Raw genomic sequence first — 71,912 nt, 5'->3', positions numbered from 1 at the left:
TCTGTGAAGCAAACACACAAAATCACATTCATCCCTAACCTGAACATTTCCAGTTCCTGAGCTCTTTGGAATGGGGGGAGCTGATGTTAGAAATGCTGGCCTTCTGGAGTGATCAGTATGGGAGTGACAGGGCACAATTTAATAAGCCTGGAGGGAGGGGTGTGTTTCCCACTGGGAAAAAAATTTAGGTAGTACCTTTCAGAGTGCTTCCCTCCACACCCAGATTTATGGGAATGAGCAGTGTGGGCTCCAGGGAGGATGCTGTGTTGCTGGATTAGCCTAGATGTGACCAGGGAATACGCTAAATCCTGATGTACATTTGCTCGTGTCCAAGTCAGTTTGCATTTAGGAGCGGGGTGGAGGCTGAGGGACAAGTCTGCCCTGGTGAGCAGAGCCAGCTCTTAGGTGGTGGTTCAGGTGAAACGCCCATGAGCAACAAACTCTGGCTCTTCTCTCCAGACGCTGCAATAGGTGGTGTCATGCAAACGCTTCCAAGATAGTAATTGAAATTAAAAAAAAATCAATCCACCTCCACCTCTTGCCGTTTCCCTGTATGGCTCCCCAGGGACCAGTGGGGTTTTTGCTTGGCTTCAATCCTAATCAGTTTTCTTCTCTTAAATAATCCCCTGTTTGAGAATCCCAGACCAAGGATGCTGCTCCTGAAATGGTCAATTGTAGCTGTTTAGTCTCACTGAAACAAAGAGGTTCTTTGAATGATTCCAAGCTGACCAGAGATATTTCACAATTGGATCAGTCTGCAGGACTTAGTCTGAGGTGTTCAGAAGAGCTTGGGAGGGATGAGAAGTACTTCTGGCAAGCCACTCTCTTGTGATAGCTCCACCTCATGCTGTGAGCAGCAGTCTGGCTTTTATTTTGGCTTGCAGGGCAGAATAAAAAATTAAATATGTAGGAGTTGTCACTTGTGGAACAAATCGAAGTTCATCTGGGGGTTATTTCATCCTCTTCATTAAAAGTAGGTTAGTCTCCAGCTAAAAATACGGTTAGGCAAAAGGGGAGTTGGAACATTCATTCTGGGTAATGCTGAGATTCACCATAGTGACCTTCCTTGGCTCTTCTCCAAGCCGATTCACTTTTTTAGTGTTCTGTTTGCTGAAACCATCTTTTTTGTCTGCCCTGGCCTGTCTGCTGCTGAGCCCTGCAGGTGGGGTCTAGTGGAGACGCAGCACAAAGTCTGGGTTTGGTAAGGACTTTACAGAGGGCTATGTTAGATAAAGCCTCCTCTGCTACCTGGAGATGCTGGGAATGTTTTGTACTTGTAGCCTTCTTTCCCTGTGAGCCCCAGCTGGAGTGGAGGGGAGCAGCCTGCGAAGGAAGCTGAGGGTTGGTTGGTCATGGGATGTGCAGAGGGCTGCTCCACACTGGGACAGGTTTTCTCCTGGCTCTCCATCCCAGCCTGTGTTCAGCTCCAGGTCGCTGTAAAGGAGGCACCTGTTCCAAGCTTTAGTGAAGGATTTTTTGTTGTTGTTGTTTTTTGGTGGGGAGTAGAGTGGAATGAGGAGCCCAGACCAGAGAGGCAGACAGTGATCTCTGCTCATGAGCCAGGTGAGCGATTTCCTGCTGTAGGAGCAAACAGGTCCAGCTGGGTCTCCAGTGGGGATAATTCCACTGATTTCACCCCAGGAACTGGCTCCAGAGTGGCTGTTCTGCCTTTAGATGGAGTGAAGACTGGGATGTGTAAATCACATCATGAAATACTGCGTTAGTAAACCTCCTGTCATGTTTTCATGGATGGGGGAAAAGAGGGGAACATCTTTCCCCCATGATAAAATATTGCAGCAGACATCACTGATGGGGCTGGGTAGGGACAACAATACAAAGATAAGGACACTCTTCTCCCCCCCTCCAAGTATCTCCCTCACTTTCTTTTTTCTCTTCCCTTTTTCCTCGTGTTTCTGAGTTAAGAGGATTTTTTAGGCACAGTAACGAGTTTTTGCTTTGAACTTGGAATATGCAAGCTGCAAAGAAAGCCCGTGGACTGTTCTTACTTAGTATGCCCAAATATGATTAGTGTCAGACTGTGAAATATCACTTCCTTATCTCTGGGAGCCAGCAGACAGGAACATTTCTAGGGATCACGGTCTTTTTATTTTTTTGGCAAAATGCCGACTTTGAGAAGGAGATGGTTTGTGTGCACAGTCTCTTCACTGGCATGATTCTCATAAGCCTCTGGAGAATCTCCGTGCTTCTTTCTCTCCCTCTCTGCTCTCTTTCACTCATTCATTCCTTACTTCATCCCTCATCATCTGCCTTGACACTAATTCATGATCAAGAGACACGATTTTCAAAACAGCAGCTGATTTGGAGTGGAATGCCATTCTCAGTCATGTCACTGTTTCACCTACAGCTGAGGAGCAGCCCCACCCCCCTTGCTCCCCATCAGAGTTAGACTTGAAGAGATGCTTCAAGAAGATTCCTGGTTATAGGAATTAATTTTTTGGGCCATCACACAGGCTGCATTGTTGCTGTTTATCTGCTGACCAGTGCTGGTTCGGCAAGAAAAAAAAAAGCCCAGCCCAATTTATTTACATGTTAAGGGTCTTGCATGTCAACATCTGCAAACTGTGGATAAAGGATTTGCATCTCCTGTAATTTCATGGATCTCTTCAGTGGTTTTATTGAAGAAAAATAGGAGAAGAGCGAAGAAAATTAGGAATAAAATGTGTTGCCATCCTCGTTTCTTAGCAGGCTGCCAAAATTGTCCTCCTTCCCCCGGCAAAAATCCCAAATGTGTGGAAAAATAGAAGAAACTCATTACAAATGTATCACTTCAATGCCTTGGAATGCTTTTGTTTCCAATTCTCTTTGATCTTCAGATGGGCTAAAGATAAGGACTGAAACTGCTTTTTGATATCTTCATCCAGATCTGGCACTCACGACGTACGGAGAAGAGTTCTACCGAAATCAGAGCCTGGGTTTGAGCTCATTCTCTTAAGCACCTTTGAATTTCAGGCTTTGATTGTGATCTATTTCTGTTTGCAACTTGGAAATGTTTAGGATTTAATGGATCTCAGGTTTAATACTCTTACATGCACCATTGGCCTCTACTGGGAAGGATTAGAGCACTTCAGTTATAAGTCCTAAACCTTAATACCGCTCTGAAAGAATCTTCCACTTAAGTAACAGCACATACAGCACTGGGCTTGAAGCTGCAGGAGCACTGATCCTGCTGCCAGGACGTGCTTCCAGGCCTGGCTGATTTTGTGCTGGCCAAAAGTTTCATGGAATCATGTCCAGAAAAAAAGTCCACAAAATCGTGAAACTGCAGGTGCTGCTCTAAGCAGACCCTTCTTTGAAACAGGTCAAAAAGTAGATGTCTTAGTTGTGATCAAAACTGAAGGAGAAAGTTGTGAGGTAACCATGAGAAGGATCGTGCTGAGATTTGAGCTGAGAGGTTGGGCTGAACTCTGAAAATCGGGGGAAAAAAGGAGCTTCTTGGCTTTGAACACCGGAGTGTTTTTGGAGCAAGGGGTTGAGTCAAGGATTCGGGAAAGGCTGATCCTCCAGAAGAGTCTGCAGGTAGGTACTTACAGACCTGGGAAAGTGTGAACCTGTAAAAGAGGAGAAATTCTGGTGTTTTAATTTAGAGTGAGAAGACAGAGAATATGGATGCTGGCACAGGCTAGCAGAGAAAATTTTCCAGTTTTTTACGGCCTCCTGTGAAAGTCTCTGTTCTCATGCAAATGAGCTGAGGAACAGTTTGCTATTTTGTAAACTACTTTGCAGGTGCAGGTTGTTGTGGAATACTGTGGATATTGTCTTGGTTCACTGAGAATAATATTTTGAAATGGGTGTTGTAGCATTCAGCCAATCACTCTGAGAGGTGGATGGTCAAGCGACAATAGCCTTAGCCATTCTTGTGAATCAGGTTATGCAAATGAGTTTGTAATTAATTAAATAATCCCATTTTATCCTGGACTTGGACTCTGTGTCGTTCTTCACGCCATCCCAACAGCGACAAGAGGAGACAGGAGAAACAGACTTTGTGAGTGCCAAAGCTGTTGGAAAGAGGATTAGGAGAACTTCTGGATTGCGTTGCCCCAGGTCTGCTTTACAAGAGGGGCTGTAACTGATAGGTGATAGGAGAGGAGTGTCCAGCCATGGAGGTAGCAGAGCTCTGGAGGAGTTTGGAAGAAGAATGGAACAAGTGAAACTGTTTTATATCTGCTTGGGAAACACGTAGCTGGAAAGACAGGGGCAGAACCAGTCCTGTTTTGGGGTACGGGCAGGACAGTAAGACAGCCTTATGGCATCCTTTTCATCCTTCTTCTGCAGCTATTCAGTGATCCTGCTTTAATTCTTGATTCACTCAACTGGCACCTTAAGCCACCTCAAATCCATCACAGTGATTTGTCATAAGCTGTAGGAAGCATGTTACATTATGATATTATTCTTTTTTTCTTTTGGGCTCATTAACCAGCCTGATATGTTCATAATGGGCCTCTTATTTGACATATTTATTAATAACCAAAATGCTGTTTTCTTGACTGGAAAATGTTGACTTTGAGGTTAGGGCCTTCCAATGTGTTCAGCATTTTCCAGCCCTTCTTCTCCTGTTGAATCATGTGGCAATAATCCTATTGATCATGGTGGGAGTAGAGCTCACGGGAACACAAAATAAAAGGAAGCCTTGGAAATCCTGCTCTGAGCATTTTGTGACTCAGGTGTCAGAGGAAACATGATGTAATCTCGTGTCAAAGGTACTCTGAAACCTTTCATGAAGAATATTTTTTAAAATAAAAGTGACCTTTTAAATAGATTAACGTTTTTGAAGCAAAAAAGTCTATTGGCATGAAAATATAGGGAACTGAATCACTTCTCTCAAGGTGTTGGAGCAAACCTCGGGATGTTGTCTTTTCTTGCTGGAGAGAAAGCCTGACTGAAGTGAATACATTTTGAAATATGGAATCAATTTCCTTGTTGGCTTTGTTGCCGTCAGCAGGGAAGGAGGCTCTTGGTGGAGACCAGGAGGCACCTCACCAGAAATTCAAGGATGAGCATTTCCCTGTGGGTCTCATGCTGTTGGTCTTGTGGGATCACTGGCCCAGGGAAGGAGTCTCCCATGCCCCCCAGAGCTTTGTGGACCTCAGTCCCCTCCTGTAATTCCTGCAGGGTGTGGCACCACCCTCTCCCCTGTGAGCTGGTGGCCAAATACTCAATGACTCTGACAGATATAGATGCATCAAATGTTTGGAGAGAGAGGATGTGCATGTCCATTTGCCTTTCAGTCAGATCCTCCTTCAGCTGTGAAGCTGGAGGATATGCCTGTTTCCCAGTTTGTGCTAAGGAGAGTGCTCCTTCTGACCATTCCGTGGCTCTTCATTCTTCAGGGCTCAGAATTCACCTTCTATGTTCCCCTTCTGTGTTCTGTGAAATGACTGGCAGAGTAAAATCATGAAAACTGTGAAGTTGCTCCCTTCATTTGCATTCAGTCTATGTTCAGAAAGTTCAACTCTAGTCACGAAATTTGCTCTGTGTTTTTTTAAACTCATAATAACATTTTCTCTGAAAATCTTCAAAGATTTTACTTCTCCCTGCTTGATTTATGAACACAAAAAAAAGGTGGCTGTAAGTTCAAATTCTTGGATTTATGGCTGCGATTGATTCTTGTGGGTATACTTTGCTCTTCTTGGATTTTCAGTTCTCAAAATACCAACTGGAATAATATACCCAGTGTGACCCCTGTAATCTGCTCAGGTTTAGGTTCAGCAGAGATTTCTGCCTCCAGTGCTGCCTGTCGAGGCACATTTCCTTTTTCCCCTGTGTCTGTGGAGTTTGGGGAGGTCTGCTCTATCCGTTTCTGCACCAGAAAGGATTAAAGCCCATCTCCCCCACAGCGGGGACAATCTTGTCACTGCAGTGTTTAGGTTCCTGCATCGGGTCCAAGTTTTTCAGAAAATGTGAACAGACTTATTTACACGTTCTTAAATTTAGGTTTCTAAGGGGAGAGGGGGAGAGAGGTACCCAAGGATGTAGGTAGGTGTCCTTGCAGTAATTTACGTTGAAAATGTGAAGTACAAACTAGAGTGTGAAGTAGCTGCTCTTATCTTCTGGTCAGCAGAAAAGAACAGTCTAAAAACAGACAAAAAGCATATTTGGGATCTTAAAAATGTTCCTCTTCTGATGGCAGATTGGTACGAGGAGTGAATCCCTGATAGGAACAAAGGGCAGAGTGGCTGAGTGAAAGCTTTCCATGCAGGCAGGTGGGACAAGACAGAATCTTTGGGGATGGTTACTTTCAATCTAACATAGAATTTTGTAAAGTCTTTGCTTTGCCAGTGGATGGATCCCATGCAGGCTATGATTAGGATTTTGTGCAGGAAATAATATGAGCTACTGTACTCAGTTTGTTTTCTGACAGCAGGAACAATTAAAAAGTGTGACACGCTGCCTGCTTTCCATCTCCAGCTGTCTCACTGCTCTAACTGCTCCCTTCACACCCTGCTGAATTCCTGCTTTAGCTTGAAGCAAATTTGCCAGTGTGTCCAAGGAGACAAAAGAACAAGCAGAACAGAGAGAGTCATTGTTCAAGGCTCAATCCAAAATTGCTTTCACAAAATCCAAATGTCAGGATAAAGGCGATGGCTTGCAGAGAAGCTTCCCCCTTCCTCTAGAAACAGGCAGGCAAATAAAATAATAAGCACACAGCTTCCTGTGTGTGTGAGCACAATTAAAGTGCAGGATATTTTAGGGAAATCTCAGGCAGGCACAAATTCTTGCTGTAGCTTCAGGGGATCTGGCCCATGTTGCAGTAATTGATGTCCATTTGTCCCCAGGAGTGTGGTGATGCGAGGCCATGCTTGAGCCTCCTGCAGGAATTGTAGTGACCTGGAGGTGGGTTATTGCCTGGGTTTATCCACAGTTTCCAGTCAAAATTCTGTGGTGTTAACTCAGGGTCTGTGTGCAGCTCATGTTGAGTTCTTCAGCTCGTGTTGCTGGGATTGGAGGACTTCTCTTGGATATGAGGGGGTTTCCTTGGTGCTGGAATCATTACCTGGGTGTAATCTGTGCTGGGGATTCACATGAACCAGCTGTCTTCATATGGCAACTGCAAGAATTATTAATCTTCTACAGCTGGGGGCAGATCTGGATAACCCTGACCACGCACACCATTCTGGCCACTTCAGTCCATCCCACCTTTCACTTTGGTTTAGGGAAGAGAGGAATAAGGTTCCTTGGAATTAACAGAATTTGCATTGAAGAAGTGGATTCTGATAAACATGCTCGAGGCAGTAAATGTTCTTTGTCACCGTATTTGCTTCAAAACCAAGAAAACAAACCTGTAATTCCTGAAGTAATTATGGGCAAGTTTTCATGGCTTTTTCCAACTCCCCTCCAGGTACTGTGATTTTTTGGGGTTGAATTTAGGTACTTTGCTGTTAACACTTTACAGCATTCCTGTACTGGAAATTTGCTCAGCCCTGGCACTTGTAGATTTCTGGGTGCCAGGGAGTTACAGGATGGAAGGTGTATCTCATGGTGGGCACGCTGATGAGGTCATGGCTTAACCTTTCATTGATGCTGAGATACCACCTCTCTGTGTGGCTAAAAATGGGACCAGATAGTAAAGATGCTTCTGCAGAAGCTTGATAGCAAAACCTGTTTGAAGTGTCACATTTATCATTCACTGTTTCTAATCTGTCCTCTCTTTCTCTGCTTGTTAATTCAGAAATACCAAACTGAAAGCCCCATTATAGCTCCGGGGCAAGTGGCCAGCTTAAATCCACCTAATTACTTTTAATGAGTAAGACTTTTTACTTTTCTGGACAGGTGGTTAGTAACAGAGTCTGTAGCCTTACTTTGAGGCCAGGAATGTGCTCCAATCAGCAAAAGGTTTGTGCCAAAGAACTCTAAATTCACTCTTGTGACATTTCAAGAGATGAAGAAGATGTGAAGGAAAAGCAGGTGATGTGTGATGGATGGTGGGTAGTGTTTGCAGTACCTGGGATGTGTTATCATATCTAGGTTATCTGGTGTGTTTGGGGGGAGCTGAGTCAATAAATGAACTGGAGAAAGGGGTTGTGAGTTGTTAGTGGAGGAACTTCTTCAGTCACTTGTTGTAGTAATTTGTTCAGTAAACTTGAATATGATCAATGGCCTGGTTTTCAACTGTCCCAGACAGCAGTGCATAGGTACAATATTGTATAGCCAGCAAAGGACTTTGGAAACCCCTACAGTCCTCTCTTGTTTCCTTATCCATCAGCAGCCTACCAGGGTCTTTGGGATACATTGGAAGATGCCTTATTATTTCCCTGAATTGCCCTAAAGAGAGGATGTAGCCTGCTTGTCATGAAAAACTGCGTGTGTGTGCCCACAATAAAACTGACCTGGAACACTTAGATTTACGGCCCGGATTCAGTCTTTCACAGCACTCAGAAAATGTTAGCTCTGCTTCTTCATTGCCTTTGGCCTTCCTGGGTTTGACCATGCTGCAAACTGTAATGCCAAACTGCAGCAATAAAACGAAGCCCTCTCGTGATACTTCCAAAAAGAACAGCAACTTCCAGAAATCTCCTGGGCAGGTTTTAGCTCATGAGGTTTTCGGCCTAAACTGGGGAGTTTGGAGAAAGTTCAAAGGAAACACCCAAGTTTTGAGCACTTCATCACGCTGAGCCCTTGTAGGCTTTCCCATGACTGCTGTCTAGTTATACACTGTTCCTCATCAGAGGTTCAGCGTGTCAGCCCCCTTTTCCATCCTGTGCTGTCTTCTCTCTGAGTTGTTTCCTTTTACTTGTCTCCAAAGAATACTTACTTGCCAACATAATTTTCTCTTGGAATGATATTACAGCTTCTAAACCAAGCCTAGGTCAGCAGTATCACATGGATAAGAGACTCTTTCCCTCTCATGTGATACAATTTTAGTAGAAGATTAGGCTTTTAACCCTGAAATAAAAGCAGCTTTCCCTGTTCTCTCTCTCTCTCTCTCTCTCGTTATCACTCCTGCTCTCTCTTTTTTTTTGTCTTCAGGCCCCATCAGTGAGACACGACATCAATTCTGGCTGCTGGTCTAGTGAGCAATCCATCCTGAGACTTGATCCGGGGACTTAATTAAGTGTGAAATTGAAGGGAGAACTGTCACAAAAAATGGCCGGGGTCCTGCGAGGCAGAAATTTTGTAACTCACTAGAAGGCAAGGTGCAGATGAATATTCTCCAAGATGCCAGGGAGTTATTGACTGTTACTGCTTAACACCATGGCAACGAAGGATAGGTATCCAGAAGGTATTGTCAGGGACTAGATATTTTGCTGTGGGCTTCCTGCATTTAAGTGAGCACCACTGCTGTCTTCGTGTCTGAGCGGATTCACAACCTACCTGTGGCTTTGAATTTCTTGCTTCTCTTGTATAAGGTCCTGCTGCACCTGCTCAGCTTTGCTGTTGATCAGGAGCAGTGAGCCTATGGGGCAAGTGTGGCAAGGGGCTCCTGCAGGACGGGTCTGTGGGATCCATGCTCAGCATGTGGAAGATGCTGAAGAGATTTTTAAGGTGAGAATTTCCTTGAACAGGCCATCCTGTGGATGCAGATTGAGCTCATGAGAGTGGGTCCGAGCCTCACAGCTGCACCTTGGGCATAATTTCCCTCGTGTTGATTGAAAATTTTCTGAGGAGTAATAAGGACAGCCAGTGAAATCACTGGTGCTCTAGTGTTCAGCATCACCTGAAGCTCACCTCAGGCACGGATGATAATTGCCTGTGGAGATGACACAGCAGTAAATATCAAATCTCAATTTAATGTTGTGTTTACGCACAATAGAAGCTGGCAAAGCTTCATTTCAGTACATTGCTTTTCTTATAAGTTCTCTAGAAACTGCTGGTCTGTGTACACTCCCCAGCAAAGATTTAGTAACAGATGCTGTAGCCATGTCTAATGCTGGCAAGATTTCATTAGCTATATATAGCATGCTCCTCTCATTGCAGTGCCCCACGATGTTCGCTCAGAGGTCGCTACTTGAAACTGAAAAGGAGAGCGTTTTGTGAGAGCATTTTGTGATGCATTTATTTGTACCTCTCTTACTCCTTTGAGTGGCAAATATTCAGCGTGGTTTCCTCGCCTGCACTGTGAATTAACGTGGTACTCTTGTATTAATCTCCTCTGGGCGCAATTCCAGTTTTCTTATTTGCACCAGCTAGGACTTGACTCCAAACGTGGCTTCCACAGGACCATTTTGTGGATTAACATCCTGTTCTGCATAAGCATACCATAATCCAGCTTTAATTGTGTTTTTATAGTGACTGCAACAAAAGACTTAGTGGTAGTGAATAACTGTAGGCCTTTGGGTTTGACCTGAATAGAAGGAAAAGCTTTGCAATGAATATTGGAGAAAAGATTGTTAAAGACATAGGGGATTGGAAAGTGGGTTCCAGGTTCAGTTTAGGAGCATCAGATTGGTTAAATATGACAACTCTCTAAACTACACTGTCTTTATCTAGAAAAAGCCAGGGATCTTATTTGTGGTTGCCCAAGTATTTGCTGTTGTGCCACATGGGAAATCATTAGTTTAGTCAGAGAAAAAAAAGGATTAAAGCAAGATTTTAAAAGTTATTCTACAGGGAGCTGCTTAAAGGACATGTGATGGATTTTGTTGATAGCAGAGTTGTCAGGACTAAATATGTTGTGAGGTGGAGTCTTGTGAAGTGGGTTTTATGGCTGATTTTATTAAATATTTCCATTAGTGAAGGTGTTGCTGATGATGGACTGTGGGGAGGCATCAACAGAGGAGGAGGATTGGAGAGGGGGAGCAATAGAAGTGGTTTGACATGTAAGTGCAAGGTGATGAATTTATGGATTAAGATCAGGAATTTTTGCTGTGAATTTGAGCCTCCCTGGCTGTCAGTGACAGAAGTGAAGGAACTGTCTGTGTAAATCAATCACAGATGCCTTCAAGACACTGATATAATCAGAAGTGCCGTATGCAGGCTCTCACCAGCAGCCATCAGGAAGCACTAACATCACGGGACACGGTGACCTGGGAATCTTGGTGTACTTCTGCTTGCAAGCTTTGAAAGAAGGAAAAAATCCCAGTGAAAGCAGGTCTAGAGAAATCTGGATGCTGTAAAAGATTAGGAACAGGTTGTTTTATGTAGACAAGATCTTGTGTTCTCTCATGGCACAGATTTCCTTGTGTTTTGGCCTTGGCTTCGTGTAAGGTGTGGTCTGGTCTGCAGATACAGGAAATGTCCAACTCTGCATTTTCCCTGCTATTTTGGGATGAGGGCTCTGTGTATTGCAAATTATATATGCATTTGATGCTAAAAGGGGAAATATTGCCACTTGATAACAGAGGAATGGAATAGATACGCTTTAAATTTTATAACCATCCCCAATGGAATTTCTTGCAACTTCCAAATGTAGCATCTGGATGTGGTTATAATGGGAGGTAATTGGACAAGGTGTGATGCTGATTTATCCAGTTTCCATTCCTTGTGTTCAGTGTATTGACTGATCAGAAAGTGTGGGAAATACAGAACAGAAATAAGGAAAGGAGGTGCAAACTAGAAAAAAAAGCAGTGAACTCCCCTGTGAAAAGATAATCCAAGACATACACAGCAGAGGAAGATGCTTGGGAGTTGGCAGGGCTGAGAAAGCTTTGAGCAGATCAGAGAGGAACCTGCAATGCATTAAGGAACTGATGGGTTTTGTGGTTAGTTTATTTCCTATTTCAGGGAAAACCAGTGTATTTTTGCACTGCCCCTGCATGCAGCACACCACAGGCCAAGCAGGTGATGGTTTCTTTTGCTGTAGGAGTGTTTATCCCCAACTCCTGTCTTCTAAAGCAGGCAGGTGTTACAGGTACAACAGCAAAGGTGACTTGTACAAGACTGGGAGGGTTGCCCCCTGCAGAAAGAGTGGAGGGATGGCTGAAGGAGCTCTCCTGGGTAAGAGGGATGGGATTTGGTTGGGTAACCTGCAGGTGAGAGGGGGAATAAGGTCACAGAGCCATTGAGGGGTTGGGAGAATGGGAGCAGTGGACCTCAAGACCATTGTATCTCTTTGACTTTGTCACTAATAGACTAAAACATAGACGAGGTGTGATGTTAAGACATCCCTCCAGGCCGTGGCTGCTTGTGAGCTTTGCAGCCAGCCCAGCAGGGCAGGGCAGTGTCACCTGAGCCCTTCCTGCAGTGAGCAGAGCTGAGTGGGCCAGCAGGAGCCGTGCTGCCCAGCCTGGGACTTGCCATGAAGCAAACTTTGAATGTCGTGTTGTTTTCATTAGGTCTGCAGGAGGAAGGACTGAAAAGTTTTGTCTTTTGTACCTCAGGTTTCTTCATCTCTGCAGTAGACTAACAAATCCCTCAAACTTTGGCAGCTTGACAGTATCACACCTCATCCTCCATTTTTCAAACTTGGATCAGTTCGGTTTCCACAAACACAGTTGTGCTCCCCACTGGGCCAAAACAAGAAACGTGGAGGGAAAACAGAGGGAAAGATTGCTCTGGAAGATACCCAGTGCCAGGGACTTCCCATACTTTCACAGAGTTTCCAGGCTGCTGTGGAGGCTGCCTGGTCCAGAGGCTTCAGCATCCCTGGGCTGCTTGACGTGGTTGGTGACAAACGACTGCAGAAAAGGGGAGTTACCCTCTTGGACTCACTAGAGTAAGCTCTGGTCCTGCCACTCCAAAGTGTGTTTGGTGCAGTGTTATTCCTGTGGGAAAACTACCAGCAGTTCACTTCTTGTAGCTCGGGGATGTTGCAGGCCTAGCATAAATTGAAAATTGTGTGCTTCTTGCTGAGAAGGGCTCTCCTCAGGTCACTTTGTGTATCAGTGAGGAATGAGGTTATTGGGATTTATACCTGTGTGTACAGAGGAATGTTCATCACCTCTGCTGAGCATGAGTCTCTGTTTGCTGCTGGTTGGGAGGGGAAAATGCCAACAAAGGTGATGGCAATTAGAGTATGAAAGGGGGTATCCTGTTCTCTGTGTGAAGAGTTCTCCCTATGCACTGGGAAGGTTCTCAGCATGTCATCCTAACGACTTCTTATAAAAATTAGTGGGTTTTGATCAAAAACATTTAACATGTGTCAACATAAGGGATTTCTTTAACTTACCAATCCAAGCAAAGAGGTAAGCCCCACCAAGGTGTGAGACTGAGGACTCCAGCCAAGACAGCAAAAGCTTTGCTGTTTAAAGAGCCAAGTTAAACAAGACACAATTAGGAATAACGTGCCCCCCACAGCTCCCAGAGGCCACTTTATGGATCCTGAGGGGGCCAAAGTTGGGCCTTGCTGTGTCTTGTTTGCCTTGGCTACATAACACTGCAAACCCGTGTGCCTGTTGCTTGGCGGCCAAGGCACAGATCACACCTGCAGTAGGCTCAGGCACAGAGGGTTTTTTTCCTTTCTCCTCCTCTCTGTCTAAGCATGTTTGTTGTGAAAAAGTGCAATATAACCTTGATGCCGTGCTGCTGGCTTCCTGAGGAAGAGGGTTCACCACCTTCGCTGTGCTGACAGAGGCTCCCATGTCCCACAGGCAGCTCTTTCCCTCAGGATTTGCCCATAGTCTTGGGGCTGGCAGTTGTCTTTCCGGTTAGAAATTGAGAGATTTATGGATTGATGGCAGAGAAGAGGCATTTCAGGAACTCTTTAAGCTGCCCTCCAATATTTGACCATGACCAATACTGCAGATGGAGCAGTGCATTACCACCAGACTGACTTTTGCTCTGATACGGAGACGCAGCTCAGACCTGTTGAGTACTTCAGATCCCACTCCCACCTGAGCTCAGGGGAGTTTTGGGGTCCATTACAGCCTTATATAAGGAATTTTAAGTCAGGCTGTTACTCCTGTGTTTAAACTCTAGAAGCTTTCAGTCCTAATCAGGAAAATGTCTGTGAAATGTGCCCCTGTAAGTGCTGGTTTTCCAAAGCTCGTCTGGACACTTCACTCTCAGACTCTCTTTGGGTTTTTGGCTAAATTTAGAAGGGTCTACTGTTACTTTTTTATTTGGAACCCTTTCCTTCTGTATGAATGCCACTACAGGGAGTAGATGGAGAGGAAGGCAGGCTAGCTCCAGACACACTGGCAGGCCAAGCTCAGGCTGGAGCCACAGGTGATGGTTTATGTGCCCACCTGACATAGCTGGGAAACACAGGCAAGCTTTTAATGCCTGCAAACCCTCCTGCAGAGCTGTTCCCTGCTGTGTATCATTAGGCCATATGGCTGCAAGAGCACTACATTAAGGAAGAGATACCCATCCCTATAAAGGTAGTGACACGTGACTGCAGAGGTCAATGTGCATCACCTTAGTCGTGTTGTTTTAGTCCTGGAAAGGACTCAGAGGGGCTGAGGAGCCCTTGCTCTCAGTAACTGATAGGTTGGACTTGCAGACAGTGTTCAGAGGCCCTGAGACCATCCTCAGTTTAAGAGTATATCTAAGCCCCTTAAGCCTTTTGCTCTCAGTTTTCTTGTTTAGCATCTGTGCTATGTCAGCAGTTGTTTGTCTCTGCTTCTGGGCTCATCTGAAGGGATTTTATCTCCCAGAGCCATGAAAGGACCCCATGAGGCTCGGGAGAGGCAGGGTGTTTTTGTGGAGATGCCGGAGTGAGGGCTGATGTGGTGTTGAGGAGGTGCCTTTGTCCAGCCATCTCCTTCTGTGGCCCTTAAAATCACCCACAAGTTTAAAAAAGCAAAAGCAGGAGGCACTTAGTGGCTCCCCAGTGAGGGTGACTGAGAGGGAGGGGCACTTTTTCGGTTTTTTCATTGTTTCCATGTGTGCTGCTGGCCCAAGGGATGTGCCCTGGGTGCCTGCTCATTTCAGAGATGCAGATGGGGACCGCTGGAGGAATTGTAATCCCACATTAAGCTCCTTGGGGGGCAGTTTGGTATTTCTCACACTTCTGTGCCGAGCAAGGTTTCCCAGAGACTCAAATTTAGGGATGATGCTGAAGTCACTGAAGTGTTTTCTGGTGTCACTTTGCTCGTGTGAGGCCACCCAGAGCCTCACCCTCCTGGCTGTGGGATGGTGTGAGGTGGAAGGCACCGAGGTGTGAATGGAGTCGTTATTATCCCAGAGAGGCTGGATGATGGAGGCAGCACAGGGTGAGCTGACTCCTGTGGATGAGTGAACTCATTACAGTGCACCACCTTGAAGAAAAGAAATTGTGAATCTTAATTAAAAGCACAGTCATCTGCTTTTGTGGACACGTGGTTTTGGGCTGTTTCTTTAGCTGTTAACAGGATGTAAAGTATTTTTTTAGGATTTTCTCTTTTGGGGTTGGGGCACTACTAGTAAGGCAGTTAAAAAAATTCATAAAAAAAAAGGAATTTGAAGGATGGCTTAGTGGTTATGGAGGCGAGGACTTGAGCAGACTCAGCCCAAAGTGGAGCTTGCTTGCAGCAGCTTTGATCATGGATGAGCCTCATGGTATCCTCAGTTTTCCACTGTGGACCGTGAGTTTTTTCTGCTCTCTCTCCAGACCCTCACCAAGATATCCCCATCCTCTTTATGCTCTCCAGTGTGTGTCTGTGTCTCTGCTGGCATCAGTCTTCTGTTGTAGCTCCTCTGTGTGGCTAAAACAGACTTTCCAGGTTCCTTTCCACAGAAGGAGTGGAAATCTTGCCTCACCCAGGGGCTTTGAGAGAGATATTTTTGCGAGGAACACCAAAATGGTTGGGTTGTTATATGTGAGAAAATTCCACTAAGATGGCAAACATTCTCCTTTTTTCATGATTGCTATACCAAGCTTTAAATTGTTTTTGTTAAAAACCCCCTCTCTCATTTTCACCAAACATCATGTTTTTGCTGCATTTGTTTCTCTGTTGCAAACCTGAAATTTCTTCATGTAAGTGGGTATGGAAAGATCACTCCCTCTCACCAAAGCCTGCTTTATCTGTAGCAAAAAATTGTGGATAGGCTTTTTTTCTTTTATTCCACACCCCGTTCTAGTACCATTAACCACAATGAACAAAACCCTGTTGTTGTGTGAGGGCTTCCTGTGGAATGACCTTGCTCCAGCCTGGATGTGTTACCACGAAGCAGCACAATGATATGGTCTTACAACAACTGAGTGCTCGCTCAGGGTGAGATTTTGTGGCAGGTGATATTTCCCCCACAACAATACCATCTGCAATTATTTCTCTACATCCAGTGTCACCCAGAGGTCTGTCCCAGTGAAAGGCTCTGAGTGGTTTGTTTTCACTTTTGACACTCAAACTTTCACTTGGAGGTGAAAGTTCGCTTGAACCACGTGCTGGTGAAATACCATAATACTCAATTCCGCGGCAGGTTCGGAGAGTGTTTCATAACATTTTTGAAACAGATGTCAAGCTGATCTAAGAGGAGGAACGAGGGCATCCTTAATGTGTGACCATACTTTATCTCAGAACAAATAAACCTCCTAATTCTGCAAGGGGAGGTCATGGCAAGGAAGGCAACTCAAGCCCTTGTTTAAGGAGGCAATGACATCAGTCTGCCAGGGAAATCAAAGCAGCTGAAGCCCAGTCCTGTAGGTGTTACTTGGGCAAAAATCCCAGTGATCCTCACTGGAAGTTTTGCCTGGTTACCAGTGATAGATCTGCTTCAGGGCTGGGCCTCTGTGTGCTGTGGAGGATACGGCCTCTGCAGGGTGAGCATTTATAAATAAAAAGCATGTGTTGGTTTTGCTTGTCCCGTGTTTGTTTGGCTGTTTCTGTGGTGGTTTGGGGGAACAGCAGGTATCAGTCCTGTGTCAGCCTCTCTGCTCTGGGCACTTGTGAGGAGGTACCTGTGGAGTTACAACACCCAACTGCACTCTTGCAGCATTGTTGTTTTAATTTTCTGGCGTTGTTGCCGGGCTGATGCTGTGCCTGACTGTAGCAGAGGACAAAGCAGCAGCGCTCTCTGCTTTCATCTTTGGCTGCTCTGTTTGTTCCATCCCCTAAGGAAGCAAGGTTTATGTTGCTGTGTTTGCAAGTCTGCTGCTTTCTGTTGGCAGCCCTCTCTAATAGCTTTAGAACCGACTGCAGCAGGGTTTGATGGTGGGAGAGAGGTCCCAGAGCTGTTGGGCTTACAGCTCTTTGCTGCAAGCAGGTGATGGAGGAGTGGAAAGATGTGACTGCAGGGAGGAGACAAGGAGGACTCTGTGTGTGTGTTTGTGTTTTCAGGCTTTAATAAGCCCGAAAGCCCAGGCTTTGCTGCTCTTGCTCTCGAATACTGTGTGTGGGTGAAGCAAAGCTCAGGGGTGCTGAGGCAGCTGTCAGGCAGCTCTGCAGCAAGATGTGCACTCCTTTGGGTGTCTCTGCTTGGGTGTGCAGGCTCTGGTGTCTGCTCCTCCTGATGGGTGTTGCTGGGCATCTCCAAGGTTCCCACCATGAGTGCTGCTGACCCTGCTTCCCCCTGTCCACTCCGATACTGAGGGCATCCTCACCCCTGCTCAGCCTGGCTGCCTCAGACCCCTCCACTTTCTGCCATCTTCATTCTGGGGACATTTTCCCCAGCCGTGCTGTTTTGCCTGTGAGATCGAGCAGCATCCCTTGTTCTGCCTCTTTAAACCCAATCCATTTCTTCCCTGAGCCCGCAAATACAGTTGTTTAATCCGTGATTAAGATGATAAAACTGCTAGCTGGAATAAGGCAAATACTTCATGGTTTGGGTGTGAAGCTGCAGCAGCCAGGGTTGCTCAAAGCCCTGGGCTCTGCCCCTGTAGAGGAGGTGTGGGGGCTTTTCACTCCTGAATGTCAGATTAAAGCAATTTATCCTAATCTGATTAGTGTCTAATTCAGTGCCAGTCTGCTGATGGCAGCCTGGATTAGGGGGCTCAGGAGCTGGTGTTTACCCTTGAGTGCAGGGTGCTCATTCCCTCAAGGGAACTGGCTCTGAGAAGCTGATGGCTGCCTTGTGTCCATGTGTGCAGGACTATTATTATTATTATTATTAATAATAATAATAATGAACATGTTCAAAGCACTTGGGGGCAGAGTCTGGGGCTCCTGCACTGCACAGCTTTGAGCATTTGGCTCTGCTTTGTCTGCAGGAAGGAAACTCAAGGGGTTGTTGTCCTTTAGAGGAGTGGTGGGGGGGTTAAGGCTGAGCGAACGACTTGTTTAATTTGGATGTCCCCCCTTTGGAGACATTATATGTGAATAAGTTAGTTGTCCTCTGTTTAACCCTTTTTGAGACCTGCCTTTCTTTTCAAAGGGTCCTTGGTCATTTGCCTGGCTTTTCCAGGTTGTTGCTTGTGGGAGGACACTGGGCTGGCCAAGATAGGGCTGTGACTTTATCTGCTTACACCCCTCTCTGGAGAGTTGGTTCCTGGCCCCACCAGCACAAGTTGCTGTGGCTCCAGTTGACTGTGGAGCTGCTTTTACCCATCCTGGGCACTGGGCTGGTCCAGCTGAGCCATCTGCATTTGCTGTGTGACACCAAGTGACAATGTGCATGAAACTTGGCTAATTCCTGCCTGTGGGATGGCTGGTTTAGACAGCTGCTCTTCGGTTCCCCATTTATTTCCCTGCAGGCTGGTAACACTGAACAGGGCATCAAGAGAGATGCCAGGGTGTTCCAGGGCACAAAATGGGATTTCAGCTTGTGCAAACAAAGCTCTGCCCCCCTCTTGCACAGAATTGTGGTAAGAGGAAGATTTACTGCTGAAACTTAAGATATATGGGCCAGATTCATTCTTGCTTGTATTGCTGAATACCTGCAATTCCTGCTTAGGAGCCAATGGGGTAATGCAGAAGTAAATCAGGAATCAGGCCTGCAGTTCTGATGTATGATAAATAGCATATTACCTTCTTGGTCCTTCAGATATATTTGTACCAACAGACTTAGACTTCTGTTGGGTTTTTTTTCTTTTTATTTAAAAACCAAACCAATGAAAGGTCTGTAATGTATTACCAGTTTTCCATTTTTCTTAACAATGTAGCAAATGTTCATTGATTTTCAGAGATGACATCAGATAAGGGAAACAGAAGCAGGAAGAATGTGCCAGGAAGTTTAACAGTTAATTTGGTGACCTTTAGATGTCAGTATAATCAAAGAATAGCACAAAACTCAAGGCAGGTTTGGGAGCCTTCCTGCTTGGTAAATTTGGCAGTCTCTTTCCTTGAACTAATTTGCTGGACTCTGGCTCCTGGAAGCTGTGTTGCTGCTAATTTATGCGTGTGTTTGATGTGCAGCTCACACGAAGGGTGGAGGTGGGTGCAACCTTCAGCTGTGTGCCAGGAGACCTTGTTGAGCATTTCTCTGTGGCAGATCATTGCTGAGGATTTTGGCTCTGCTGCCTTCTGGAGCAGCAAGGCTTCTGCTGGACCATTCCAAGGAGAGGGCAAGGGCAACGGAAACAACTTCACTGGCATCATGCTCTGTGCCAGATACTTGTGCTAACACAGATCTATCAAAAGAAAGTTTTTCAGTGAGAATTGTAATAAATCCAGCAGCCTTCTCTGCCTGTAAACCCATTCCTCCATCAGATGTTTTATAATCCCTTGGACATTAGAATTGGTATTCTAGTCCTTAGGGACTTTTTTTATTTGTCAGAGAGGCTTTTGCTGTGGTGATGCTGACATGACGGGTGTGTTACCCTGTTATCAAAGACTTACTTTGAGATGTTGAATTATGTAAACAAAAATGTACCTGTAAATATTTTTGTACTTGCCCAGCAGGGTTAGGTTTTCCTATGTTGTTTTGGTCACTGTGTCCTCATGGGTTTGAACTTCTAGCCCAGGTAGGTAGTGTTCTTCTCAGGTCCTGAATGGCAACGATTTCTGGGTTATTCAGGACCCATATGACCTCTGCTTATGAAGCTTCTCTGTTTTCTTCTACTTGCCTCTGTATTTTAAATGCATGTTTCTATCATGCAGAATTTGCAAAAACCCAGGCAATGAGCTGGAGGCTATTTCTACAATTTACCCTTTCCACTTAGTGTCTGTGCTGTTGTTTTGAAATACTTTTTTAATTGCAGTTTTCCAAGGTGGTATTTGAAGGGATTGACAGGACCCCATTAAGGCAAATTTGGCCCCTGAATTACTTTCTATTAAAAAAATCCAGCACCCTCAACTTCCACAAAACCAAAGATCAACAGAATGTTTATATTAAAAGGAAATCCAAATGGAAACAGCTTTTAAATCTATCAAATATATGTTTCTTTTCTTTATTTGCCTGTCAGACTTTGTATGTGTATGAAGGCCAGACAGTGAATTGACTTGAAACATATTATTACCTAAAATGATATTGACATCAGAAATGCAAAACCACCAGTGAAAAAAGGTGGCTAGTGCTTGAAAATTCTGTTCTGGGCTTGACTCCAGATTTTGACAACCTGCTGCCTACGTTTGGGTCAGAAGATTGGGATACAGGGCTTGTGTGTGAACCTGGACTGGGCCATAAACAGTGATGAGATTTTGCTGTTTAATAGTCTCAAGCTGGGTTGCCCAGTGTCTGGCTCACGAGCAGCATCTGGCCTGCCAGGACAATTCATCTGGCCTGGAGCCCATTCCCAGCCTCTTGCTCTCCTGAGGGCCTCTCAGACACAGGCGAGGAGTGGGCTGTGTAAATGATGTTGGCTGCCCTCAGCCATTTCTTAGCTACCTTTCCTATGGACATCATCCCTTTTTCCAGCTGCAAAGTGGGATCATAGAACCCCAGAACAGTTTGGGTTGGAAGGGACTTCGAGGTCACACAGTCCAAGCCCTTTGCCATGGGCAGGGACACCTTCCACCAGACCAGGTTGCTCCAAGCCCCATCCAACCCGGCCTTGGATGTTTCCAGGGACTCAGCAGCCACAACTTCTCTGGGCAACCTCTTTCCTAGCAGTGTTTCACCACCCTAGGCACAAAATATTTCTTTCTTATGGATGATTCAGCAATGCCACGGGGTCTTGGAGGCTGTGAGCTTTGCTTTTGTTGTGTGGGTACACAGTGCAAACACGCCAGACGTGAGTGTTTGCTTGGATTGTAGAGCAGTAGGAACCATGACGCCGTCAGAGTTGGAAGCTGCAATGTGCAGGGTTGAATGGGTGGGGAATGGGAGCTTAGTCAGCACAAACCACCTCTCCCAGCTCAAAATTTGAGGCAGTGACAGATTTAGGGCTCATCAGGTTTCAACAGAACTCAGAGGAAGCCTTGCCCAGTGTGAAGGTATCCACTGAGAGTTCATAAAGCCAACAGTCAAGATCTTGCTTTGTGTTGAGCCCGTGTTCCACATCTCTTGGTTCCCCCATCAGAAGAGTGGGATAACAGCTCTTCCTTTTCTCCCAGGGCTATTGATGGCCTTGATGTAAGAAAGATTACGAGGTGACCGGAAATTTTAACAGTGGGAAGTACCTAATCCACGGGGATCAATGACCCCTTGAATTTCCCCTTTTTTCTGGGGCACTCTGAAATGTGTTGATTAATTCTTTGAACGCAGCGAATGCACTGTCTGCCAGGCAGTGTGGATGTTCTCATTTATAACTATAATATCCTTTACTCAAATTCCTGAGCACACGTTCCAGAAACAGATGTAATTTGCCAGGTGAGCGTCTATAAAGATGGGATGGGTGAGAGAATACAGATGGAAGAACAACACTCCTATCTCCCTGAAGAGTCTTTGAGGAAACCTTGCAAGTGTGAAAAAAAGTTTCTTCTTCCCATTATTTCATCTCTAATTCCAATTTTCAGGCCAAAATGATGAGTGACATGGTGCACTGTCATCAGAATATATTGTTATGATCTTGTACAGTTTCTAATTGGTCCAGAAGCAGGAAATTCCACAAATCTCCCAAGCAATCCCTCTCCTCTGGGATTCTTAGTCTCTGTTGGCATCCCTGTCAGGTTTGGATCGGTTTTCACTTAAAAAATGATTCTATTTCTCGTTGTTGCTCTACCAAAGAGTCTTCCTGCTGTAAACCAGTGCACATCTGTCCTGCTAACCAGCCCAGTGGGGATCTGTGCAGTTAGAAGGGATGAAGTCATCCAGCTTGGGTTGTGGGACGGGGCGAATTGCGGGGCTGGGATCTGTCCTGAGCCTGACTGTGCACTGCACAGGTTTGGGCCCCTTTGTTCCATCTCTGTGTGTTTTCAGAGACATCTCAGCTTGTGACAAAACCAGGCAGGTCCCACATGGAAGGTGACTGTGCAAAATGCTGCTGTTCACAGGTGGCAAGTAATGGCTCCCTGGATTTGACTCAGATTTGTGAATAGTTTTGGGACTGGGTTCTTTGGTGCCCACCACAGGAAAGGGTTCCCATAGCTCTGAGCACTCAAACCATGTATCTTTCCCTGGGATTCCTTGGTGCTTGATAAAGATTTGGCTTGTGCTACAAGCTGTCTCATGAGGTCTTTCAGCACATATCTTCATGCCTGTTGTGCTTTTGAAAGCTCCACGCTGTACCTGGGCCTGGGTGGTGAAGGTCACTGTGCTCAGAAGTCACTGGTCTGGGTGGGAGAGAAAGGCCCATGGTCTCACAGCAAGGTCAGAAGATCCAAATTAACAAGTTGATTTTATCACTCAGGCTGAAAGCAGAAGAGCAAGGAAGCTCCTGAAGTAGTTCCACTTCCTGCACTGGCTTCCTCCTTTGAGAGACTGTGTATATTTATTTACTGGTCTTTGAAGGTGTTTTTTGAGTGTTAACAGGCATTGCAAGTAAGAGTGATCATAGTATTGACATTTGTGCACACTTTCTGTCCGTGATCCATGACTGCATCCATTTAAAGCATAAGCAAGCTGTCTGCAATACTGTTTTCCAAGGGTCTCTTTGCAGAAGCAGCAGAAGATTCAGAGCAAGGGAATAACAGAGCAGTAAGTTCCACTGATTCCAGCAGTGGTGGTACAGGGCTTTTTGGATATACAGTAACCTCTTTCCCCTTATCAAAAGGTTTTCCCAGTCTAAACATCACCACCAGATGTGTTCACTTTTCTATTTAAGGGGAACAGATTGAGTTAAACCACATGTATATCAAAGCAGAGGCTGGAGGTTTAAAGGCTATCACAGACGACTGACAGCAAGATATCTCATATAGAACTCTCTCCAGATGGGACAAATTTCATGTAGCTTCTGGATTGATCAATACATGAGTCTCAACAGGAAAGTTTTATAGCCTCATCACCATATATCTGAGCCTGCCAGTCTCAAGAGGAGCTTAAGTGAGTTAAGCCCTCAAACCACTGCAATACAAGTTTCTACCTCTCTAAATATCCCACCTGTCCACAAGTTTTGAGCTTTTGTTGGCTTTCCCAGATTCCTCTGATGTTGTACTGGTGAACAAAATAGTCACTCTTGGATTAAATGCATTGCCATTGACAAGGACATGTTCCTTGTCGGCCAGCTGAAGTGCCAAGGAAGGCAATGGTGAGTTGTCAGAGATGCATCCCTGTGTTCAGGCAAGGATTAGCCTGGGTTTGCTGTGGTGTGAGTGTGGGGTCCCCAGAGTGGCACAGGGGGTAGGACCCATGCATAAGAAGCTGAGTGTAGAGGCCATAAGAACAGGAATATCCATTCCATATTCCTGACTTGGGATCAATCTCTCATTACAGTGACAGTGGAATAACTCTTGGAATTTTTTCTATTTGTAGAGGTCCTGTGTATCCAGGGCACTGAGGAAGAGCTCTCTGTAAGATGTTGAGAGTTTATCTAGCTGGAAATGAAGCAGTAATGAACAAATCCATTCAACTGGTCAAAAAGAGAGGTTTCAGTGTCTTTGGGCAGTCATTAAAAGTGAATGTCATCTCTTGCAGTCTCATTAGCCTACAGGATGAAAAAGTGATTTTTATTTTTCCTCGCAGGCTTCTGGGAATGATTATTCAGTGGGGAAAAATATATAATTCCTTGATAATCTAGAGCTGTTGGAGCTTTCAGTTAAATCTCTGAAGTATTGGCACAATGATGAATGGCCTCTTCTGGAATACAGAAATGGGTAAGAGACAAAATAAATCCTTCATGTATTGCAAGGCTTTGCTGTAGTGCTGCTTATCTCAAGGGTATTATGCAAATGTGGTGCCTGTTTAAATCTTGATGCTCTCATCTGGAGCAGGTGTATTAGCAACTTACTTTTTCTGTGGGCCAGCTTCCTTCCAGCTCTGCTGTAGGACTAGGAGTGACATTTTAATGTCAAGCTTCCAGCTGGGAATGCTCCCAGGTGGATGGGAACACAGCTCACATTACCTGGCAGGTGTGTCCCTCTCCACCTAGAAGCATCCACTGCCTGAAAGCTGCTGAAGATGAACCTTTCCAAGGACAGAAAATGCAGTAGAAGTTATCCATTCTGCTAGGAGCCATGGAAATCCTGGCAATGGGATTGTTACCAGGTGATGAGTTGTCTACACCTGGTGAGCTCACACAATGCTTGTTCTTCAAAAACCACTGTCCTGGGGAGCTGCACAATGCCCATTGTGTAAGGAGGAGAACTGGAGGTTCACCAGCCCCAGTGCCCTGCCAACTGGAGTGTGCCAGTTGTAGCATTGGGGTTTATGACCCCCAAGGACCACCAGGACAGAAGAACACGTGTAAAGATACAAATAACTTGGATGGTTAAACATGCTGTAATGTTTTAACATCTTGGATGATAATCTGTTCTTAACGACAATCTGAGCTGCATTTGGGGGATGTTATCATGGTAATGCTGAAGTCCAGTTGTCCTGATATTTTGTACAGGATATCCTGGGCTCTTTAGACATTTTTAGTTGGTTTTAGGTGGATTTCCCATTTTCATAAGGCAAAGTCTATGTCTGCATCTCTTTTAGTAATGACATCAGTTGTCTTGCCTAGGGCTGATTCTCCTAATTATCTCTGGCCATTCAAGCAGCTATAAGAATCCTTTCCTACTTGTATGCCTTGTTTTGGATTTCTTTCTTCTTGTCCTCTGAAAGGACAGAGTACTCCTGTATGAACAGAAGGGTTGTTTCCTCCTTTCTATCTTTAGAATTCAGTTTATTATCCACTAAGGCAGTAGGAATGATATTGTGTGACCTGTACAGGCAGTCTCACACTTGGGTAATAAAGAGCAACCACACTGGTGTGAATGGTCCATTGGATGAAAATTATTCATTCCAGCTCTGGGGTAAGCAGCTTTGAGGAATGAAGTCATGGTCTGCCTCACAAAAACTCACGGCCTAGTTCACAGATGATGAAGATTGAAGCCACGATGGCTGCTACTTGCAGTTAATTGTTTGACTGATCTAGGGGATAGAGTGGGAAATGGTGATGGAGCTTGTTTTGTGCTGGTTCCATTGAGGCTCAGAAGGAAGAAAGTTCATTTTACCCAGCCCTATTCTTAACATCTGATCTGTTGGACAGGGCTGACTGAGAACTGTCTATTAAAATTTCTTCTCAGTAGGAGATTGGTTGTGTTGAAGCAAAATTTTGCTGAGACATTAGCTTGGTATTACAAACTATTGGGGTGTGTGTGTATGTAAAGGGTCAACGTATTTTTGGTAAAAGTTCCTATTTGACAGGAAGGCTTAGAGTTTTCCAAACCCCTTTCACTGTCATCAAAGTTTTCCCATGAATCCACTCTCCCCATGCTTCGTTGAGAGCTTTCCACTTGACTAAATGTAAAAATGATGCTCGTTCCTGGCTCACACCCATCCTGTTTTGGGGTGGGTATCCCCTGGCCCTCATCTAGAGCAGTGATTTCCTATGCAGATGCAATGATGGTCTTCGAGGTGCAGTGAGGCTCAGCACAGCACTCCTGGGGGTGAATTCCCAGCTGTTGTTTGGAAGGACAGAGCTCTGTGAGAGCTCAGCCCCTCTTCTTTCTGCCTTTTTCCTTGAAAGAAATGCATCCAGGCAGCAACTACTGACCTCAGGGGTGTTCAGTGGCTGCTGTTCTTCAATGGCAACAACACATCCTTCCCCACTCAGCACATTTAAGCCTTGAGGACATAATGATGTCTTTTTTTTTGGAAATGTCTCACCAGTGGTGTCACCACACGTTGCTTGTGGGTCTGGTGGCTGGGTCTACGTCAGGCTCTCCCTCGTGTGCTGGGACACACACATGCAGCTGTGGGGTTTAGCCCAGCCTTAGTCTGGCCCTTGGGGCTCTGTCCTGGCTGCTCATGCTTCAAACTGAGTGTTCAAATGGCCATGTAAGATTTCTGCCCTGGGAATCAGCAGAGATCTTTTTAAGCCAGGAAAATGAGCCCTGGGTTGCCAAGATGACCCAATGTAACCTGCAGCCCAGGAATTCAGCTCTCTCGGACCTAAGGCCTGGTTTGGAGGAGCACAGCTGTGTGACCTTGGCTCTGTTTTGCTGAGAAAATTGTTTCTGAGCTGTGAGAAAGTCCATCGGCTAAAGGCATGCAAGGTAGGAAAAGGGAAAACAGAGAGTCATTGTTGGGATAATGACTTAAGGATTCAAGAGGGAAACTGTTGACATGAAAAGTTACAAAAAAAAGAAAGTTATAAAAGTGTAGGAAAAATGTAGAATAAGACAGCAACTGTGAAGACTGGGAATCAGCCTTTGTGAAGAAGGGGAGCACACTTCCACCTTGGCCTGCAGAAACTCAGCGCGTGTGCTAAGACTTATCCTGGTAGGGTGTAACTCCTAGAAAACTACGGGGGATATTGACCAATAAGTAGTTATTCTGTACCCATAAATCATGTCTATCTCACCTGCAGAGCTCACAGGGGGAAGTGTTGGAGCAGAAGTGACTCAGGGAGAGTCACTGAGCTGGAAGCTGTCATTTGCCAAAGAGCCTTCTGGATGTGAAGGATCTCATCAGGTCCTGGGAAGAGAGTTAACGAGAGGATTTCAGGTATTTTCCACAATGTTTTCATGTTGTTTTCAGCCCACCAGTTTTGGTTTCTGAGGCTCAAATGGTTCCTTTGTGAGGGAGACTAGCAGGAACATCTTGGTGCAGAAAGTACTCCTGGAATTTGCAGCCCTTCTTAAATTAAGGGTGTGACAATGGATCAGGATGGGAATAATTTGCAACTAAAGACTGTACAGAGGACAGCTTCATATAACACCTTCAGCCAAGTTTTATTTTGGGGGAGGTTATGTCTCAGAAATAGAAGGTGATAGTAAGGCATGGTTAGAGTAACGTCCAGGATATGTCATTGATCAGGCAGGTAGCAGCAGATTACCTGTTAACTAATCACAAATAGCTCCTTAGCCCTAATAACTGCTCCTCAGTTCCACAGCATAGCTCTGGTTATGCTATCAACCATCTCCTGGTCTTCCTTTTCTTAATCACAGAATCTTAGAAGAGGCTGAGTTGGATGGGACCCATCAGGATCATCCAGTCCAGCTCCTGGCCTTGCCCAGGATGCCCCAGCAATCCCACCCTGTGTCTGAGACCATTGTCTATATGCTCCTAGTGCTCTGCCAGTCTTAGGACCATGACCCAGTGCTCAACCACCCTCTGGGTGAAAAACATTTTCCTGCTATTCAACTTAAACCTCCCCTAAATCAGGTCCAGGCCATCCTATCACTGGTCAGGAGAGTACCTGGCCCTCCACTGCCACTCATGAGGATATTGAAGATGACAAGGAGGTCTCCCCTCAATCTCCTCTTCTTTAGGCTGAACAAACTTTGATGACTTCAAGAACACGTGTGGAGGAAAAGAGGAAATCCTAAACACGGCAGTGTTACGTGGCTGAGATGTTTCCAGCCTGCAGTCTGGGCATTTTTTTTTTTTTCCCCTCTGTTTAAATCAGAACCTGAAGACCCTCAGACCTGCAGTGATCCCAGCTGTTACCAGCAACAGAACTGCAGGAATGAAGGCCCTGCCAGGCCAGATCCATCGCCTCAGGCTGTGAGTGCAGCTGAATCAACAAATGAAAACAGAAGGAAAATTGACTATGAAGACCTTTAGGAAAAAAAACCCAACCAAACCCAAAAATTATGCAGGCAGCAAGGTGCACTCCATCCCCAGTGTCTATTATTTTTCTGCTGGGGCCTTACGAGCCAATGTGTGAAATCCTGCATCCCCTGAGCAGACGCCTGCTGGAGCAAATGACTTGGTGAGGGTGAATAAGGCCATGTGGTTACCATTGCTCCACTTCATCAAAACTCCTACTTCCAAGGGGAAGTGAGCTCAGCAAGCTGGGAAAGTGTCATACCAGGGGCTGGAGGAATGGCTGGAGGGCAATAGCAGGGACTTTACACAAACCAGCTGGCACATGGGTGTGCTCGGTTACATCACGCTGAAAGATGGATCCCACAAGGTCTGGGTGTGTTCCAGACAACCTCCTCGCCCCCAGTCTCCTAATAAAGACTTTGTTGCCTGAGAGCTGCCATTCCTCCTTCTCTGCCTTTCCCTGTGAATCGCTCCTCTGTAATCTTATGTGGGTTTTATAGTTAATGTGAACCAAGTGCTCGTGTAGGGAGGGGAAAGGATTCACCCCCCCCCCATCCCCTTCCATCAGAGGGGGACATGTGGAGGCTGATTCAAGCACAAGGGAAGCCAAAAGGAGATTTCTTGATTCATGTCAATGTGTTTGAATTCCAAAGTGCTTGAGGAGCATAGGCACAACACCTACTGTAATCTGACCAGACCAAAACACAGCCCTGCTCAGTCTGGACAGTGGCAAATTGGCATTGACTTCAGGAAAGCCATGATTTATATGAGATATTCAACCACATTTCTTTTGGAAGAGACAGATATGCTGGGTTATAATTGGCAACAGCTGGACTTTTTCTCTACAAGTAATGTTATCCATTTTCTGGAGATAGAGAGGTGCTAGAAATTGGTCTGCAGAGTATATTTGGAGTTTTTGTCCCTTGATCATGGAATGCTCTTTCTGCTCTTGCCTGTCACTAGACCTCTCACTATAATCAAGTCTTTCTTGAAAACCTCATGCCACAATTGATCGTGTCGGACTAGTCAGACCTGCACAGTTTTGTATCCTGTCTCTGGGACAGGGTTGTGCCCCATGCTGACTGAGAAAAAAGTCTAGGTGGGTTTGATATCTGCTCTAGTATCCTTACGGGATTTTTTTTTTATGTTAATAAGTAATACAAAAAATTGTATTGATTCTTGCTGAGTCTGTTGCTTGAAGAACTTCTTGTATTAGTCAATTCTGCAGCTTAATTGCATGATTCTTTGGATTTCAGTTTTGCACCTTCTAGCGTGCTGGAATATTGCCTGTAAGAAATGCAGAGATTGATATATTGCTTTTCCTTTTGACTGAAGGCATTCTTCATTGGATGACTTCTTCAGCATCTGATTTTCACCCTTGTCCTTCCTCTCTGTGTTAATCCATTATTCGTTCTATTTGTGGCCCCTCAGTTGATGCCCAGTTGGGCTTTGGAGGCAGACAACAGAGGAGGCTGAGGAAATCTGGTGTTTGCTCTGGGCCTAGGCTGCTCCTCATTTGCTTGGTGACTGAAATCAGTCAGAGCTGTGAAGCCAACCTTTAAGACAGAGTATTTTAGAGACAATATAGGCTGCACAGTGAAACAACATTGCAAAAGCCTTGTGCGACTAGCACTGCTTGCCTCTGGCACTCTGCAGTTAAGATATTACACTTATTGGACTTGTATCTCTGGTTGATATTTGAGGCAAAATTTACCATGAGACTTTACTTCCTAGGGATTTTTAAGAAAGACTAGAGAACAGGGATTTCTAGATGTTATTGAAGCCTAATGAAAAACCCCAAGGCTTTACTGATCTGCTAGAAGCTAAGAGGTCAGCTTCATAGCCAGAATTTATTTACCCAAAAGGTCTGGGTGATTTCATAGATCATAAAAACACAACTTCAAAAGTCATGTTTTATTTCACAGTGGTGGTCTCTGCCTTAAGGTAAGGTCAGGTTAGGAATCTATTCCTGGGAGAGAGAGAGCAGCCCTGAAAGATCTGCTTTCAGATTTGCAGAGGAATGCCCTGACGTGCCCTGAACCTTCCCTGTGAGGAGCAGAAAGAGCCACATTGGTGTACGAGACTGCCCTGCTCTCCTCTCCCCACAGGAACTGCTGTCTGCTGCCTCTGGGAACAGAAATGCATTTTCAGTGCCTTCTGTTCATCCAGGCTGCAGGTACCTGGGACTTCTGCCAGGAGTGGTGGGAAGGTTGCACAGGTATTTTCAGTGTTGGAAAGCTCCAGAGATGAGGTGTCTTTCTTCTCTAAAAATGAGCTATAATGTTCATTGTTGTGTCCATCTGATACTCTGCAGATGACTCTGCAGTGCTCCTCTGGTCTCTTTCATCCCCAGGCTACCCCTTGCTCTATTAACAGCTACTAGCTAAAAAAAACCCCCAAACATATGGACCAGACCTGCTGGAGATGTTGCTGGAGGCGTTTTCTTGGCTGTGGATAAAGGGGAACTGCAATGATCAGAAATACACTTATCACAAAAAGCTGACAGATGTGGGTAACAGGGTGCCCAAATTAGCATCATCACAGTGATGAGATGTGAATGATACCAGAACTTGGCCCAGGGCTAAGCTTAGTGCAGAGCAGGAAGCCAGACTAGCCAAGCAGAGAATGCATCAGAGAAGGATCTTTGGGCACACTGAAGCTCTGCCTGGTGCCAGGTTTTGATAGAGGGAGAAAGTTCATCCAGTGAGTGACCAGAGGTTCTGCTGCTGTTGTTTCAACAGAGCTCACTCAGGCCTTAACCTACAAATGCTCTCCTTCCCATTGTGGAACTCCCTGTGCAAATCAGATGCTTTTCTTACTCATTTCTAAGGGATAAAAAATCTTGGAACAGGGATAGAAACCTCCAGTTCTACTAGCTATGTAGTTAAACCACAATCTACAGGAAAAGAATGTCCTTCATAAACCTGGGAGATCATATCCACCTCTTACTTCATTGTGTCAATGCTGTCAAAAGCTCTCCTACTCTAATTTAAACTGCAAACCTTATAATCAATGGGCACACAGTGGCAGCATATTCTTAATGGAGGGGTCTTGATCCTAAAAATACCATGGCAAAGACTTTTCAGGGTTCATTCTTACTTCCTGCTAGACTGGCTGGGTCTCCTCTGAGCAGGTTGGTGATGGCAGGGGTGAAGGTGGGCTTTAAAAAGGAGTAATTGTTCCAATCTGCCCGAAGCAGAGGAAGTGGAAGGTGATGGCTAATTAATTTAGCACTCGGCGTGGCTGCTGTCCCGTGAAAACAACAACTGCAATGAATCCCTACAGAATTGTCTTTGGCCTGGAAATGAGAAGAGATTGATTGAGGTAAATGAGAAGGAAAATCACAGTAAGGAAAAAAACTATTGAAAGAAAGGGGCAGACCAGACGTGGCCGTGTAGCTTTTTCCCATACAGAGCCCTCGGGTCTTATTTTCTGATGTCTTTCTCAGCAGTGGCCCATCAAAGCCAGGTCTGAACTCTGCCCAGCTGTTCTTCACCACCATGTGGTGTCCTGGGCAGAATGTGATGTGATAGTGGACACAGTGTTGTTGGTTATAGATCTGTTATGCTGATCTTTGTCCTGAAGTTTGAAATTTGTAGAAATCCTAGTATTTGGGAAGTTCTGACCTGCTGCATAACTGGTTACAAAACCCCAAATCAATAAAATAATGGTGTGGGGGCTTGAACATCACAATATCTTTTCTGAAATGAGGGAACAACAGCTGGGCACGGTGATGAAGCTCCAGGTGAAGCCCAGACTTACACAGGGATATAAAGGTATTCCCTGGTTTATTCTTTAGTCCTAATAATTTCCAACGATTTTTTTTCTTTTTAAATTGACCAATGAGTTGATGTTCCACAAATCCATCTCTCACAGCCCAAGGCATTGCTCCTGTGTGGTTATGGCCAGCTTAGAGCCCATCCTTTCACACAGAAATTTAGATTGTACTTTTTCCCAGGTGACTCCCTTTTCATTTATGTGCACTGAATTTCATCTGCCACTTAATTACCTGACAATGTATCATAAAATTGTTTTGGAACTCATTATGATGCTCTCAAAATTAGCATTGTCAGCAAACTTTCCCACCTCACTGCTCACGCCCTTTTCTGGATCATTTCTGAACGTGCATTTTTAATGGCACGGATCTCTCCAGGGCTCCATGCAAGGTCTGACCCACCTGACCATCCCCAGTTTCCTGGCTTCTAGACAGGGTTTAACCTTGCAAGAACTTTTCTTCTTGTCGTCTTGTATTTGCTTAGCTTTATAAATGGCTGAAGTCAACATCTTCTGAAATATTTAATTTAAAAAATCTGGTTCGGGCTGAAAATTGCATCTTGCCTAAAGACAAACAAACAAGCCACACAAAGATACAGCAAAACAAAATATTCTCACATTTTCAAGCATCTAGTGAAGTTTCCCCTTTCCTTCCTGTCTTTCAACACCTGAATATTCTTGAGATTAACTTTTCATCTGATTTTGCCTGGGAATCTCAAACTCCTTTGGGAGGAGAAAATTGTTTCCTGATTGTTTTTCTAGTGGTAAATAAATAAGCTTAAATTGAGCTGTGCTTCCTCTCCCCCCCTTCCTTGTTCATTTGATTAAGTGTGGCTTATATTTAATATTTTATATGGTCACACTGGATAAAACTGTGGGATTTTTAATAACTGCACATTCAAAATTGTGTTGGGATAATTATAATAGTGTAAGGACTTCCACTGGTAAAATTTATTTTTCCTGTGAGGAAATAGAGTTAAAAAAAGATGGAAAGCACCTCAAAATAAACATTTATAACTGTATTCACATCAGGAGATTTATCAGCTTGCAATTAAGTTAATGTGGTAACACTTCCTAATGGAGGACAAACGATTAAAGTCCCTTTTGGGCTTGCCTGTACTTGGGAGGGTAACCTGTGCCATGTCATGGATGCTGTAGAAATGCCCCCAGACCTCAGTTACAACCCCCAAGTCCTGTTTGCCCCCTAAAACCTCTGTGCCTGAAAACTGCATGGGGTGTGTGCCTATTTGCTTCAAAATTGTCCAAAAAATGTCCTCTGGAGCTCTGTTGAATTCTCAATGCCAAGTTTTGGCAAGAGGGGAAAATTTTATTGCTATTATAAACCTTGAAAATATGTTTTTTATAAAGCAAGTGCCAGCATAGCCTTCAGTACAGCTGTGGTAACACCCCGACCTGATTTCCACGGCACGTCTAAATGAAACTCCTAAACAGTGCAAAGAAAACAACAGAGAATTTACGGTGTAAAACCAGCCTGGTAATTGTATTAACAGTCCCTTCTAAGCAGAATCAGGCTCCCAGCTGTAGCTGAAATCCATAAAAAGCACACCATTAATTTTATGAAGAGAAGTGGCCATTTGAGTCCTCTGGAAGCTCTGGAGTCTGTAAAGATAAGGTGATGGACTTTTCTCACGGCTGCGAGAGCTGCATCTGGAAACCAGGTCTGTGCCATGCCATGCATCTGTAGAAAACCCATAAAAACCTCATCCTGCTGGAGAAAGGTCCCCATGGTGGGATCCCTGGCATGGGGAGGTGCCCACTTTTGCCTGTGCCCGCAGTGACCCATGCCCGGTGGCTTTGCTGTTGGCATCGTGTTCCCAAAAGGAACATTTTGCTTCCAAAAAGAGGACAACTCCCTGCTGTCTTGAGTACCCAATAGCGAAGCCCAGAATGAAAAAACCCAAAAGTATTTGCTGAATTTGAATTTCCTCCTCCTGATTTTCATATTTTCTAGCTGGCTAACTGTCTGGATTTCCTAAACACTGCTAATTTGCAGTTAAATTTGCCATTTATATGTTCCTGGATGATTTGTTAGGCCTTATTGGACAGCAAAGAGGTTGTTTTTACTTTTTTTTTTTTTTTTCTTGGAGATGGCTTTTCACACCATCAAGGCCACTTTCTTCACTTATTGACAGCTTTATGAGCACTGTTGGAAAAGCACCAGCTTCCTTCGTTTCATGGCACTCTGGCTTTCCACCGAGTGCAAAGGCAGTTTCTTAATTAGGACCTGAGAGCCTTTGCTTTGCTCCCTCATTCCCCAGGTACAAAGCAATACACTGGCCTTTCTGTAGTTAATCACTTTTCCAGACTTCAGCCCACCAAAATTAGGTGGGCTTTGCAGTCAAATATTTACCTGGCCAGGGGCCACGTGAAGAACCTGACACATCTGCATTTGGCACGTGTCTGTGTTCTGGCTGTGCTTACCAATTAATCAGGAGTGCAAAAAAATCAAATAAAATAAGAAAATGAACCCAATCTCTCCCTGCTTATAAAATATCCTGTGCTCAAGCTATTTCTGCACACACAAAAATGGAAAACCCTTCACTGATTCTTTCTTTCTTTCTCCCTGCCTGGGTTTTTCATTGCGTCTTTGATACTGCTTTGTACTGGAGCAGCTCACATTTGTGCCAGAGCCTCTGGCTCCCTTTCCAATCTGTTTATGAGAGTTTTAAAGTTTTATATGTGTGGTTAGATTTGAACTCCTCGTCATCATTACAGCCCTACAAAACCATTTTCTTCCTCTTCTAAAGGGATGGTTGTGGCTTTATTTTGCTCAGGCAGGAGTGTTGCAGTGATGCCATAGGCTCGGTGGCAGCTCCATGGGTTTTATTCTCTGTGCTGGGGACAGTGAGGTGCTGGCATCTCATTCATCTCTGCAGGGATGCCTGAGGAGCAGAGCAGGGTGAGAAGACAGAGCCAGAATCCATCAGACTTCCTAAAGAAAGTGTCTGTGCCCTAAACCAGAGCGTATTTGTAAGGCTGGGGACTTGTCCTCAGCCTGCAGCTGTGCTGGCAATGGTGGTTATTTTTCCTGCCTGTTTGTCCATCCTCTCCCCCAAGGCCACCAGCAAAGCTGCTCTGGTAATTGCTCCCTGACCTGTCCGTGGTGAAGCTGGTCTGACCAGGGAAGAATTGCTGTTTAGACTGCTTGTGCTGTTGAGATCAGGGAGGGGAGAGGGGCTCCTGAGCAGCTGGAGGTGGGATTTTGTGAGGAGCAAAGGCTGCAGCAGGAGGAGGGTGTGAGATAGGCACAGTCCTCAGGAACCAGGCTGAGCTGGTTCTTCCTGCTGCTTCCATGGAGGGCGAGTTGCACTGTGTTGCCTGTCTTACAGGCTTCATGGGAAGATTGGGATTTCCCAGAGGATCCAAACCCATGTCTCAGAGCAGCCATGTGCTCCAGAGAATGGTGAACAGGGAAGAGCTGGGGTAGAGATGCTCTTTGTGCAGAGGGGTTGCATTAAGTCTAGAAAAATGTGATTTCAGATCCTCTCCAAAATTGTTTTCTTCGCAAGTATTTATCACTGTGAATATCACTGGTTCACCTGGAGCCTGCAAAAGACCTACCACAGTGATGGGCAAAGGATGAGCATCTGCAGAGCTCATTTTTGCCCTCAGGCCGTGGAGCAGGAGTCAAGTGGTAGCAGGCTCTGAGTACAAGCTGGAGCTGGGCCACCCCTGTCCAACTCATCATGTCAGTGATTTGAATTCCTAACCACATAATCATCTCTATCCATGTAACTCAGAGAAGAGCTGGTCAGGAATGTCTGGGAAATATAAGTCTTGAAATCCAGTTTTTGAAATAGCCCTTAATGGGAAAGGGATCATTTTAAGAGATAATTAGACTTTTATTGTGTTACAGAATTAAATACTCCCAGCTTCAGCAATGACTTTTCTTTTCATATAAATGCTGGTTGCTTTGGCATTATCACTAATTTGTAATGAAACAAAATCCAGGTTAATATTTCTCCTTCAAAATAAAAAAAAAAGAGAAGAATCATACTATTTTGGTGTCATTTGATAAAAAATATTGACATCTGCTCAATTCGGTTGATGTTGGCTTCTGCAACTTCATAGAGCTTTTGGGCTTCAGTTTTAAGATGGGAAGAAGAAAATATTTTGTATTGAAGTGTCAGGAGCTGGGAGATACTCTGTCCAGCTGTGGTTCCTTCTTTTCCTTGTGGTTCCCTTCCCTATTGCCCTACAAGAGAAGAGATGCTCCTTCCTGAGCTGGACTAATTGCTGGGAAGAAGAGTAGAGGCAAACTGAGATAAAGGAGAGAAAGGTTGTAGAACAAGAAGAGAAAGAAGAGAGAACTACTTTGGGTTGAGATTTGCACTAGTTCATTGTAATTACTTAGAGATATTGGGTCATAAAATCTTGAAAAGTATCCATTTCCCTGAAGTTAACTTACCACTTTCCTCCTACTCCTAGGGAACGGTGACAAGAGAGTTGTTTTTACCACTGGGGACAGGTTGTGAATGCAGTGTAACTAATCCAGCCTGTGCTCTGCATGCAGCAGCATGAGAATGATACGTGTCAGTAATGCCAGAGAGTCTTTAATGGCATTAAATGTGTTTGTTTAGGGATTAGACAAAAATCCCCTCATCTTCCAACAGCGGGGGGAAAGCTCTTTTTTTTTTCTTTTTTCTTTTTTTTCCCCTCTAGAGGCTGCTCTGTGCCTGCTCGGCTGGAGCGGAGTCAATAAGCCACAGCCCCCGGCAACTCAACCCCAGCCTCTCCAGGGAAAAGCACTCTGCTGCTTTATCCTTGTGTGAAATCAGGAGTGTGGCAAACTGCACCGGGTTGTCTCTGCCCTGACCCCTGGTGCCGCCTGTCACCCCTCCTTCCAAACTGCTCTGATTTCTCTTTCCTCAGCCTCTGGCTGCCGGTTGTTTCCTTTGCTGCTGAACTAATTGCCACCACTGCCTTTGTTTGGGTTTTCTCAGCTGCGCTGGGGATGATGTGGAAGCTCCCTCGTGGAGCCTTCCCTCCAGAAGTTTGTGGAGCTGCTTCCCATAACTCGGGGGGAGCAGCTTTGCTGAAAATCCCACCTCAGACTAAGGGTCAAAGGGAATCCTTGCTTCCAAATGCAGCTGAAAAATATCTGTCTGTATTGTACTGCTCTGCTCCTCACCTCCCTTAAAGCAGGAGGAATACAGGAAGTCTTTCCTTACATTGGCAGCAACAGAAAGATCAATTTACTGGATAGAGCTCAGGACTTGCCAGGAAAATCAGACTTTTCTTTTCCTCTCTCCTAAGAAGTCAGTGCTGTCCAGAGAAGAGAGGATTCTCGAGTGTAAAATCCTCCTCTCTGGCTCCTCTGTGGTTTTGCTGCAGGAGTGCTGGAGGATGCAGGTTTAAGCCAGGACACCTGGCACTGGTCCCTCGCTGGGCTGTGTCACTCCAGCAGCACCAAGGCAGCTCTGGGAGTGATGGGCTGCACAAGAAATGCCTCATTTCTGCAGGAAGAATATTAGCAGAACTTCAGATGATCAGTTTTGTCAACAGAGCTGATACTCCCTTTCTCAAATGAGAGATCCTTGGAGCCCATTGGGGTTGTGATGAGTGAGCTGGAAGTATTTACATTACTCCTCCTTAAAAAGAAAATTTTAAAATAGCTTCCAGATTTTTGGTGTTCTGTCAAAAAAAATTACTTTCCCACCAAAATTACTTTTTTGACAAAAATAGCTGTTTCCCTTTTGTTAATAACAAACTCCCTTTTGTTAATAACAAGCTGCTCATGCTCCATCCCTCACCCGTGTGTGCTGCTGTGATTGCACAGCCCTGGGTTGCCTCTACTCCCATCAGTTTCTCTGCAATTTTCACCTGTTATACCTCTTGGCAGCTCTAGATCATGCCTTAGGAGGTTTAACTGAGGATTGAGTACGTTTTGGGACATGCCCGTGTCATTGTTTGATGGAAACTGGGATCAGCAGTTTGTAGTAATAAGCCTGCTATTGATTTGCCACTGCAAGCACAGAGCTGGGAGCTGCTTTGATATATCTGACTGGAGACAGCAGCAGCCTTCCCTTTCTGTCCTGATAGGAGCACTGACGGGCAAGTTGGGAAATCTCACCCCATTTACACTGAAGCTTCTGGTTTGGTGTCTTGAGTTACAGCTCTTTGATGGGTTGAGCCATCTCTACCCATCCAGCATTGGGGGAGAAATCAGATGTGCTGATTTTCTGGATTGTTGTGATATAATTTTGCCTCTGGGAGGAGAGAAAGAGTGAGGGTGGAAATGCAGCCTCCTGGGTCTGGGGGATGCTCCAGAAGCACTGCTCTGCCTGCCCCAGTGCAGACCTTGGGGCTGTCCAAGTTTCTCCCCCTTGTGCTGGGCCAGATGTGCCCTCTGAAACCAAGTCCAAATGCTTCCAGCTCTCTGGAAGTGCTAATCCACTTGAAATCTCAAGCATCCAGAGCCATTTTACTACCAACAAAAGGAATAAAACAAGGGATTTGTGACTGGGTAGTGATCGTAGGCAAACCCTGGCAAAGTATCCCGGGCTGACTGGGGAACTGCTTGCCTGCAGCTTCCAAACACAACACCTAATTCCATTGTTACCATTCTGCCTCTGCAGTAATTGTTGCGAGCAGAAAAAAGAGACCTCTCATTTTACTCTGAGCAAAATATTACCACAAAGAGGCTTTTCTGCTGTGTTTTGCTTTGCCAATGCCATTAATGAATGTGTAAACACCTGCTGGCATAGATTTCCCAGTTTACTGAGGTTGGAGTTCAGGCTGCTAACACGCCTTCCAGTAAGAAGCGCTCCTTTCGTTAACCTCGTGCATCCACTAATTAGAGGGTCACTTGCAGGTCAGAGGTGTGCTTAGGCTCTGCTTCTTGGCTGGCTGTTGTGTTATTACTGCAACTGTAAATGCCACATGTGGGAGAGTGGAAGAGTGTGTTTGGAAGGCTGGCTGTATAATTAGGGAACATTTTCCCAAGGCAGAGTATGCCAGCTGACATTCAAGTGGCAATAAAAAGTGGCTGCTTATTTGTTTGTTTGTTTTCTCCTTCTTTTGCAACACATTAGCTGTCAATGAAAAATTGTTGAATTGTTGCTGATTTTAGCTAGTCTGAGGTATTTGCTGCAGGACCAACAGCTCAGCAGCTCATCCACCCATCCATCCATCCATCCGTCCGTCCGTCCGTCCGTCCGTCCCGTGTAGAATCACAGAATGGTTTGGGTTGGAGAAGACCTTAAAGTGTTTCTCATTCCATCTCTCTGCCATGTGCAGGGACACCTTCCACTATCCCAGGTGGCTCCAAGCCCTGTCCAACCTGGCCTTGGACACTTCCAGGGATGGGGCAGCTTCTCTGGGCACCCTGTGCCAGGGCCTGCCCACCCCTCACAGGGAAGAATTTCTTCCTAACATCCAGTCTAAGTCTCCCTGCTTTTAGTTTAAAACCACATCCTATTTAAAACCTTGTCCTATCACTGTCTGCCCATGTAAAAAGTCACTCTCCATTTCTATAAACTCCCAGCCAGGCCTGCATTTGGCTACAACTGCTCAGTGTGTGGGGCTAAGCAGCCACTTCCACCTTTTCTTATGGCATGAGCCAAACCCTCCTTCAGGAAAACACACTCAGGAGTTCAGTGAATAATGATGAGTTCTTAAAAACATGATTTGTCTGTCTTTCATTGGCCCTCAGTTTTCTGGTCTTCATTTTCAAGCTCCTTACTCATCCACCCCCTTGCAGAAAGTTCTCTGGAGGTGTTTTCTGCTTGGCTGGAAGCTGAGAGAGTAGTGTTACTTCTACCATTGGGTGACTGCTGATAGTGGGGCTTTAAGTCAGTCATTAAACATGTAGAGTGCTCTGTCTTTGCTCTTGACATGGCATTAAGAAGATCAAACTGCTTGGAAACAATTAGATGGTAAATAAGCTTGTTCAGTAATTATGCATGAACTGCTCTGGCTGTCTCCAGATGTTCCTGCTTTGTCAGACTTCTGCAGTGTAGGACTGGGAGGTCATCTGATAATTATCAAAGCTGTTGGAACATGCATTACCTGCTGCTTCTCCACCTTCAATGTGTGTGACCAAATCAGGAGAATTACTCAGAATATGCAGCTGAAGAGCATTTTTTGGCCTCCATTAGTTACCAGAAAGTGAGTAAAAATCAGAAATGTCCTTACTGACATTTTATTTTGCTTTTCAGTAGTGGAAGTGACTGGTGGAATTATACGGCAATAGAGAATTTGGCTCTTTGTGTTTCATCTGGAGCCTCTTAATGCCTGTAAAAATCTCTAAAAGCAGGGAAGAGAGAGAAGAGGGAGTTCAGAATTTTGGGAGGAGGAATGCATAAAATGCAGACAGAAAGGAGGCTGAAATATGAACATATGAGACACTCCAGGGAGTCCCTGAGGTAGCTCAGGAAGGCTATGGATCCTGTTTAGTTTGTGAAATTAATTGAAAAAGGAAAGAAGTTTATATTCTGTGCTATTCCTGCGTAGTTCTGTGCTTAGCAAAGTATGTTCAAAAAAAAAAAAAAAACAAAAAAGAAGACCTGGAAAACCAAACCTCTCCATTCCATTTGGGCAAGAGCTCTGGAAACTGCCCTGGTCCCTGTGGGCTGTGTGTGCTCCAACGTGGATCATCACCCTGTTCTGGCAGGAGGAATACTCCTCAGAGAATGCCAGCAGGGGAATTACTCTGCTGGAAGCTTGGGACAAAGGAACGATTCCAAAGGGCAGGAGGAAAAGGCAGCTCACAGTGTGGAGACACTTGCTCTGTGTCTCCTGTCTGCAGTGGATGTGTCGAGGAACAGGAGCAGCCCAACGATGAGGAGCAGGCTGTTCCCATGTCAGGCAGGAAGTGCAGGAAATCCCATGGGCAAGTCTGTGCTTTGTAATGATTTCCAGATGACATCCCAGCCCAAATGCGTTGTGGTTGTCTGGATATGCGTTCACACGTTGAGGAGCTTCTACAGAAAATCAGAGGATCTCCTTGAAAGTCATACCTTGGCCTGAAGCAAGGGCCTTGGATGCAAAGATCCGTGTGGTGGGTTTGGCTTTCCCTCCACCCAGGGACATTCAAGCTCAACCTGTGGAAAATGTGCTTTAGGCGATCGCATTGAATTTATATTTTTGGCAAACAAGCTCAATCCAAACTGCAGAATCTACTTGGATTTCCAAAAAATCTTTATTCGAGCGCTCTCATCAAAGGTTCTTAACACTAAGTCAGGGTGGGAGATGAAGCCATGTCCTTCCCTGGGCTTAATCTGGCTAAGGAATAAATGGTCAGTCTTCTTGCTGGAGAACTGATGGAGTTCCCTGTGACCAAAATGCAGGCTGAAGTGAGAGATTTTGCAGATTATAAAAGTATTTAGGATGGTCACAACTTCAGCTGCAGGTGGGAATGATGAGGGCTAAGTGGGCTCCTTTGTGCTGTGTTAAAGCAGCTTTCCAGGCAGGTAGAACTTTTAACGTGGGGAGGGAAGGTGACACGCCTGCAGTGGTGTTAAATGCTGCCTGTTTGCCATCCCTGCAGCTGCCAGGCCACGAGGTACAAATGGCAAAAAGGCCAAATGCACATCTCGGAGTCCTAATGTGTCAATTATCTTTCTGACAATTACATATGGGTTTAATTAGCTGGCTAAGCAGTACCTATTACAGCATCTCACCTGCTGGAGGGATTTCCAGTAGGAAATGTGAGATGGGAAAGGCTGGCAAATCTCAAATTCCCAGCAGCTCTCAGGGATTCATGCAGATGAGGTGCAATAAGGGCAGCCTTGAGCATTCCTCCTTGGCTCTGTGCAGCTGCATCTCCTTGGAGCAAGGATGGGCACCCAGGTGGATTGGTGGTGGGATGTGGCTGTGGATGAATGCCTGGTACCTTTCTGATGCTGCACAGAGGGGAGGAAAAGGCAGAGCAGGAGATTATCCTGGGACAACCTGGTGACGCTTTCCTTCTCTGCAGAGCTTTGACATGATATTTTCCTGTATTTTCTTCATAAATTGTAAATTAAGCTTGAAGGTGATGGGGTAATCCCCCCAAGGAGTGCACTTGAGGGAATGCTGCTCCAGATGGTGAAAATGCCCAGGGTGGATTTGTTCTCAGTGGTCTTTCTGCCCTGCCACCTCCCTGCAGTGAGTCCCTGGAAGTATTTACTGCTTTCTCCATCTTTGACCTTGCATTTTCCAGGAACTTATCAAATGGGAGTGGTGAAAGAAAGGAAGAGGGGGTGATGATCAGAGAGGGTTTTCTTGATGGTTCCTGTGGTGCACCTTTGACACCTAGCCTGGTCCCACTAAGCTCAGCTGTAGGCTTAGTGGCTTCTAGGAGTGACCCCACAACCTCAGAGATGGATTCCATAGCTCGTGTGCCCTCCTGCCACTCCCTGAGCCCCCACACAGTTCAGGGACTAAACAGGAAGGTGCAGTCAGGTGCCAGCATGGTTGGGTCCTGCTGGAATGTGCTGGGGACTCTTTCCACACTCAGGTGTGTGGTCTCCAAATACCTCTCCTGCTGATTTTCCAGTCACCTCTGCAAAAGACAGCTCTCCCAGATGGCTGCTTAGCTCAAGAAGCTGTGTGCTGAGGGAAGCAGCTGGATGATTGAGAGATAAAAACCAGGCTGATGCTGTGATGGAAAAGGATGCCTTGAAGGCACCTCCATTTATTTCACAGTGCTGCTGATGCCAGCTGGGAACTACAATGCCAACTGGGAATTGCAATGCCAACTGGGACTTGCTTCCTGCAACACTCCTGGTACGCAGAGGAGATGCTGGCTCCTCCTCTGGGGTTTGTTCTCTTTTCTGATGAAGTTGTTCTGCTCTCCACACTTGGGTGTTAACTGCAGATCAACTCTTTGGTTGTGGTGTGGAAAATATGCTCTGAATCACCTCTCCAGCTTCTCCTGTCCAGGGTGTACCTGAGATTGGGGCACAAGCCAGGGATGTCCCTGGATCCCTCAGGGAATCCCTGTTGGCAGGCCATGCTCCAGAGTTTCTTCATTCCTCCAAAGGGCCACCTTTTCTGTATTGAAAAGCTGAGAGACTGACAGCAGAATGAAAAAAAGGAAAAACTTGATGGAGTTACACTAGAGCTTTGGGATGTAGATGATCCTTGTGTCTAACTTTCTAGGACTAAATACTTGGCTACATGGTATAAATGTGTAATTGCAGTGTTGGTGTCAGTCTCGATATTAAAATTGCAAACCACAACTCATCGGTCTTAAAACTGTGCCTTAGCAAGGAGAGCTGGTAGGGAAGCCAGCTGGGTTTTACTTTCGCTGTATGATAACTTTCTTGGGAGAAAGAAGACTTAGCAGACAGCCAGAACAGGAGGGAAGAGGGGATTGCAGCCCTCACAGGGCACGGCTGTGGTCCTTGTGAAGGCCTCGTGGGTACATCCTGTTTTCACATGCTCTGTCTCCAAATGCCAACCCACATCACATGTGCAGCTGTGGTGACTTCTTGCGGTGTAAAGTCCACTTTACACCCCCCATGTCGCTTTGAGGTGGTCTCTCCCCACACCACCGTGCTAGAAAGTTCTCCCTTTACCGAGATCCCACTGGTCACTGGCCCTCTCCCCACTCTCCTCCCTTCTCCCATTGGCCCCTGTTATGTCACTGACCCTTGCCTCTGCCCCCTAGCCCTCAGACCATTGGCTTCTGATGCTCTGCCCGCCCCTGGGACCCTTTGGGATAAAACCACACACAGGCTTTGTTCTTGGTTCTTTGCCTCTGTTCCCTTCGAGCCTGTTGGCTCCATTAAACGCCTCGGAATCGCACCCAGAGAACCCCTCCCGCCTCTTCGTCTCCGGTTCGTGCTTAGACTGTGTGTGTGAGTGGGCGCTTGTGGCTACCTGTGAGGGTGAGATTGGTGCACGTGTGGGTGCTGGCAGAGTGTGGCCAAAGCGTCTCCACGAGGGACCCTGTGGAAAAACCGCGGCATCGATCCACCGACGCCTTCCTCCGCGAGAGAAACTCCACAGCTCACCACAGACAAACGCAGTAATCTGATTTCTCGTGGCCCTTCGATGACCCCAACAGCCCCTCTGCACACCCTTTTTACAGGTGCTTCTCACACTAATCCAAACCCTTCAGACAGATGCCATTTTGAGAGCAAAACCTTCCATGAAATCCTGCTTCCACTGAGGCTCCAAAGAAAAACATCTCTGTGTTATGCTGGTTTAAAGAGCACATGAAGTTTTTGGCTTTGGTTCAATGCCAGACTAAAGGTCTTCTACATTATAAACTATCAGGGCTAGAAAGATTAGCTCTGTAAATGGCTCCATATGCATATGCACTGTATATATACAAATTATGGATTTGCTTATGTCATGGAGCACTTCAAATATCCTTTAATAAAATAATAGACCCCAAGGTGGCTATATACACTGGCAGAAAGTTGTTCAGTACTTTGGAGCCATGGAAAAAGTTAGAGCTCCTAAAGATTTCTTCTTTTTCCTACGGTTTCCACTGTGAGCATTTAAAACTGCAGGACATCCTGGATCCTGTTGCATGAAGGGATGCAGCCGTGGCCCTCTGAACCTGACAGAAGCAGAAATGAAAACTGCTTAAAGAGAATGTGGAATGTGCTGCTTGTCTCCTGGCTGGCCTTGGAGATCAATGAGCTGCACTGGGAAAGTCTCTGATGAGCAGAGAAAAATTGCTCCTGAGCTTCTTTTCCAAGGGCTGGGACTCAGGATGTTGCTGGCAGGTTCACAGCTTTTTAGCAGGAGGCTGCTTTTGATGGTCAGAGAGCACTTTCCAGCTGTGAGTGACCCCCCCCAGACGATCCTTTGCTCTGCAGCACGCAGCCCCTGACACCTGATCAGGGATGCAGCCAAGCCGAAAAGCTGTTTTTCCACGGGGCTTTGTCGGCTGCATCCCGAGCACCAGGCTACAAGGTGGGATTGCTGTCTTAATCCTAAAAGAAGAGTCAGGGATCCAGGCTGTTGCTTGGCTCCATAGGAATTTCCTCGGGGAGCTTGCCTGGCTCCCAGTGGCACCCAGTGAACTGAGTAAGCAAATAAAATTTACTTTCTGATTAGGTAACACCATTCTATCCCCAGATGGCTTTTGGGATAGGATCCTTATGGATCCTTCCCATGAGACTGGACAACAGGGGTGATACCTCAGAGACCCTTTGCCCAAGATGTTCAATCTTTTTGTCTCTCCTGGCTGAAACCAGACAATATATATGTGGCTGGTTCTGCCCCAACAACTGCAAACAAAGATTGACTGCCAGGCTGCGAGCACCTCTCTGCTCTGAATTTAGCTTTCAATTCTCCCTTAATTTATTATTTGCAGTTAATTTAATCCATATTGACCTGCCTCAAAGAGAAAAAAGCTCTAGATTTGGTGAAAAATAATCTATTTTTAATTATTTCTGAAGTAGAACACTAGCCCATAAATAAATTCCACTGCTACCCAGTGGTTTTTTTGCCGTCAGAACTGTCTTGCTGGAATCAATAAACAGTTGATTAAAAACCTTGTTATTTAATATATTCAGTAACCCTAATCTATTCATTAGAAACTTAATCACTTTCATGTCACCAGCTGCCGTGGTGGAGAAAAGAGCTGTAGCTAATTATTAGCAATTTTACAAAGCTAATATTGAATTTCTAATGGGTCCTTTGTGGCCTCTATTTCAAGCACTTTGTATATCCCACAAACATGTGTTCTGGCTCTGGGCAGGGCCAAGCTTCTCAGGCTTCCAACCTTGTGGATAAACTTGGGCCTAGCAACCAATTCCCTGGTTATTTTGTGAGAGGAACACGTGTGCACAGCGCTGGCCCCTGGCCAGGTCACCCCAGTGCTCCTCTGCACGGTGGCTGCTCATGGGACAGGGATCTGCTGCTCATGGGACAGGGATCTGCTGCTCATGGGACAAGGATCTGCTGCTCATGGGACAGGGATCTGCTGCTCATGGGACAAGGATCTGCTGCTCATGGGACAGGGATCTGCTGCTCATGGGACAAGGATCTGCTGGTCATGGGACAAGGATCTGCTGCTCATGGGACAGGGATCTGCTGCTCATGGGACAGGGATCTGCTGGTCATGGGACAGGGATCTGCTGCCCATGGGACAGGGATCTGCTGCTCATGGGACAAGGATCTGCTGGTCATGGGACAGGGATCTGCTGCCCATGGGACACAGATCTGCTGCCCATGGGACAGGGATCTGCTGGTCATGGGACAGGGATCTGCTGGTCATGGGACAGGGATCTGCTGCCCATGGGACAGGGATCTGCTGCTCATGGGACAGGGATCTGCTGGTCATGGGACAGGGATCTGCTGCCCATGGGACAAGGACCCACTGCCTTGAGGGTAGAGAAAGGCTTGAAATGTGCTGTGTCTGGACAGTGGGGTTTTGGCACCTTGAAAACCTGCAGAGCTGCCTCCACACTACTCTGGAGCCAGCTACCCCTGAGGTCTGCACCCAGCAGGGAGCAGAGGGTCCTGTTTTCCCTTGTGGGCCATGAACAGCAACAGCAGCATCTTCTGGAACCCTCTGTGCCATTAGCAGCAGTCTGTGCTCTGGCTGAGGGGGCCTCATGGCAATCTTCTTTTGGAAAGGTGTTGCTGAGAGGTGACTGAACACAAACACTTCCTCCCCTGGGCTTTGTCTCGCTGCCTCGGGAGGGAATTTGCCAGATGGAAGGAAACGGATACACAAACATACATGTGAACTCTTCCAAAATGGCTTCATATCCTCATTTCCAAAAATACGTGATCAAGCTTGTTTTATGGGCTTGGCGAACTTCTGGTGGCATCTGGCTGAGCTAAATATTGTACTTAATAGTCCAAGGCAGCAATGACTGCAGAGCTGGCTGCGTTTCATGTGTGTTTACAAATGTGCTGTAGTAATTCCATGGAAATTAGCATAGAGCCTTAACAACAAAACAGGGCATGGAGAACAAAGAGATGTATCTCTTGGCCTCTCTCCTGTTTGTGTGTGTTTCATTTGGTGTGTCTGCCTGTGGTCCTCATGCGTAGCACTCTCTCTGCTACTCTGTCTATTAGTATTGCTAGGTTTTCGATTCTAAACCCTCCAACCTCCCAAAACGTATTTTTTCCTTATGTACCAGATATCAATCAGAGGGAGCATTGGCAAGAGGTGTAACCTGGACTCTTGCAAGTTAGTCTGAAGTATGAGGCTTTTGCCCTATTGTGTGACATTGTGATCTATGAAGTTGCATAATAGTAACCCTGAAGAAGTATTTAGAGGATAGGATTTGACAGTTTGCCAAACAGACTATTTAGTGAGGATGTTTTTGGTTTCAGAGGTTTGAAGGAACCTCTTTGTCAGTTCTTGGCACAGTGTCTCTGACAAGGAGCCCAGGGCTCCAGGAGTCTGTCTCCAGAACTCAGCAGCTCTCCCTGGACTACAACTCTGTTCTTTTAGGTAGGGAATTTCAAACACTTTTCATTTTTGCTCGAATCTGAATGAAACAAAGAAAAGGAGTATCAAAATCATCCACAAAACAAACTTGCTTCCTCCAGACAGCTCTGAGGAGTGTAGTGTGATGCAAGATTTGCTGTGGGTGTGAAATGTTGCCCCTGTTTCAGCTGCAGCAGAACTGGGACTCAGGGCTGCCTTGTGGAGTGTTGGCAGCAGCTCTGGGGCACAGGGCCAATGTGTTGCTCTGTTTGCAGGGTGCCTGGGCTGCTGACACAGGGACCCTTTCTCCTTATGGCATGGCCCACGTCAAGAATGGGTGGGTCCCTTCTCCAGAGCTCCTGTTGGGTGGCGGCTGTGAGCATGGAAATGGGGAAGTGCACGCTGACCCACCCAGAAGTGGCTGAGCAGGCCGTGCTTTGCCTTCTGTCATTTTCTGCAAGGACCATGAAGTTGTTCTGAGGATGTCTGGAGGTGCTCTGTGGTGTGATGCAGAGGACACGCCAGTGTCACCAGCTGATCCCAGATTCCACCTGATGTTTTTCTCAAGCAGTGGGTGCCTCTGGTGACACTGGGCAGTGGGGACAGTGGCAGCTGGGACAGTGCTCCCTGTCCAGGGAAGTGGGCTCTCTTGGCTGCCACAGACCAATGACACATGTAGAGAAGCACAGATCCCATTCAGTCATGTGCTGGCAGCTGTCCCAGATTCCAGTGAGCCCAAAGCTGAGGAGAAGGCATCAGAGGAGGAATTGAGGTGTGCACCCACACCCCACGTGCAATTAATTGCACCTGGCCTAGATCATCAGTTCATGTAAATGGGCAAAGCTCCATACCAATCTTCTGAGTCTTTGCATCTGCAGATGATGTATTATTGAATTATGCTTGATTAGCTGTTTTTCTGTTGCTTAACAGAAAGCAAATCTCAGCATAAATGAGATTAGTATGTGCCCTCCATGTACGCCAGCTCTTGCTCCCAAGAATTTAACATTCTTAATAGAATGATTTTTTTAAAGAATGGAGCGGGGGAGGGGGGAAGAGTCTTTGAGGCTCGTCTTTCATTTGCCAGATTATCTGAACATTAAATTAAGCAAGTATGGAAATTCAAAATATAGCTGTTCTACAACATGTGCTGACACTGGCATAACAATATTGGTAATCCCCCTTGACAGCCATTACAGCTTAATGCTCGACGAAAATGAACTACTTATTTTCTTTACACCAAATACGCAGTGTCTCCACATCTTTGCCTGTCTTCCAGCCAAGATGACTTCTTGAATTAATCTCTTACAGGTACCAGCTGTGTTTGTCTCATCCTGCTGAGCAGCAACTGATGGCTTTGAGGCTGTGTCACCTTGACAGCTCGGAAAATCCCCAGCTGCTCTTGAGGACTTCATTGCACTGGGATTTTGCCATGTGATAGAGGTCCTCAGACATTCTGAACTCGGGTCATGCCAGGGGCACCCCTCACATCTTGTAGGGTCTTGTCCTATTGTCTCTTTGTTGTGCTTTGTCTCAGTGCAGCTGAAGGACATGTGGAATCCATAGTTGTAAAGCTTGTGGGTGTATCAGGTGTGGATGAGTTCCCTTTCTGCCTATTTTAAAGTTATGCTCTTCAGGAACCACCAGGATTTTGTCCCTGAATGATGCAAATCTGCAGCTTGACAGTGAAAGCACCAAGTTTTGCTCAGATTTGAAAGGGTTGTTGCGGAAAAGATAAGTTATGCTGATTGGAGGTGGCAACTGAGCCTGTTGGTTTTGCTGAAATTTGTATCCTTGTCCATCTTTTCTTTAATAAGTACAACAGTTCTGACTTCAAGCATCACCTTGTCCTCGGTGCCTTTGGGAACCAGAGGAACTTTCTTAGGAGACCTCTTTTGGGATTATAAGGACAGTTAAGGTATTTTTTTGCCAGGTCTCTGGATGCCAGCAGGTCCTTGGCCCATCAGAATGGTCTGGCAAAGCCTGAGAGCTTCTGTTAGAAAATGAGCAGGCCACCTACTGAAGACTTTTAAGGGCTTGTAGGAACAAGTGGTTGTGGATGCAGGGACTTTCAGATGAGCTTTTGTGCTTAAATTCCACCAAAGCCCAATGTTTGATACCAGAGAGGTTTTTAGTGAAAGGCTATATTTGGGGATGACCCCGATCTCACGTAGTGCAAACTAATTTCCCTCCTTTGAATAAACCAGAGTCATGGTGATGTGCATGAAGACTCACCTCTTCATCATCAGGTGCGTTTTGCAGCTCATTCATAATGAGAAGAGAATTTCCACTGTCAGATCATTGTGCCTCTGAGAGAAACTGGAGCAGCTGCCTTGTAAAACGTGAAATGGCATCGACACACCAGGCTGTGTTTCAGAGCATGTGACTGAGAAGGTGATTGCACTCGTTAATAATGAGCCACTAAATTGGATGCAATTGCAATAGCTCATCATTGGTATAGAAATATTATGCTTTATAGGTACATTACTGGGCTGTATTTTATAAGGCTGTTAAGCTTATGCACTTTCCCTCGCAGTAAATGTCAGCAAGGTTACAATAAAATTTAATACAATATTATTAAAGGTGAAGTGCATCAGTATGGAATGATCATGTATGCACACTAAAAAGTCTTTATTATTGCTTCCTTAACCTTCTTAAGGAGCTGCTTGTTTTAAAATGCAGTGATGAAAAGGATCAAAGTTTGGAGGTCTCTTCGTCCACCCAAAGATTCATTAGAATTTTCAGTGTAGATGGGAATTTTGTGACACATTAGTTCAAGTAAATTAAACATTAAAATTTCAGCCCTGCCAGGAACATTTCAATACAGCTGCAGATTATAATACAGGTGGTGAGGTCTCCTCACATTCACCTTGGTTTTCATGGGGTGGAACTGATTGGCAGATTGTTGGCCTCCAAAGGAGCCAGGCGTGCCCTTGCCTGTGCACATCTCAGAGGGGTGGAACACCTAACAAGCCTTTGGGGGTCTGCCATTACCATGACAATGCCTATGGCCTCCCCCTTGTGAAGAAATCAATAGGCTGTGGGGCTCCCCAAACAATTTCCCTGACCTCCCAAGGCTCCCAAAAGCAAGGTCAAGCAGCAAAGATCAAAGGCCCTGTGGAAACAGGCATCCCCTCCCTGACCTGCTGGCTTGGCACTTGGCTCAGTCTTACCTTGAATTATTTCCTTGATTTAAGAAACTGGTGTTATTTGCACACACTCTAGCCAGGAGAAATCAGATTTAATCCCAGTGAAGTCTGAGGCATTATCTGCTGTTTGATTAGATTGTGAGTACCATTTTAGGATGGTTTTCATGGGTGAAACAGCCTGCAGAACTGAACAGCAGCCCAGGGAGACAGTTCTGTTTGGGTTTCGTGCAGAGGAGGAGTGTTAGGGCTCAGCTGTGTACCTTGGAGAAATTATCAGTGGTTAGAGCTATTCTTGGTGCTTGCAAAGCTAATCCCTAAGTATTTGGAAAGAGCAAAACAGACCTCGGCTACATGAATTTTAGCCTTAACTTCTTCAGGCTTGTCTGCAATGAATGGCTGATGTAAAAAAATGTGGCTCAGATACAGTGCCTTATCAGTAATCTCCACCTTCCCACGGGAGCTCCAGAAATCACCTTCTGCATGAGATTCACCAGCTCAGTCAGTCTGAGGTGTGTGTTCCGTGCATGCATCTTCTAATTCCACACTCTCAGCCTTGCAAATTCCTTCTTGTTTTCCTTTGTCATGAAAAGGATTTGGATTCTTGTCAAAATATTTTGGTGCTTGAGAGCTCCCAGCAGAGGGTGGATTTTAGGCAAGTGGGTACTTGATGCTTCCCACAAAGCAAGTCCTAGCAGGGATCTGGAGGCAGCAGAGATCTGGAAATGCTGTTTGGGTTCAGGGTCTCCTTTTCCTTTCCAAGCAGCAGCTCCTGAAAGTGGCAGTCGCCTCAGATGGATTAGGTTCCTCTCTCTGCCACTTGTGCTGTTGACCACGCTTTTAAATCACAGTTTTAAGAGCCTGTGTCAGAGATTTCATCTCTGAAAATATATGAGGAGCTGCTGGCTGTTGTGCAGGCATGGTTTTGCAAGAGCCCCACTGCAGATCCCCGTGCCCGAGGTGGCCCTGCACAACGTGTGATCTGCTCCATCCCCACAGCCACGGATGATGTGGGAGACGGCTGAACTGGGAAAAAATCAGGGATGGGTTCAAAGGAAGGTGGAGAGACCTGCAGTGGTGCTGTGAAGCCAGTGGGCAGGGGAAGGGATGGGAGGAAAAGCAGGAGGAAGCGGCTTGCGTTGGTGAGGGCTTTGGGTGCCGCGTGTCTCTCCAAGTGTGCGCACAGGCTGCTCGTGCATCCCAGGTGGGTCTGTGCACACACAGGGGGCTACAGACACAGACAGGCACATTAAACCTGCTCTCTCTAGCAAGATGAAGACTTGTTCTGGCTTTTTTCTTTAAGGTTTTGGAGTGCAAATCTCCAGGGTTGTAGGTGTGTGTGTCTGTTTGATGCCTGCCTGTGTAGGGGGTGGAGACTCTTGAAGGCTTTCTTTTAAGGCCAGTCCGAGTTTGGACATCCCACACAGTCTGATCAGTTCTACACACATAGACCTTGTGCTGGTGGTCACCTTTTGTGTGTGGTGGTGGAAGGGTAGGAGGGGTATGAGAAAGGATCACTCATACGAAATTCAAACTTTTGGTTTTCCCCCCTTCTTTCTTGCGAAGTTACAGAAAGAAAAGGGTTATGATGGACCTCTGGAAGGAGTTAAAGAACAAATTTACATGGGATAAAGCCCAAAAATCTTGTTTTAAGTGGACACAGATTGTATTGCAACCTTTCCTTTTCTCACCTTGCTTGCTTGCTCTCTCTACTCTGCCTTCCTACCCCTCCTAGCCACGACTGTCTTTTTTCCAGGTTGTCTCATCGCTGCACTGAGCAGAAGGACCTGAGCAAAGCACAGTCCTTCTCTCCATGTGTGGACATCCCTTGCAGTGCTGCTCCCTCCATCTTCCCACTGCTCATTTTCTTCTGCAGCGATCCTCCGCTTTCCCTCCCGTAATTACTTTCTTGAGGTTTATTTTCATCTCAGTATCTGATGTGACCAAAGTACATAAGTCTGTATCTATTGATTTCTGACAGCAGAGTCTGCTTGTTCTCCAGTAATATTTCTAGCATCAGCATTCATCTTCCTTTCAATCTAAAAGATATGTCAGGACCACATCACTAAGGCTTCAGTTTTTTCTCCCCGTCAGCAGCATTCTTTCCCCATGATTCATATCCATAAATTGCTAAGGGAAAAATAAAACTTTTCATCAAAGCCTTAAATATTTTGAGACTCCACAGTTATTTCACATTTTCAGGAGGGAGGCCGCAGCTAAGGAAGCTGTTCCTAACAATCTTGGGATTTTTTGGGAACTGCCTCTTTGGTCTGATGGCTGTGGTCTCATACAATCAAAGTCATCAGTTCCTTTAATATATTGACAGCTTGCATCCACATCCACACACACACACCCGTTTTCACTGTGCTTGAGGGTAACCCATACCCATCAACAGCCTTATTTACTTGTGTGGTTTTTTTTCTGGACACTAACACTGGTGTTTCTGAGGGTTGTAGCAGTGAGCTATGGCTGTCATTGCTGTGTAGGATGTAGGTTGTTGGGTGTCTTCCAGGGCAATCATCTGCTGCCTCCACTTTATCCAGGGTTGTTGTAGGATAAATTTGCTGTGCACACTGCAGAGGCTCGGTGGCAGAATGGGTGTGCCACTTCTACACCCTACAAACCCACTTGTTCACTGCTGCTCTTCATGGGGATGGGCTCTGTTTATGATAAAATCACAGTGAATTTGGCGAGATGCTCTGGAGTTCCTTTATCTAATGACAGAGAGGGATGCATTGGATGTTTTGAGCAGCCTGTGAAAAGCACAGCCAATGGCTGCTGAAACTCTGCTTTGTCAGTGATGTGAAGGATGGTTTTAATTTCCCCATAGGTGTCTTTTTCACCTCGGGAATCAGCTGATGGTGGCATTAGTTTTGCTTCTATCATTTATTTCACACGTCTTGAATTATGCTTGACCATCAGAGGGAAGCTGTGGTAGTTACAATGCTTCGTGTGCCTCTTCTCTTGAACAGATTCCTTTCACTGACTTGGCTGATTACCAGGGATCAATATATCTTTCCAAATTTTTCACGTGAGAGCAGTGCCAGGAGAGCTGATCACTTTGAACAGTCCTACTGATTTGCCTCGGTGCTTTCCCAGGGGTCACGTCCAAACTCCATCCAGCTGACATATCTGTCTCAGAGAGCTCCATTTTGGGTTGGGACTTCTGGATGCACCTGTTACTTCAGGGGTGTTTCAGGTGGTGTTTGATTCCTACACAATCAGCAGAGTCCGTATTTTTATTTACATTTTACTACTTTCAGAGAATATTCGCAGCAAGGAATCTGAGAGCTGTGAAAAACCACCTGGTGAAACAGAAGGAATGGAAGCAGTGGGAAACATTTCCCTCATTGCTGGGTACCACAGCAGGGCACAGATCAAAATGACCCACATAAAGCACTTTGAAGTGTACCTTTAGGCTTGAAGCTGTAACAGATTTTAGTGGTGGGCAGGTTCTTCCTGATAAGAAGAGTACAACTGCACTTGTGAAGGTGCTGGACTGAATTTTGGAGGGATTATAGTGCTTGGTGGGAAAGGAACAAGCCATTCTAGAACGTTTTGCTGGAGCTGGCATTTGGAAGGTAAAGATGGAAGGACATTTGCTGTTACGTCCAGGCCATTTGAAAAACACATGGCAGATACATGTGGCTTACATAGGAATGTAAAAATTGTGTTTGATTTGTCAGATGTTTGGGGTGAGAGAGAAGGTCATTTATCATCTGCAGGGTGACATCAGGCATCACCTGGGGAGAATCCAGCCTGTGGGAGAATCACCACAATCCAACTCGGAGGGATTCCAGTCCCTGTGGTCATCGTGAAGGTTTTAGGTCCCTTTCACAGCAGCTGGTGGCAGGTGGTCAATGAGTACTTCAGTGGCATGAGGAAGTGTTTGTTAATGAAGTTGTCCCACAGTTTTTCTAATTGGGAAATTAATGTTGGAGCCGAAAGGATAAACTCTCTTAAAAAGGTAATGGCAAATAGCAGTCTTCATAAAATGGGCTGGTGGAAGGTGTCCCTGCCCATGGCAGTGGGTTGGAATGAGATGAGCTTTAAGGTCTCTTCCAACCCAATCCAAATTCTGGGATTCTGTTGCAGAGATTGGTTTTGTTGGTTTTCTTGGCTGCTGTGTCCACCTGCTCTCTCTGAATACCCAGGTCTATAGCATGTGGTCTTATGACAAAGGACTGTGATCCCTAAGGATTTTTTAGCTTTTTACGTATTTTTCATATATTTGTAGCCTTGTAGAATTTTTAATATATATTTTTGTATCTTCTAGTGTTTTTCCTGCCCTGTCTGACAGTTTAACAAACATTTACTAATACATTCTTGAAATTCTATTTGGTCTTATTCTTAAGAAGAGAATTCCTGACAAGGACCTCTTATTTCCCACCAGAACTTAGGACATAACAAGTAAATAGGGCAAAGAAGCCCCTGGACCAGCTCCAAGGGCTGACCCAGGGGTGGGTTACTGGCATAACTGATTTCCTATTGGATGTACCAGATAGATATACTAATTAATTAACCCTATAAAAATTACAGAAATCCTGTATCATGCATGTGCAATGCTGTATTTTGTGCACCTGAAAGCTTTTATTAAAGAATTGCATTTTTATCTCACCACTTCAACTCCGTTGCAAGGTTTTCTCCTTTTGCTCTTGGTCAACAACTGAGCTGACTGAGCTGACTCTGCTCTGGAGACCAAATGTTTGGTGACCAAAGCCTTTCCAACAACGTTGTGGTTGTCATGATTTCAGCCCCCAAAAAAGCAGCTCACAAGGCAAGGGCCACTGCCCAAGGCTTGTGCTACTGCCCCACTGCCCAGAGCTCGGTGTGCTCATGGTCCTGCTCCAAAATGAAAGCATCCCTCGATTTCATGTGTTCATTTTCCAGCTTTAGGTTGCACCAGGATGACTGGGATGGCTGGAAGTAGCCAGGAGTGAAGGAGGTGTGCTGGGAGGGGACAGGACACAGAAGCAAGGGCTCCAAGGCAGGGGAAGGTGCGGTGGGGCAGCTCCTGTGTGTGCAATCTGCCACGTTTCTCTTTGCATGCTCCCTCAGCAGCTGCTTCTGAGACCTGGCACAGGGTGGCCACGGGCTTGGGCTCCCTGTTCCTCTTCCCATCCCCATGTGAGCATTAACCCCTGCCAGTCCAGGAGAGGGAGAATTCAAAACAAGTCACTAACAAGCTAATTCTGGGAAGAGATCCCATCCTGTCCCCACGTGAAGGCTGAGGTGGCCCTGGGTGTGAATGGCTGAGGGAGCTTGTGTGGGTGCTGGGCGTGCTTGCTTTGCCTGTAGGTTTTGGGAGCCACAGAGAGACGTTTGTTGAGGAAGATCTCTCCAGAGACATCTTGGGGGTGTCCATTCCCCTGCTTTTGCTCTCCCCAAGTCATGAGAACACAGGGGCAGATTTCCTGGCCAAGGGATCAGCTTTCTGCACAAGTGCTGCCCGCAGCACGTGCACCCCTGGGCTTCTCCCTGCCCACCACACATCTATTCCCTGTATTCCAGCCTGTCCATGAAGCGTCAGTCTCTGTTGCTCTTTACAAAGGGAAGATTTTATTTCAGATGTGTGTCGAGCTAAGGCTTTGGCTCTTTGTTTTATTCCCTGTGATGGATTCCTGAGCCGTGGTATTACACAGAGCCCAGTGTGGTGCCGCACTGCAGCTCCAGGCTCTTTGCAGGGTCTCCAGAAGGACACTGAGAAATCAACAATCACTCCTTAAACCCTGCAACAGGCATCTGCAGGGAATATCCACCTAACTGAGAGTAGTCATTGCAGCAGAAAGGAAATTGTTCCCCTTTATTCATGGGATATGACTGCAGGGTAAATAAAAAGTGAGAGCAAGTTTTAAGTGCTTGCACCGAGAGGGTCAGAGGGGTCAGCTGCATTTGTGAAACGTCCAGCGCCTCTTGTCCCCTGTGCTGCCAACAGATGGAAATCATTTCACTGAGGGGGGGTGTGAGCTGAGGTCAGTGAGGGAGAGAGGCAGAGCCCGTAAGGAACAGCTCATTAATACCCCTGGGGCCAAAGAACCACCTTTTGGAGCTGTTTTCTTTGTGCTGGTACAAAACACAAAGGCGAGCAGGCGGGCCCGTGGGCTGTGGGAGTTTAAATCAATATGACAAATCCATAATTACATGGTGACTTGTGCAGTGAGAACATCTTGGGCTTATAAGGAAAAACAAATGTCAGCACGAAGCTCCAGAGTTATACATAAAATCCAGACATACACAGTCAATCTATATAAGTGTGAGTTTGCCTTATTTTGGATATTGTGTACACGAGGGTTTTTCAAATGTCTCTGCTCCTTCTGCCTAATTCATAAATCATAACAGGAGATACAATGAAAGGAATTAGCTGATCATTAAAGTACTAAGCACTGGGTATATATTTCCTTTCCTCTTTCAGTCTGAGAGCTCATTAAAATCTCGCCTGACTCTTGAAGTATCTTGACACTGAAGACGATGATGAATAGAGCTGCTAAGAGTTGTTAATAATTTGAAATACATTGTCAGAATCACATGGTGATGCTATAGGAGATTGCTATAGAGGAGTTATTTGTGTTTGTTTAATTCAGTTACCCTCTTAATCAACCCAGATTAGAAACAGAGCATTAAGCTGAGCAAGTATTTATTTTCTCTCTAGAAAGACATTTTAATTAAAAAATGAACTATTAAAAAAAGAAGTCTGGGCAGGTGAAAATCACCGGAATGACAGCATCATGGCCACGTTCACCAGTGTTTAATTCCAAACTGTTGCCAGTCTCCTTTTCTTCCCAGGTGCAAGTGCTTTGCTGGCCAGGGGGCAGTTCCCAACATGCTGAAACTGAAGTGTCTGCTCAAGTGCTTTGCTGGGTCTGTCCCTCCACAGCTGGAGCCACTGGTTTATCCTTGGCAAGAGGGGACAGAGGGCTGGACACCCTCACTCTGCACTGCTCCGCTGACAAGTCCTGCATCACCCTTGGGCTCTTGTCGTGGGCAGCAGCTTGTTTGCTCTCCATGCAAAAATCTCTGCTCATGCTGGTGAAGGAACACCTTGGGCTGTTGGGAGGGGATTTTCCTCCATCCCTGGGAGGGGATTCAGCCTATGCAGAGGCATTTTCAAAGGGGTCTTTTCAACCTAAGGGTCCCTGTGGATGGGTTTTGTCTTCCCCTTTTGAACCATTTCAGATTCGTCCTGATAGAGATGTTTAATGTATTTAGGAGGCTTTGTCCTGGAGAAAAGCTGGGGTTTTTTCAGGGTGCACAGAAGCACATGGACAATTGCACCCCTACACAGAGGTGTCTGTGGTTCAGTCTCATACACCCCAAAAGAAGTTTGGGACTTTGTCCTTTGAGGTTAGGCTGTGAGGGGGGATCCAGGCATTTAAACTACATGGGGTGCAGGTTTCCAAGTATTCAAGCTGTGCTCATTGATGGGAATTGTGTGCCTAAATCCCCACTGCTCTGCTTTGCAAACTGGGTGCTTTGAGTGGCATTTCCAAAGTGCAGAGGTGGCCACCCACCTTCAAGCTGTGCTGCCCTCAAAGTACTTCTCCCTCTTTGCCACCCAAATTTGCCTCCTGCAGCAGGGAGGCAGCACCTGCCTCCCCAAAGCACATCACTCATGCCAGGTCAGCTCTTCCTTTTCCTCCATCCACTCGATGCTCCCAGATAGAGCATCCTGTAAATCATATTTAAAAATCCATTAGTGTAATGTTTCTGGAGTTGATATTAAGTGAGCTTTGGGGAACCTGCTGGCTCCAAATTCCCTTGTCTCAGACTGATTTACAGTATATTTCACGAGGACAGGCATTTTCATACTTAAGGACCAGCCCTGACCCTTTTCTTTCAGTGTTTCTCCTTTTTGTTCTATTATCCAGCTGTTTTTAGCAGATGATTGATGGCTTCTGATGCCAGTGTGAGATTGTTCCTCTGTTTTCCCACCTACCACTGTAAAAAAGGAGGGACAGAATGAAAGGGAAATGCAGTACATGGGGCAGGTGAAGGCACTAGATGATCCTGACCCTTCAGTGGCTCCTCCAGCCTTTGCTGGGATGTGCTTCTCAGGCCAGGGGCACAAAAGCTTTGGCAGGTGCAGCTTTGTTTCCCATGCAGGATGAAATGCTGCATTAGCAGGAGCTGTTCCCCTGCTCTGCTTCTGACACTGGGAGGGAGCCAGGGACAGCTGGGGGTGCTCCAGGCTGCAGGCAGCAGCTGGGATGTTGTTGAGCAGGTCCTACAGCCACATAAAAGCTGATGAGAGTTTATTTAAGCAAAGAAGTAATCTAGTAAGGGAGGAAAGGTTTCTCCCTTTGACACAGAAAATGTGGGATGTGGAGAGTCCTGGCTGAAAGCAGAGGGAAAGTATAATGGAATCTCAGAATAGTTTGTGTTGGAAGAGACCTTAAAGGTCATCTCATTCCAGTTCCCTTGCAATGAGCAGGGACATCTTCAACTAGACCAGGTTGCTCAGAGTCTTGTCCAGCCTGGTCTTGGATGTTCCCAGGACACCCACAGCCTCTCTGGGTAATAAAATAACAATACTTGGTGTTTATTTAAAGCTTTGATAGAAGAGTTTCAAAGCACTTTGCAGATAATACAGACCTGAGCCTCACAATTCTCCTGTGGGACAGGCGAGAAATTCATCAAGACCTCATGCTGCTTAGAGCAGCATCTGCAGGCAAATGGGAATGGGGCTTCTTCCAAATGTGTGCTTTGCTCTCTTATGAGGGTGCGAGCAGTTTGGTTCTTAAATTTTAAGATGGATTATCATTCTCAAAATACTGAGCAGCCAATCAGATGCTTGAACTGTGAACCTGGACAGTGCATTCGAGCCTGTACCTCAGAAGAAATGCCTTTAAGGCAAGCAAGATCTTGGCGGACATTCCTAAGGGGAAATCTTGTGTTTGCAAAACGTACTTGCAAGTTGAAATCTCAGTATGTGCCTCACTGAGTGCACAGATTTAAGGCATAACATGTCTTTTATCCTTTTATCCCACCTGATTATCAGGCTACGTATTTTTTTAAATACACATGAAAATCATGGACAGTTTTGTCTGTTGGGTTTCCTGGCTGTCCTTCAGAAAGACAACATTGTTCTTCATTGCCAAACCTTTGGGGTGCAGGATGAGCTGAGCACACCTTGTGGCGTGCTGGTTGTTAAATGAGAGTGTACCAGAGAAGTCCCATGGACTGAGGTGCTTGTGCCCCACAACTGCCTTGGACAGTGATAGGAAATAACACCTTGCTCCATGTCCAGGCAGTCAGACCTTCACACAAGCCTCTCACACCTCTCATCCTGACCTCACCTTGCTTCTCCTGCTCTGTTGAACTTGAAGTCGTTCCAAAATATGCCAAGAAATTTCAACAGCGATGCTGTTTCGAGTCTGCTGCACAGGGCTGGCAGTAGGAGCCCTGACATCTGAGGTGGTTCCCTGGAGAAGGAAAGCTGATAACAGCAAAGTTCACTCCTGGAAGCTGGGCGGACCCAAAGGCCTCTGCTTTTGCTTGGTCTCTGATGAAGGTGATTGACTTTGAGTGAGCAATTGCTGCTGACGCTGCAACTTGATCCTGGAGTTTATGTTCTGTGTCAGTAACCTTGAGATAGGGATAACTCATAACCTTTACCTGACCCTGGCTGTGCATCTCAAGTGAACAGGAGCTCTTTGTTTGAGCTTTTGGGAGCCATGGGAGGTATATTTAGCTTATAGTCATGAACTGATGCTAAACATATGTGCCCAGACAGCTGCTCCTTCATTTTGTCTATGAGTAAGTATTGATTAATGGAAGTATAAATTTATACACGTAGCAGATTGTTCTGTGGAATTGGTACCAAACCATCAGTAGGTTGATTTGGTCTTTTTAAATAAAATGAAACACTTGTTTTGAGGGAAGAAGGAGTTTGGATGTTGGGGGGTGAGTGAAATAGTGGAGAAAATCAAGAGCAGCCCATGGTCTACGTGCTGTGAAATTGCCAGCAGGAGGACAATTCACTTGGCACGTTGCAGCCTCCTGGAACGCCACGAGGATGAGGAAGGCTTTGGTGATGACAGGATGTGTCATGCACATTGTGCTCAGTCAGGCTGTGGCAGGAAACATGTGCTTATGTGGAAAGGGGTAGCATCAAACCAGGTGGGACCCAGAGCCATGTGAGGGGGTTAATGAAGGACTGTGCAAGTTGTCTCCTTTATGATCACCCGCTCTCCATGGGGAGAATCTTTAGGGAGTTCCTTAAATATTTGGTTTCTCTCTAATTTGGTCTATTCTGAACATGTAAACAAAGTGTTTATGATGCAAAATTAATCTTGAATCTTAGAGGTTCTTGGGGAGGGTGACCTTCCTGATAGCAACAGCAGTGGCTGTGACAAATTCAATTTCAGTGACTGCATGGCAGACTTTGGTCTTGGGCTGCTCTTACAGAGACACAGCTGCAGGACCATGGGCTTAATGGGCAGCCTCAGGCACAACTGGTGATGCCCTGGGCTTTGGCTAGTCCTTGGTGGGTCTTACTCAGACCTCAGGATATTTTATAGTGTGGGTGGTAAGAACAACCCGCTGTGCCATGGATGGTAAGGACATCCAGCCCGTGCAGGATAGCTTTGCTCCAAATCTAGAGCTTCTTGAAGAGTGTGGGAATTCTGCCTAGGTCGTGGCAACCCTTAAGTTAAACCCAGGCTGGTTCTGATCAAGCATTCAGATTAAACATTTTGCTCTCAACAAAACATTTTTTTGCTAATTTGCCGTCTCTCTGATTCAGCACTCACACCTCTCCACCAGGCAGAAAATGGATGGTTTGAAAAAACTCATGACCTGATGGGTTTTGTACCCCACAAAGTCACAGCCTTTACAATCCTGGCTTTTATCCTTTTTTTTTTTTTTTTTTTTTTTAAGAGAGGTTTTAAGGTAGGCAATGGCCACTGCAAAACCCGCAGTGCTGCTGTAGCAGCAAGACAGGCGGCAGCGAGGCAGTGGTGCCTTGTCCTCTCCTCCTCTTGGGCATGGCACAGAAACGGTGTCTGCTGGAATTCTGCTGGGCACTGGGGTGGAGGGAGGCAGCTCTGCAGGGCTGGGGGAGCTGGAGGTGCAAGTGCAGCTCCACAGGGGTTTTCCTTTTCCAGTAAGAACGTTTGCACAGAAAATTAACTCCTGTTCGGGCTCCTGGGGCAGATTTGTGCTACGTGCAAGACGTGCAAGTGGCAGCATGAATTGTGTCCCTGCTCACCTGCCTGGAGCTGAAAATGCATTAACCACAGCCTGGAACTGGGCAGGAAGGTGTGTCCAGGAGGACACAGGCTGGCTTTGTGTGGCTCTGAGTGTCCAGGCTGGACTGTCCACGCACAGCAGCCCACAGCCCTTTTCCAAACTGGGGAAAGAACTGAATGCCAGTAATCCAAATATCAATTCCATAGCAACCACAGAAGCTGGCTCTTTTTTTGTGACATTTTGTGTTGCAATCAGCTCAGGTATCAGAGCACCCACTGGTTTCTGTCTCTCAGCTCACAGACTAAGGCCTGATGATCTGCAGGTTGGGTAAAAATGCTTTATTGAGGGTTTGTCTGCGTGATTTCCACATGCTGACACTTTTAATCCTTGGCATCAGCCAACAGAATAAAGAAAGGGTGAAGGAAAACAATTTATGTGAGAAAATATTAGAGCTGTATCCTATCCTAGCCTATTATTTTAAAATGTCTCTGTGGAATACAATGATTCCTGTAAAAGGCAGGGTGCCTGGCTTCATAAACCCTTCTAAATTACCACCCCACTGCAGCCTCCAGCAGCCGTCCTAGTTCCTCGATTCATTTTTAGCATTTGAGGATTAAAAAGAATACAAACCACACACTTTGAAAACAAAGCTCCCAGTGGGTCCCACACTGTGGGGAGGGGGCAGCTCCTTCTGACTCCCGAAAGCTGACATTAGCTAGCCTGGCTGAGGAATAATGGGACTGGAGAACGGGGGGATTTGTTAAATCAGCTTGAACTCATGGAACTTGTGTTTATGGGCATTTGCTTCTGGTGGAAAACAGTGGTGACACTACTGGAAGAAAAACTAGCTTTAAGAAATAATTTATCCACAGAGGAGCTGTACAGAGAGGGGGGATTATTGTGGAAAAAGGGAAGTGGTCCTTCAATTTTGCCAGCAATATTGTGCATTTCCCGCAGCAGAACTGAGGTTTTTTTGGAGCTTAGCCTTATCTAGGAGTGGAAACATAATGATGGACAAACATCAGGAGACTTGCAAGTGTGTTTTTTGGTTTAATACATAATAGGCCTGGCTCGTGTCTTCATTCTGGCTTAAAAGACAGGTGAGGGGAATGAGATTTGCAAAGGTCTTCATTTCCTTTTCAGCAACCTCCAAAAATTAAGCCTTTAAAGAAATACATATTGCATGGCAGTATGAAGGAATTTTTAAAGTTCAGGATCCTTGTTGAGGTTTAGCTCCAGCATTTGCCTCTAACACTGCTTCTCTGCTGCTGCTCATGGGAGTTGCTCTTATATTATGGAATTTGCCAGTATTTTGCTCCTTGTAATTCTGCTTTTTCCTGTGTACTGTCTGTGGATGTCACCCACCTGCTGTGTCAGGGAGACTTCAACCCTAACAGCTGGTAGTGTTGCTGGTTGCCTTTAGACTAACACAAAAATTCACCAGATTGAATATGGAGATGGCCTTGCAATGAAAAACACAACAAGAAGTGGATAAGCTTGGTGTCTTATGAATTTTGTGTTAAAAAGTGGGAGTTCGACCTCTGTGTAAAGGCCAGTGCTGTGTGCTGTGTTTGAGTTTCTGTGCTTCTTCCTGCCTTGCTTATCATCAGCAGCATGATGAGTTTGTGGAGGAGCTGAAACGTTCCCTGTATGATCGCTTGTCCCTAGTCCTCATATTTGCTCTGTCGTATTTAGCACTAACAGCACAGTTTTCCACCAAATCACTGCTGTTGGAGCAACACATCCTTTCCTAATGTGCAGCTCCAGCCGCTGGCTGTGAGCAGTAATTGACTGCAGTGGGGCTTTGATGCTCATAAGTATTTAGTCCCTCACGCTGTGCTCTTTGAATCAATAACCTCCCTTGCTCTGTAACCTAATAGAATTGCTTAGTGGAGAAAATTTTGCTTGTGTTTCATCCACTTAGCTTATTTCGCTCCTATGATGGATTTGCTCCATCGGGAGAGCGAGTGAAAATGATCATGTGCTTGTCATACGCCCGTGACAATAAACATCGTCGTATTTTCCCCCATCTACTCCAGGACAGAGATCACTCGCAGCCTTCGAAAAGAATTGGGATGGATGTGTCCTCTGCATAAAATAGGAGTTGGGTGGGAATCAGCAGCTGCTGCTGGGGCAGTAGAAGCAGGGCAGAGAAGGCTGGACACAGGAAAGCTGCTGGGCAAACCTCTGCTCGTGTTATCTGCGTGAGCACAGAGCCGGTGCTGCCATCAGGACAGGACACCCTGTCACCTCTGGGCAGGAAACCAGGGCATTCTCAGCCAGCAGGTATGTGGTAGCAGAGCCCTAAAGCTCCACGGGGGATTGAAAGCATCCAGCTGGTGGAACAGAGGCAAGGACCACGTGTGAGGTACTATAGGGACAGGGGGAGGATACAGAAGTGAGGATATAGGAAACTGAGTTTGGAGGAAATGAGAAAAACAGCAGGGTATAGGCCTTGGGTCCTTGATGAAATCCTTGATGCCAAAGGATTCCATTCTGCTAGTGTGGGCATTGGTTACCTCACTACAAGTGGGGATATTTGGGCATGAAGGGGTTAAGCTGTCCACGCTCTTTTGTTTTGCCCTGCCTCTCCCTTCAGAGGAAGATTTGTCTATAAAGTTATTTTTAGATGCCTTGTGAGCAAATTTGGTGGGAAGACAGGCAGCCAGCAGCCCCCGGTGAGCTGCTAAGCCCACCCCTCTCAGCTTACAGAACATAATTAGCAGATAATCATGCCAAAATCACAGACTCCAACGGGCTAATTTTATCACATGTGCTGACGTCGGTGAGCTTGTTGAAAGTAAGTTGTGGGTTGTTGGTTCAATGTGTTTCCTAACTTGTTTATGAGCTGCTGCTCCTGTGTTCTGTGCAAAGGCAAGATCAAATGCAGGTCTTGTCATGCAGCAGCCACTGGTGCTTTGGTTGGGTTAGATAACACAGGATATTTCCCAGCATTAAAATTGCATTTTATTGGGATGTGGTTGCTGCTAGTGGTGTTTCCAATAATGCTGCCCTGTTTTGCTGCAGGGTTGGTGTGGAGGGTGTTGGAGCTTTGATTCAGCACCACATTCAGGCACGTGCTTTGAGGCGTACTTATTCCACTAACCCGTAATTATATATCTATAAATGTATATATAAAAAACTGGAGGTGCCTGCTGGGATTGGGCTGTAATTTCCCATGATTTAAATGGAAAATTAAGCATGTATTTTTAAGCTACATTTATACTTAGGAGTTTTGCTAATTTAAGGCCTTAGTAACTCCTGCCATTTTTTTAGCAAAGAAAAATATTGAGTGTCAGATGGTTGGGCTGAACAGCTTTCAGGACCTGCATACCTCTCTTGGTGATAGGGTAAAATAAAGATACTTCTTAATAGAAAACACAGTCATCCTTCTGGGTACAATAAATCTAAGACAGGTAAATATAATAAAAACCATCACTACTTCCTCCTGATAACAGAAAGATGAAGTTGGCCAAGGTCACAGGGTCAAAAATAGGCTCAGTAGCAGGAATCTATGGGACAGATGATCTGAAGAATTTGGGGAAAGAGCCCGAACTCCTGCTCTTTGATTTTTTGTCCATGGGCTTGGAAAACCTAACTCTGAGACAGGTACTGGTTTGCAGCTGGCAAAGGTGGGCTGGGCTGTCCCAGAGGTCAGCAGAACATTTGGGTGCCCTTGGTTCACAGAAGTGCCTTTTGTAGGGAGTGTTTCCCTTCTGTGGACAGACGAAGGTTTGGGGTCAGTCCTGCGGTGGCCAGAGGAAAGGCAGGGGAACTCATGAGGTCTTTTCCATTTCCAGATACATCTCTGGTTTTGCAGCAGGATTCTTAATGAATCATCATCCTCCAAAATGCCTCTCAGCTCCTGCCTGAGTCTCCCTGCAGCATTTTGGATCTGGCCTTATAGAAGCAAATGTCAGGCACAGGAATCAGTCTCCCCCAGGTGAGCATTTAGTGTTTTGTAGGAGAGTAGACCTTTGTAACCTGTTTTCATTTTCTGAACATTTACCATGACAAAAAGTGTCTGTAGCTGAATTGAACACACCTTGAGTATTTGCTGCGATATTTATCCAAGTCCGTACAGCTGTGAAGTCTTGCATAAAGTCTCACCTGAGAGTCCTGTTCTTTGTGATTTTATCTTGTGCTTTCAGGCTAAATAAGAAAAGCAGTGGAGGAAGTAATAGCTTAGGCTGAAGTAATAATTTGCTGACAGGCTAGCAAATATATATTTGTCTAGCATATAAACTTGGTTCCTTTTTTCCCTGATCATGATGGAGGCTGCTTGCATAGAGGAAATATCCCTTGTGATAGAGAGCCAAATTCCCTGGGCTCTGGGTGTATTCCAGTACTCTGTCTGCCTGTCATATGACAAATTGATTCAGTGGCAGAATATGGTACCATTGCCTCAAGCAGGCAAGTGCCTTTCTGCAGGAAGCATAGTTCATCCCAACAGCTGCCTCGTGAGCAGCGTATGGGAGCAGCAGAGAAGTGACATCTCGCATGCAGGAGCTGTGGTGGTAGCTCCAGAAGTGAGATTGCCAGTCTGGTTCCACCCCAAGTTCCCCCTTTCCCAACCATCCATCTCAGCTCTCTCGGCAGCCGGCACTGGCTGCTCCGTGCGCTCAAATCCGGGCGCTCTGAATGTGTGAGTCGTGCCTAGCTCCACTCCATGCTTGTTTTTGTTGTCTAGAATTTGTCTGTGGCTCTTCAGAGAGAGAAAAGAAGTCCCACGAGTGGAAATATCACTATTTGCTGTGAGGCAGTTGCCAAGGAGGGTGCTGGTCTCATTGCATTGGGGGTGATGGCATTTGATACTTGTTTGAACATGTGGAGTATTTTTGACAGTTGCTTGTCAAAAACTTGCTCCATGGGAGAGGAAGGAGGGATGTGGGATGTGGGAGAAGAAAAACCCTCCAACACTGTTGTGGGATGAGTTTGGATTAACTTCCAGAGCTGTTGGGGATGGAAGAGAGCAACTGGTAATAGGCACATAGTGATGGGGCAAGGGGGAACAGTTTTAAATGAAAAGAGGAGAGATTTAGATTAGATGCTAGATAAAAATCCTTCCCTGTGAGGGTGGTGAGGTCCTGGCACAGGGTGCCCAGAGAAGCTGTGGCTGCCCCTGGATCCCTGGAAGTGTCCAAGGCCAGGCTGGACAAGGCCTGGAGCAACCTGGGACAGTGGGAGGTGTCCCTGCTCATGGCAAGGGGTGGAACAAGATGATCTTTAAGGTCTTTTCCAACCCAAACCATTCTGGGATTCTGTGTGTTCAGGTTCATTTGCACTGCAGTCTCAGCAGAGATGATTGTTTCAGTTGTGATCCAGCTCCCAGTGGATCTGCAGTTCCATTTTTCCATCGCTCTGGGCAGTTCCAGCCACATCACGTGTCCAGCTCTCTGAGAGGCTCCTGGTGTGAATGCCACAGGGTCTTGGCTCCAGAACACACTCAGCTCCTAGGGTTCAGCGAAGCCTTCAGTGCCATCCTTTGAAGCTGAAATCTTCCAGTAAAACATTTCAGTGGAGAAAAGAGTGAATCCTGATAAAACCGTGATTCATTAGAGATTTTCTAATCAGATCTATTTATTTCCCAGTTTTCTCAAGAATCAGTGATTATTAAATATCAATTGCATTCACCATTTTTACTTGGCTTCCAAGTCAGCTCTGAAGACAGACAGAAAAGTTACTGCTGGTAGTTCCAATCCTGCCAAAAACCTCATGAGAATCAGCTACTGAGGTTTCTGTGTTTGAGCACTGACAGATGGAAATGGTATCTGATGCTTTAGTGTTCTTTAATTGAGCTCTCAAAGGCATGGCAAGGTCCAATGGCTGGAAACGGACGCCAGAAAAATTCAAGTTGGAAATAAGGTACAAATTTTTAACAGTGAGAGTAATTAAACTCTGGAACAGTTTATCAGGATATGGGATGGATTCTCCATGGTTTGATCTCTTCAAATCAAGAAGGCATGTCTTCCTCAGAAACACTCCATAGCTCAAACCGAAGTTAAGGGGCTCAATACAGATTTTTAAAAAATGTAGTTGCATGACCTGGGTGATGCAGGAGGTCAGGCTACAACATCTGAAGAGATAAGAATCTGCGAATCTAAACCCAAACAAGTCCCTTGATTCCAAACCCTGCATTTAAACTTAATTCAGACCTAAATTCCCTCCTCTGCTTCATTATGTCTACTTGGAGAAGTAAGAAGGATTTTCTAAGGCAGTAGTTTGAGGAGTTTAATGCAGTCTTTTCATCTACAAGGATTTTGGCCAAGATGCTGAAGAACTTGAACTTTCCCTTTGGGCTCTGCAGAATGGCTCTTTCTCATCCCAGGTCTCAGGTGGTTCTCTGTGGTTAACTAGAGCTGGCCCTGTGGTCACAAGTGCTGCCGAGCAGTTTTGTCTTCGGGAGCCAGGTATTCACTCCCCACTTCCCCATGGTTCCAGGAACACCCTTCTCCTCTGCTTGTAATTCTGGGGATTCTGCTCATCTCCGGAGTTAAATTTACCTCGGTGCCACTCAGCTCTTACACTCTCTGGAGTTAATTAGTGGCACTGTGAAAGCTGAATCATGAAGTGCATCATTAAGAATGGCACACAGGTTAGGAAAATGTCAGGCCAGCAGTGTTTCAGGCACCTCCTTTTTCCCGAGGCTCCACACGCTGTTTCCCCAGTTTCACGTTGTAACAACTGGGGTCACAGCCGCAGGGGCTGGATGCAGTTGCCAACAAAAACTGGCAAAACAAAGGTGGAAGAGGTCTATTAATTGGCTCCAAGTACCAGTTTCTCTAGAGGGGCTTTTCTTACCAGAGGGAAAGTGTTCAGCAGTGCAGGAGCAGGTCACACCTGCAGAGCAAATGGCTTTCCTCAGTCTGAAGACATCTACAGACCACAGTAATAATACAGCAGAAATATCAGGGTTTGATTTTTAAGGGACGTTTGAGAATGCAGAGGAATTGCCCTTTATTAAAAAGGCCAGAGCAGAGTCTCTCTTGGTGCATATCGAATACAGACTACAGATCCTTCACAAGGATCCTTTGCTGGAGAGGGGAGGAGGGAGGTGGGTGGAGAAGAGGAGGAGACAGCGAGGGAATTTAACTCTTAAGGACCTTCCTCAACAACCTTGCTTTGCAAAGAAATCTTTGCCATGGAAGCATCTTCTCCCCCATGACTGAGGGTTTTCTGTGTGCACAGAGAGCAGCTGGTGTTTTTTTGGGAGACCTGGTTGTGTCTATCCTGTTCCACTGCGTTAAAGCAGATCATCCTGTGTATCCTGGGTTGGAGGGACACAGTGAAGTCTTTGTTTGCTCTCTCTAGGCTCAGTCACATGAACCTGAGCAGCCTTAATGGCTGTTCTGTTGTGTATCATCTGTTCAGTGAAGCGTTCAGAAGCACTCTTGGATTTGGGGGAGCATCTGACAGAAGACTGACAGAACATTTGGGTCTTCATGAGGATCATAGGATTGTTTAGGTTGGCAAAGGCCTCTAAGATCATCTAGTCCAACTGTGGGTCAGTGGGTCCTTGTTTCTTTGTTGGGTGGTACCATTGTAGGACAAGAATTCAGGGGCTGGTTAAGCCAATGTCTTCTGAGCCATGAGCAAGGCAGAAGGGACTGCAGAGCAGCAGCTGTGGGACAGCCTGCCCCAGACAGTTCTCTCCTGACCTCCCTAGCTGGGAACCAGCTCAGACCCCACGTGTGATGCTGGGAGACTCTCAGTGAGTGCAGACATGAAGTTACACGTTTTGGTTTGGATCTTTGGACACCGTGCACGCTTCCGCGACTTTGTATGGATTCCTGGCATTCATAACTGCAGTTATTCTCAAGGAGCTTTGCTGCTTCTCTGCAACCCAACATACTTTACATCAGGATCTTATTACTTTTCTTCTTTTTTCTTCTGTATCTCAAGTTCTTTTACTCAGAGTTTGAATTAAGACATAGGAGAATTCTTGTTTGGACTTAGTTGTTTATTATATCTTATCAGTAACACAGCTGCACAGAGTGTGTGTCTTTGTTGGAAGGGTGGAAATGGCCATGAGTTTTAATTTTCCAAGCTTTTAAAAGTCTAAACTAACCAATTATGAGATATGTTTTTACTTACAACCCAATTACTAACTTTTCATGTTCTGCAGTGCGGAACTTTTGACCCAACAACAGAACATTCAGATTGGTGAAGAAGAAGGAGAAAGAAGAAATAAATCCACATCCAAAATCCTCCATATTGTAACCTATTATTACCTGTATCTCCTAAACCTAATTTTCTACATTTCTACATATTTCACCCAGTGACATAACTTTTAATTACACAGCAACAACCTCAGTCTTATCACACAATTTAGGAAGCTTTTCCCAGGGTTTTGGGTCGAATACAGTGTGTTTCTGGGGATCACTGCTTCTCAGCACTGAAAGGCTGAAATTCTCAGAACCCAGGGTTCCAACAGATCTCGCAGTCATCATGTTCTTTGGTATTTTTGTAGGGGAAACCTGGCTGATGTGGGGGTTGGGGAGGCTTTGGAGCATTCACGTGCTGCCTGGAATCACTGTTTGGGGAATAGCTCTGCCTGCTGTGTGTGCTGTTGTTCTGAAGCCTTGGATTTTCTCCACAGCCCTCGTTCTTGGTCCTTTGTTTTATTGGAGATGTGTTGGATGGACCAACAGCGCAGCACAACAATGATGTAAGGAGTTGTGTGTTACTATCCAGGACTTGTGCAGCCGTGGGTCCAAGGTTAGCTGGAGAGAGCTGAAGGCAGCAGCCGTGTTTTTTAATTCTAGAACACTCCTTGCAGTCTTTGACTGGGCAAAATCCTATGCCAGTGTCCTGCTGTGAATGGCACAGAGGCACCCAGTGTGTGCCACAGCCACCACAAGTGGAACCCATCTGGAAGAGCATCCTGATGGCTCCTTTCTCGGTCCTGCCTCTGCCTACAGTTCTGTCCCTGCCAGGCTGTCACCTCCTCTGTGCCTCTACATCCCAGGAGAGTGGCCACCTGAGGCAGAACATTGTCTCAAGCTCACGTGGGATGACTTGCCATCCTTTGGCATGTTTAGGTAATGTTTGTGTCACAGGCAGGGTGACTCCAGCAGGTGAGAATCACCTGGGGCTGTCTCATCTGGCAGCAGCAACACGCAGAGTGTCAGCACAGGGTTCCTCTTGTGTTGCCTGTTGCAGCACCTTTGCTGCTTTTACTGCTCTGAATCTGTGACCTCCTGCACAGAGAAGACAAAACCTTCATTTCCTCTTTTGGCCCCCATATCTTTATTTTCCTTCGACCCACGCATGACGTCCCTTATCAGTTCTGTGAAATTTCTTACTGCTGACTTACATTCGTTGCCATCACTGTTTCTTGTTTTCTATGGAGAAGAATTTCCCATTTATTTTCTACTTTCTGATTTGGCTTTTGCTTGTCCTCCAAGCCAGAGCAGCTTTTTGCCAGCTCAGTCTCCCTTCTTTTCCATGGGATTGTGGTTCTTCTTTGTAGGGAGGAAAACGGTCTTGAACAGTTCCCAATTATCAGTCACAGATTCCTGCTCAAATTCTTTCTTTCAATTGTTTTGCTTTGTAATTATTTTCGGCTTTGTTAAGCTGGCATTGGAAATCATCAAGTAGATACATTACTCATTTGGACTTTATTCTATTTGCACATAACAAATGTAATCAAATCAGTCTCTTGTACCTAAGCTGCTGCTATATTTTTACATTCTGTCATCAGCTCCCCTTGATCTGCAAAAATGAGGTCTAATATAGAATTTCTTCTATGTTAGATGCAATTGTTTTTGTGTCTGGATATTTTCAAGTATAATTTTAGGAATTCCGAGCACATTTTTAGTACTTGCAGCACAAGGCTCCAACATATGGCTTTCAAAATGAAATCCCCATAGAAATGCAGCTCTCTTTCTTGAGTGAAATAACTGTGTTTACAATAGCTCAGTGCTACATGAAAATGATAGTGTTGTTAGTAATATTGAACAGAATTTTGAAGAGTTCAATAAATATTTCTGTTTCTTACAAGGGAAAAAGGGAGATTGTGTGATCATGTCCTTTAACAATAAAACACCTTTTATACTGAATGAGAGTTATATAGCAGCTCTTAATTAGAGATAATAAATACCAGCAAGTTACATCTGTGTAGAAGAATTTTAGCTGTGTGCCATTATTTTTATGGGATAAACAAGGTGGCTCACAGAACTTGGGATTTTTCTGCCTGACATTAATCCTAGACAAAATAATGGAATTGCTGATAGGGCATGTAATTAGTAAAGAATTAAAGGGATTAATGCAAGTAGTGTCAATCAACATGGGCTTATAGAATATAGTTCTTGTCTAATTAGATTTTTTTTTCCCAGTAAGATTACAAATTGTGCTGATAAATGTAATAGTACTGATATGATAAACTTCTGAGCTTGTCATATCCCTTCCTCAGGGAAGGCCTGAGGATCCTGATCTGATCTCATGGCTGACCCTGCAGGTTGGGCTGGGTGACCTCCTGAGGCCCTTTCCAACCTGGAACACCCAGTGGTCCTGTGCAAGTATTGCCTTTGGCTACAAATAACTTCTTACACAAGACTGGGATGGTAGAAAACCAATTAGGCACCACTGAAATAGATAAGAACCTGCTGCACTCTCCAGTTTTAACTGGACATCCATCAGTGAGTGGACATGCTTCTAATGGAGTCCTGGGGGTTATCCCAGATCTACCTCTGTGGTGAGGTCAAAATCTGAAGAAGAGATCACTGAAATAAAAGACAGGTCAGCAG

The sequence above is a fragment of the Coloeus monedula genome (assembly GCF_965178545.1).
Source record: "Coloeus monedula genome assembly, chromosome: 19".
NCBI lineage: Eukaryota > Metazoa > Chordata > Aves > Passeriformes > Corvidae > Coloeus > Coloeus monedula.
The sequence above is the reverse complement of the archived record's forward strand: the minus strand, read 5'-3'. Positions refer to the sequence as shown.